Genomic DNA, 72,089 nt, shown 5'->3' on the forward strand with positions numbered 1-72,089 from the left:
GCTTGGTGGAATAAGTGACTATAAAAGGCATCTGCCAGACCCGCATACTGCCTTGCACCAGAGGGGGCCCTGCAGGTGAGCCCCTGCCTTAATTCCCCCAATTGGGGCATCAGTAAGTTAGCTTCAAAGGACCTGGGCAAGGGGAAGCTAAAAAACAAACTCACAGAATAACAATGTTCCTTTTTTAATAAGATCTCACAGAAGGAGCAGCTATAACAATTCATAAGGCCCTTACTTCCAGTTCCCGGTTCAAAGCTCCCAAACTCAGAGTCTACAAAATTAAGTCTCTGTGTCCCTAAGAGAGACCATCCTCCATTGCAGATTGCATGGCTTCTAGTCCCCTCTCTCTTCCAGCTCTTTACAAAGAATACCCATCCCCTTCTCAGCTGCATCTTATTAGTGGGTCTCTCGCCCTGTTACTGCAACCCATTCTTGTTTAATGAAGACTGTAAAATGTGGGTGCTTTGATTTGTCGGGTGTTCAGGAAATCACTTGGTTTGGTAACAGTGAAGTGAGTTTGCTACCCTGGGTTTGGATTTCAGTAGTTTTTATGACTGTCAGCTCCATGGGACAAGGTCCATGCTTTCATCTGTGGTTGGGATGGCCCTAGCCAACATGGTGGGCACTACTGGAAATAGAGCCACCTGAGCAACACAAATCCCTCACAGTCACCTAGCAGGGAAGCAGGGGTTTGCTCTAAACTCAGCCCAGGTTTGGTAGAGAAACCACAAGCTGTGCTGAACTACCCAGAGAAGAAGAACTGAGTTTTGAGTTCCTAATTCTATTATGAAAGTTTGACCCATTATTTCTCTCAAATAAACAGCTCTATCCACTTCACTTTAGAGCACAGTCAGTTTCTATTTTGTTATTAAACAGAGTGTGACAGTCTCTGCTACTGATATTGCTACTTGTAAACTGCACCATATATGGACTGTAGATAGCTAGTAAAATCAGTAGCGGAGAAGAGAAGGCTGTGAGGAAGTGCAGCAGGAACAGTGAAATTGAAAACATGGGGATGCAGAAGTGAGGATTAATTGCATTTGATTTAAGATATTCAAAAAATTGCTGATAAATTTTAACTGTTGCTTGCTTGGTAAATATGTTTTGCACATTCCTGATCTACTTACCGGTGCTCCTTGTCCCTTGCTACAGGGCAGGAAGGCCAGAAGTTCCATGTCATGACTAGGGCTGGGTGTAAAATAACAATTCCGTTATGCAAAAAATATGTTGTGTTTTGAAATTTGCTTTCATTCCAGTTCAGAATGAAACCCACCCTTTGGAAAAATGTAACCAAAAATTGCAATTAAAAAGACCCACCCCAGGCCAGTAACCTGGTAGTTAGGACACTCACATGAGATGTAGGAGACCCAAGTTCCAGTCCCTGCTCTGCCTGATGTGGAAAGGGGATTTGAATTTGTATGTCCCACATTGCAGGACATTTCTCTCCCTCAATCTCTCCTGGTTGTTTATTCACAGTAGAACAGCTTCATTGAATAGTTATTGCAACAGCGACATGGGTCTCCCACATCCCAGGTGTGAGTCTTAACCACCTGGCTATTGGCTATTCTAGCGTGAGTCACTCCTTCAATCCCCATCAAATACAGGGCTGGAGAAAGCTTTGTCAAAAATTTTCAACCAGCTCTAGTCACACTGTATCCTCTTGCCCACTCCCATAAAAACTGCTCTGTACAGACCAGGTGGGGTCTGCAAGTCTGTGCTCTAGGATGCAATTCTGCTGTGTCAGCTGCTCACTGTGCCCATGAGGAGCAGGAGGAGGAGGAGAGGAGAGGATTTGGGCCTTAATGCCCTACTGAATTCAAACACAACTTGTAGGAATTTTATTTCCAAAACTTAAGACGTAAGAAGATTTTAGGAGCGAGTTTCTTGAAGATTCATCTGGCTAAAGACCACTACAGCTGCACAGAGCCTAGGGCAGCATTCTAAGTGAGGAAGGGGAATGGTATGTAGAACAGTGGGGAAGCAAGGAGGAGCCACATGCCTTTTCCCTGTGCAGCCAAAATCAAGAGACTGGGGGCCAAGTTCAGAGGTGAGTCTAGATAAACCCTAAGCTGATGTAACACATACCTACTTCTACCTCTCCAGCAGCCCCCATCCCTCAATGTGAATGTTACATCCAATTAGACTCCCCTAGAGTCCTCTACTGTTGAGTTAACTTCTGGCTGGGCTACATGAAACTTACATATACTCCCCCACACACACACACACACACACCAACTACACCTCACCTCTCCTCTCCTCTAGTATTTGGCCCACTGAATCTCAGGATGTTTAAGTTGGAGTAACTCACATACCTCAAAGGCTCACTCAGCCATCTCCAACAACAACATTCCATGCTTGCTGAACTTCTGGGATCCCTTAAAGATCTAAATTTAGGAGCAAAATCTAAAAAATTATCCCTTTGACATACACCCTTAGGAAGTTACTGGCTCCTGCAAGTCTCACTACAGCAAGGCTAACTATTAAGCCCTTGTTATCCTAGGCCATTACAGTAACAGCACTTGTCCAGTAAGCACTACCATTAAACTGCACAAGTGTTCTGGAATTCCCATTAACATACAATGAACATTTTTAGCTCCATAACACCTTTTTGCCTCTAATTTGTGTCTGTTCTCCACAAATATAAAGGCTAGATTTTTGGTCATTGGTCATTTTGGTCAGGTGCCAGCGAGGTTATGCTAGCTTCTTAACCCTTTACAGGTGAAAGAGTTTTGCCTCTGGCCTGGAGGGATTTTATAGTTCTGTATACAGAGAGGTGTTTACCCTTCCCTTTATATTTATGACAGTATGTTTACACTACAGTGGCACAGCTACGGCACTGCAGCTATAGCACTGTGGTATAGATACTTCCCACATTGATGGAAAAACTCTTTCTGTCTATATAGTTGATCTACCTCTCCAAGAGGCAGTAGCTAGGTCGATGGAATTCTTCCCTTGAGCTAGCCACATCTACTCTGGTGTGTTGGGGATTTTAGCCATTTTGTTTTCTTGTTGTCTTTTACCCTCCATTTTGGTTAGCTGTCTTGTTGCTTGGTTTGACGCTCTTTTTGAGATGCTTATTTTGATTGGCTACGTTTAAAGGAATGTTGGCCCAGAAGGTTCCAGGGCAGTTGGCAGGACAGTCGGTTAGAGAAAAGGGAAAACAGCAGGATGGAACACTGAGACAGCCTGCGTTCATTTGCGTGATCATTGAGAGAAGACACCTACCACCTACCTGTTCCATTGGAGAAGGCTTATCTGTTCCAGTCAATGAGTGGTTCCTGATCCCTTGGTGGCATGGTCCTCGAGTTCCTGATTCTGGTTTCCTGAGAGAGAAAGAGGGTTCCTGAGGAGCTGACTCCATCCAGTTTCCAGCCATTTTCGACAGATTGAGTAACGTTGAAACTCTTTTATATTATTTGAGCCCATTTGGTTTCTAGTTGGGGCTAGGCTTTAAGCCTGCTTTTACATCTTTAAAACACAGAGTTATTCTATTTTTATTATCCTGCCTTGTTAATAAATCTCATTTGTTTACCCCTTTAAGAGTGATTAGTGTAATTTCGGCTGCGACCATAGGTGACAGATCCTAATTTGGGGGATCAGGCCTGTCTGGGAGGTGGGGGTCCTTATTAAATATCCTTTCTTCAGTTCTTGTGGTAACAGTTTGTGGCGACTGCAGCACGATCCCTGATGGTCACAGTTACCTCCTGTTTTTGTTTATTATAATCTGCTCGTCTTAAGGTTTATTGAAGGTCCATAGACCTTGAGGGTGGGAATCACTGACAGCTGGTCAGCGGCTTTCTTATTTTGGACCCAAGCTAGAGTTGTGGCAGACACTAGGATGTGCTACCTGAGCTGCAAGACACTACTGCTGAGCGCTGCTAACACTCCGGCCGCAAGGCCTGGTGAGCATGGAGAAGCCCCAGCTTCATAGGCCTGGTGAGCGCAGGCAGACTCCGGCCTCTGAGGCCCGGTGAGTACTGCTAGGTTCTGGCCTTAAGGAAAGCCCAGTGGGCATTGTTGGTAAAGAGCTCTGTGCAACTCTGCACAGCAGGCCAGCACCAATGCTGAGCGCTGCTGATTAGCACTCTGGCTGCAAAGCCCAGGGAGCGCAAGCAGGCTCTGGCTAGGGAGTGCTGCTTGAAAGAGAGCTTTCAGAAGCTCTGAGACAGGCCAGCACAGTCTGATGCGTGCTGTCAGCCCCAACTTTCATGAGTCCGGTGAGCACTGCAGCAAGTGCTGTGGAAGCTAGTGTGTGTCTGTGTGGGCCAGACACATACTGCTTAAGAAGGAAAATGGCTGCTGGAACTTTTGGTATTCATGGATGGACTGAGGAGGTTAATAAAAACTCTCTGGAACATAGTGTGAATTTATCTGACAAGTAAAAACCCATGGGCCAAAGATCTTTTTTCGGGGGAGGATGCTTTTGAAAAGCTATGTAGTAAATGGGAAAGTTTTGTAACAGCTAAACCAGATTTGAATAAGAAAATGAGAAAAGGGGCTCTTGTTTACAGTCTAGGAATGGTTTCAAGGAAATTAAAAGAACACAAAGTTAAAAGAAAAGGTGATTTTTCAAGCAAAAGAGCAGGTGGTCAAATAAGAGGTTGAGATTGAAAAGTTAATGCAGAAAAGTACTCTAACAGCCCAAGTGTTTAACCAATCCCAGGTCTAGGAACTAAATGTGTGTTTACTGAAGAAGGACAAAGAAAAAACTTTGTCTTTGTAAAAAGAATGGAAAAATCCCAAGCTGCTATGAGGTAGTTGATTAAGGAGGTTAAGAACACCCGAGAGGGTGCTGCTAATCATTCCTCCTGTAACAACAAAATTGATGCTTTGAAAAATAAGTTAAAAAGAGCTCATGGAATGACAACTGCTTTAAACATGCATCTTTTAAAAGAATACAAATCTGAGAGTTCTGATTCTGAGGGGGAAGAGTCCGATCATGGTTTAAACCAGTGGGAAATAAAGAAAGTGGATCCTCAAATCTCTGCTCCTCCGGCTCAAGAGGAGTTAATAGGTTTTGGTGAGATGGAGGAAGGGACAAAATACTCCCCAATAGCGCCCTTTACCACAACTATGGTAAATTATGATCCCAACTGACCAGCTGAGACAAGCCCATTTGGGCCAGAGCAGGCTAGGGCGATGGGAAAGACACTGGGTCCCTTAAACAAGGAGACCGCCCTAGATTGATTAGCTAAAATCAGCAGCATGGTTGCAATCAACTGAGATGATATAGTAGCTCTGCTAAGGGAGTGTATATGTGGGGGCGAATTTGGGGCACTGCCTGGGGAAATACAGCTAACTAATGTAAGAGAAATAGCAGAAATCTATGAGGCTCTATTCAAATTTTATTTTCCCCATGATGGGAAAGTTCTATTCAGAAAGGTAGAAAGTGGGTGGAATACCCAAGAGGTCCTTGGGCAGGAAATGATTGTTATACTGGCTGTCAGCATGTCACCAATAGTTAAAGGGATGGCAACCTGCAACACACTTGAATTCAAGGAGGTATTTGTCCAAGGACTCTCGCCCACCTTAAAAATAATGTTAGGGCCAGTCAACCTGAGAGCTGTAACAATCAGGGAATTAGAGGGTAGAATCCAGAAAGCTTTTGAACTGCAGTGAGAGGCCTTCCCGAGACACTAGCAGAAAAAGAAGATTGCTGTAACAATGGAGCCAATGAGCAAAAAGGGAAGAAACACAGCCCTGAAGGCAAGAGTTATACAGCAATGGAAAGGAACTTCTCTGGTCCAAATGAGTCAACAAGAAATCAGGAATATCACAATGCAGCTGAAATGAAAGGATTTCAAATTGTGCTATCAAAGCAGTTATGAAAAAAAGAGATCAAATTGACCAGCTTCCCACAGAAGAACTATTCAAAAGATTAGCCAGATATGAGGGCAGCACTGGAAGTACCTCATGAGCAGCAGCTGTAAGTACATCCAGACAACCAAAGCTGCAGGAGCAAAAAGAAAGCTTGCTCTGATGGGGCCAAGCTCTATCACCTCCCTCTTATGTGGCACCCATCAATAATGATGTGTGGAGGAGGCCAGTGGTACATGCCACCATGCAGAGAGAGTTTGGAAAGATTAATCAAGTAACGTTAATTGATACGGGTGCCACTCTGTCACTCATCTGTACCAAAGCAACTCCAGAGGCCAAAGAATTTCCTGTACAAGAAGTTAAGATCCTAGAAGGGTACAATGGAAAAGAAAATGTTGTCCCCTTTTATAAAACCCATTATGTGTACAATTGGCAAATTGATTACTGAGGCCACATTCAGAATTCAAGCTCTAGATGGGCACAGTATTGTTGGCGCTGACATCTTGAAAAGGCTGAATTTGGTGGTTGACCTATCCAACAGAATGCTAATCCAAGTTAAGGATAGAGAACGAGGCCTCACTGTCCCCACATCTCACAGGGTTGCAGCCTTGAAGGCCCTGGAGAAGATGGAAATACCCAAGAGGGAGGAAGCAGTCATGAAGGTTACAAACCAGTACCCTAATGCTTTTGCAACCAATAAGCTCCAATGTGGAAGAACTGAGGCTGAGGTGGTGGTTTTGGGTCCAGATCCCAAACCCCAGAAGCAGTCCAAGTATTATTGGGAAGCCGAGGAGGGGATCAAGGACACCATCAGTACTCTCATGAACCAAGGAGTATTGGTTGAGATTGCAAGCATCTGCAACTCTCCTATTTGGCCTGTTTTAAAAGTGGACAAAGTTACCTGGAGATTAACAGTCAATTATAGAGAACTAAAGTGAGTAACACCAAAGCTAACCCCAGTAGTAGCGAAGTTTCATGAAATAATGGTGTCCATTGCTGCAAGTGCACAATGGTTCACCGTTCTAGACTTAGTGAGCACTTTCTTTTCCATCCCATTACTAGGTAATCGTCAACTTACCTTCAGCAGGGTACCCCAACAGTACCATAACGCAAGTTCATGTCCAAAATGTGGGAACAGCTTAAAGACAAAGAAAAAATTATAAGTTATATGGATGACATCTTAATTGCCACTGTAGCTAGAGAGAAAAAGTCCTGGATGCTGTCCTATATAAGGTACAAGAAACTAGCTTTTTTATTAGTCCCACCAAAGCTCAGATGCTGCAACAAAAAGTACCATACCTTGGAATGGAACTGGGCAAACATGAACATTGACCAGATGCCAACAGGGTCAAATTAATTTGCAGATCACCTGCCTCACAATACATATCAGCGTTGAGGTAATTTCTGGGCCTCACCGGATTTTCCCGGGACTTCATTGAGGGCTATTCTGAAGTTGCACAACCCCTTTATGCTTTGCTTAGGGAGGGCCAGGAATGGACTTGAGGTGAAAAGGAGACAGATGCATTTTGCCAGCTGAAGCAAGCCCTGGTCCAAGCACTGGGCGTAACCTCAGCCCAGCAAACCCTTTCAACTCCAATTAGCAACAACAGAGAAGGAACTCAGCACAGTTTTGATGCAGGACAACAGAGTGCGACTAAAACCAGTCACCTTTGGATCAAAGCATTACGCAAAATTGAAAAACGATATTCGCCATGTGAAAAAGAAGTGCTGCCACTAACATGGGTATTGAGGCACTGGGAATACCTGATAGGTATGTCCCCCATTGTATTAAAAGCTATTTACACACCTATCGATTATGTACTATCAAGACAAATCAACGAAGGTAGGATGCCAAACCCTCGGTTGGCTGGTTAGACTTTAAGTCTTTTAAACAGAGGCATTGAAGTGAATAAGACACAAATTCTCTAGGTAGTCCCCTATGCCAGGGGTTCTCAACTGGGGGTCAGGACCCCTCAGGGGGTCGCAAGGTTATTAAATGGGGGGTTGTGAGCTTTGCCTCTAGCATTTATAATAGTGTTAAATATATAAAAAAGTGTTTTTAATTTATAAGGGGGGGTCACACTCAGAGACTTGCTATGTGAAAGGGGTTACCAGTAAAAAAAGTTTGAGAGCCACTGCCCTATGCGCTACTAACTCACAGGAAGGATTACAAGTATGCAGTGCTGTTCGAAGACCCTAATAAGCTGGAATCACCATTTGACTTGGAGACTTCATTTGAGTATGTTAGAGAGTCTGAGAAGGATGTATGTGTTGTAGATGGTAGCTACCACTATCACCAGAGTACAAGGTTGTTAAACACTACCAACAATGTTCTGAAACAGGTTGCCACTCAATTGAAAAGCAATGCCAGACAAATGGAGGTTGTGTTGGTCAAATGGAGGTTGTGCCAGACAAAAGACTGGGTGATACATTAAAATTCAAAGAGCGAAAAGTGGGCGACAAGGTTCTTTATCGTTTTTATTCTGACAAAAATCATGTACTGAGCCCTAAATGGGTTGGGCCTGTTGTCATCATAAACAAAGTGAGCCCAACCACCTACCAGGTGGAAATTAAGGGAAAAAGGAGAAGAACCTTAAAGTGGTTCCATTCCACTCAACTAAAAGAGTGAAAGTGTTTTGTCACTTAGGCTAACGATGCTAATCTTTTCCTTCTTGTCTCCCTTTTATTCCAGGAACCTCAAGCTCAGTGCACCATGATTTTTATATTGTATTTAAGTATATCCATCTGTATAGCCCACTCTTTGATTGTTACTATTGCAAAGTAAATGAAACACAAAACTATATGTGGAATGAAACTTTGCACGGCATCGATTTCAAAATTACCAAATATGTTGTTAAGGGGAATAATTACTGTGTACACCTACAAGGAGAATAATTATTGCCATGGAAAGAAGAGATAAGCCATAAGTCATTAGTGGCCTTTATGGCAAATGATGAACCTCATAAGGCTACTTTTTATGATGACTCTAAGGAAAAGCAACTTTCTTCTGTTCACAAATTTGCCAATAGCTGAATATGGCAGTTCAATGATGATTTTCTGGAAAGTTGTTCCAATAGAATAGAAGTACTGGAACCATCAAAGTGCTCTTATATACAATCTAACCTCCTCACTAAAGAGCATATTGGAATAATCAATGTCAACATCACAATGGGTTTATAATCATGTTATTGCTTATTTATATACCCCTGCTTCTCCATATGTAATCAACATGAAATGCCAAAATTGCACTAAGACTTGTTCCAAGAAACACCCAATAGATAGATAGATAGATAGATAGATAGATAGAAGTAATATTACCTTTCATGTTAACAGTCATGGAAGTTTGTATATAAATGTAAAATCTAATCACACGGGCACCTGGGACCTAACAAGTTCGCAAGGAATGTAAATATTATTGGGCCTGTAGTAGTGAAACGGGACGTTAAAAGATTGTTACTAGTCAATCCCGTCTACTTGCTCAAGAAAGTCATTATGCCCCTAGAGTTAACTTTGCCTGCAGTTTATTTAGAATGTTTACTTTTCATAGTTTCACTCATGGCAGGTTGGAATGCACGGGTAAAAAGTGTGGTGCCAGAAGAATCTGCTCCTAGAATTTATAAAAGTGATACAACTATTCTAGCAGGGGTGAGAACAGGACTAGGAGTTTTAAATACTATTGGTGAGCAAGTCCTAGCTAGTGAAATAGGAGAGCCAGGACAAGATATTGCCTCCTTGTCCAACCCACTAACCACCTCCTTCAACCAGCTCAGTGTTACCGAGTTCAAAATCGCTAGTGTGCTACCAGGTGGCTGCATTATTAATGCAATAGGCACATTTCAGTCAAACTTCTCAATGGCACTTGCTTGTGCACAAGCTCAGGCACGGATATTAGATGTGGCCAAAAGCATAATAAGGGATGGACTCAACAGGTTAATCCTGGCTGAGCTCAGAAATATCTTATGGAGAAACGCCACAAGCCTATTTAAGCAACGTCACCAAGCTTGGTGGAAGCTGGTAATCTTCTCTTATATCCACAGCAACCAGACCATCATTGCCTATGTGTTAACAGTAGTCAATGCACAAGAGGAATGGATTTATCCATAGGTGCCAAGTGGGCTAAACCTTAATGACTCTATCCTGTTTCCCATGGAACTAAATAAGTGAGGAAAAGAACAGTATATACAGTAGTGTCAATCTGCAATCATGTGTGGAGGAAAAAGGGATAGGCTACTCATGTGGCTCTGGGGTGATAGAGGACTCACATATCTGTTTAAACCCCACAAAGGGAAGTGCTATTATCAGCTCCGACCATATAATTTTAACTAATCTGCCCGTGTGTTAATAGATTCAAAATGCATTTGCTTATGAAGTTGGTGTAAGAATTTGTGGTAAATTTTTATTACAAAATACCCCATGACCCATGTGCAAATATATGTTTATGTTCAGTATTTTCTATCGTTGGGTGCAATATTAACTTTACAATGCATGAGGTTAATGTACAAACTGTCCAAGCTAATTACCTGTTGTATCAGCATACTGAACCAATCCATCTAAGTGTCAACATTTTGGTGCTTACGCAGATAGTGCAGCATCCTGATTTAAGACGGCACCTAAAGCAATTACAGAAAGATAATAAGGAGGTTATGGTGACTGTTAATCATTCCTCACAACAAATCCAAAGAATTTTAAGGAGGATACAGAGGGAAACGGCTTCTTCCCACTGGTGGGTAAACCTCTTTGGCAGCCCTACAAATTTCAGTGGAGCATGGGAAATCTTATTGTACCCTGTCATTGTATTATTAATAATTCAAGTGTGAACTGTTGTGTATGTAATATTGTTAACATTTTGGGTTAGAAGAAGGGTAAGAGCAGTAAACTGTAACCGTTAAAAATTAATTCGTTCAAGAATAGTGTAAAAGTTAATTGTAATCCTAGGTTAAGTTAGTATGTCTATATGCAACATTGTTAGAGGTATGATGGCATAGAAGGTCTAAAGCCATTCTAACTGTCAAAGAGGGGAATTGTTGGGGATTTTCACCATTTTGTTTTCTTGTTGTCTTTTACCTTCCATTTGACGCTCTTTTTGAGACGCACAGGGCGCCCAATTTTTCAAAGCCCTGACCAACACAACTACAGTGATCTCATTTAAATATAGACCTGACCTAACAGCTGCTAGTACATCTAAACAGAGATACCAATCTCCATTCAGGGGTCAGCATTCCATTTAAGTTACCAGCCTGGAATTTGGCTAGGTTATTATTCATGCACTGCTTACAGCAAGTTTGATGATTCAAAAATAAAGAAGTCCACAAAGTTCCTGCCCCAGCGAACTTACAGTCTAGTTTTCAGACAGGACAGATCAGACACAAGTAGTGCACAACGATTCAGGATTCATGGAGGTGATGTAAAACTCTACTGGTAGCAGTGGTTTTAAAAAACTGTGAAAGAATGCTTTGAGGAGGAGTTTGAAGAGCTGGGGAAAGGAAGATTAATCCACCTACTGTTATGAATGGATCAGCAAATTCGTCTAGGTTCAGCAAACTCCCTTTTTAATTGGTTTTCTCTCCAAGGAACCAGTCAACACTCACCTGCAGGTCTTTGCTTTCAGAAGAGATCAAAATATATTCCACACTCAATACTGAGTGGATAATTTAGGGACATGGATTGAAACCACAAGGAAAAGTGAAAGAATGTATGGTAAGCAAAAATAGTGGGCCAGCTCCTCAGCCAGTGTTAATTGGCATATCTCCATTGATGTCAAAGGAGCTATGCCAATTTACAATAGCTGAGGTTTGTCCCAGTACTTTTAGGTAATTAGGAACTTCTTAACTAAGCCCTCAGGACTTTGTAAATTCCACAGCTATAAAGATCCCATGACTTTCTACATTCCACAGATAGAAACAGTTTCTTTCCATGTGAAAGAATTTTTAAAAGATTCCTGTATCACACTCTCTCTCTCACACCCGACTCTTTTCAAATCTCGCTGCTCCCATCTCATCCACAACAGATCATTTTACAAATTGCTTCCAACAAGAATCCCTAACTCCAAAGTTACACTGAGAGGAAGACTTTTGGGGCCCATCCCAATTCTGATGGATGTCAACAGCAAATAAGATATTCACTTGGGGTAAATTGGCACGGCTCCATTGAAGTCAATGGAGTGATGTTGATATATACCAGCTGATGTTCTGGCTCAAAGTCATTTCAATGGTGAAAGATTAGGCCCCTGATTACAGAAAAAAAGAGAAGTGGGATCTTAGTAATAGATTTTAAAAGTTGTCTTTGGTCAAACTTTCCCATCCCCCAATTGCTGTACATTATGGTATATGCTGGTTGTTGCCCATCGGTCACACCAAGCTTGCTGTATTTCAATTGTGATTGTGTGTGTGTATGCGCAAGGGTATTCATTCTCAAAGAAAGGTTTAAAGACCAGTGTTTTGAAATAGACCAGACCCTGGAAAAACAACATTGTTTTATAAAAATATAGAATTTTGTAGTGAACAGCTAGCCCAGGTGGTCCTTCCTGATTCCCACTGCCACATAATCCTTTCTTGTCTATTACCATGCCATCTCATTTCCATCTCTTAGCAGCGCTCCGTCCTGGCCGCTGTGGATGTGGGGGCCCTCTGCACCAACGTTCCACATGGGGATGGACTGCAGTGTCCCCGATGATGTCACGGCAAACCTGGTGGCTCAACTTTGTGACTTTGTCCTCACCCATAACTGTTTCACATTTGGGGCCGATGTGTGCCTTCAAATCAGCGGCATTGGTGTGGGTGCCCGCGTGGCCCCAAAGTGTGCCGGCATTTTTATGGCTGGCTTGGAGCGGCACTTCCTTGGCTCTCGTCCCCTAGTGTCCCTGCTCTGCTTGCGCTGCTTTGATGAGATCTTCATCATCTGGACCCATGGAAAAAAGGCCGCTGGAGAATTTCACCATGATTTCAACAATTTCCATCCCACCATCAACCTCAGCCTGGACCAGTCCACACAAGAGATCCACTTTCTGGACACTACAGTGCTAATAAGCGATGGTCACATGGACACCACCCTATACCAGAAACCTACCGACCACTGTACTTGCCTGCATGCCTCCAGCTTTCATCCGGACCAGACCACACGGTCCATTGTCTGCGGCCGGGCTCTGTGCTGCAGCTGCATTTGCTCCAGCCCCTCGGACGGAGACGGACACCCACGGGATCTCTGTCAAGCATTCTTGCAACTGCAGTGCCCACCTGCTGAGGTGGAGAGGCGGATTGGTGGAGCCAGAGGAGAGCTCAGAGGTTGCCTACTGCAGGACAGGCCCAACAGGGAGAGTGACAGATCGCTGCTGGCCATCACCTTCGGCCCCCAACTGGAGCCTCTCCAGCGCATCATCAGGGGTCTACGGCCTGTCCTGAGGGATGGCCCATCACTCTTGAGGATCTTGGGAGGCGAGCCAGTCCTTGCTTACAGACATGCCCCCAGCCTGAAGCGGGTCCTCACCGGCAATCACGCACCACATGGCAAGAACACTGGCCCAAGAGCCTGTCCTTGCAGCAGAACCCATTGCCAACTGTGTCCACAAATCTATTCAGGGGACACCATCGTGGGGCCTGATCACATCAGCCACACTGTCAGAGGCTTGTTCACCTGAGCATCTACCAATGTGGTGTATGCCATCGTGTGCCAGCGGTGCCCCTCTGCCATGTACATTGGCCAGGCTGGACAGTCTCTACATAGAGGAATGGATGGACACAAATCACAGGTCAAGAGCTGTAACATTCGAGAACCAGTCAGAGAGCTCTTCGGTCTCTTTGGTCACTCGATTGCAGACCTAAAGGTGGCGATTGTTCAACAAAAAAACTTTGAGAATGGGCTCCAATGGGAGACTGCTGAATTGGAGTTAGTTTGCAGGCTGGATGCAATTGGCTTGGGCAGAGACTGGGAGAGGTTGTGTCAATGCATGGGGTGAAACTATTTCCCCTTGTTTGTTTCCCCTCCTGCTGTTCTTGTCGGCTGCTGGAGGTGGCCCACCTTGATTGTCACTACAGGGGGTTCTCCCGCCCCCGCTCTCCTGCTGGTGGTGGCTTGCCTTTCCCGGTCACTCTTGTTGTGGTCTGTGTGGTGGCACCCATTGTTTCATGTTCTCTGTGTATATGGAGTCTCCCCACTGTATTTTCTGCTGTTTGCATCCGATGTGGTGGGCTGTGGCTCACAAAAGCTTATGCTCTAATAAATTTGTTAGTGTCTAAGGTGCCGCAAGTACTACTTTTCTTTTTACTGACACAGACTAACACGGCTGCTACTCTGAAGCTTCCTCTTTGTGACTCAACCCTCCAGCCAGGTCACTATGTGATTTCCCCTTCCAAGGTACAGGGTCTCACCAGACCTACTGTCTATACAATACCACTCATCAGTGGCTGGTAGGGAATCCAGGCCCACCTACTACTCCAGGTTCCAACCCAGGGACCCTACAATACACAGACAAGGTCTGCTCCATTCCCAATCTTGCTGCTCTCTCCCTGAGCTGCTTCCTACTCCAGCTCCCATTGGCTTTCTTCTCCATCCTTCTCTCTTCCACATACACCCTTCCCTCGGGGCGAGGCTCCCAGGGGTTCCCTCCCTAATGTACAGAAGATGGCTGCAGACTTCCACTCTGCCACCAATTTCTGTTGCCAGCTGCCTAGCTTTAAACTAGCCCAGTCCACACCTGCTCAGCTGAGCTTCATCTTCTGATCAGGAGTTGCTTTGCCAGCCTAAATTCTTCATGGGTGGCCTATCACACTAATTGGCCCTTTTTCAGCTTCCTTAACATTTTCAGTGCTGGTGTATGGTGAACACAGTGCCATACACATGTAAACCTATGCCATCACAACAACAATCACCACACTTCATAAACAACATGCAGACCAATTATTCCACTTCTATCTGGAGAAAGATTCTTTTACTCCACCAACATATCATAGCCAGAGAATATTTATGGAATTCTGACATGTTACAAAGTACCGGAGGATTATTTTCCTTTCACTATCTTTATTGAACATTATAAACACAATTTAAAAATCAACAGAGCATATCCAATAGGATATTTCCATTGCAAAACAAAACAAGTGGGCAGAGTTGGATAGGCAGTGTAAATTGAGGGGATGGTAATGAATGATGAAGGGTCATATAGGGCGATCATATTTATTTGTTTTTGTTTGTTTTTTTTAAAGGAGTGCCCAAAAATTTTAAATGGGTTGGTATACACGGTCCTCTGAAGGGGATCCCTGCTCCATCAGGTCTTATGATGCCCACCAGAGGGGATCCTGTCCCACAGACATTTGAAAGTCCATAGTCTGGGGGCATTTCGATCTAGGGATTTAGGTCAGGCCTAGCAGTGGGATTACTTGTGAGGGTGGAAAGCATGATTTTGCAACTAGTGTAGAAATATATACACAGATCTATTTCTGTATCACTAAAATAGAGCCACTTCTGGAGCTAGGGAGATGAAACCCAACCAGCGCACACTGCCCTACACAACAGCAGGGAGATATTTTAGCAAAAGGATTTTGAGCAAACACCCTTCTTACAAAATGTATCTTTAATTTCCACACACAGCAAGCAAAACTCCAGTTTACAAGAGACTGGGATCATTCAAGATGAAGAGAACTATCTGATATGAACACATTCTTAACTTTCAGATTCTTCTGGTTCTTCTCAAGTTACCAAACATTAGCAACTTAGTGTAATTTTGGATCTCACTTTCTGCAGATTCCATTCAGAACAACAACATAATAAACTGCTTCTGTAAGAAAGTACTTTAAAGCATGATCCATTGGCTCCAATAGGCCAAAGCCTTAAGTGGGAAAAAAGCCACAGTCTTTTAGTGTTTAATTGTAAGAAATAAATAGGTTACAATAATAAACTCCAAAGACAATAGATTTCGTGAGGCTGATTCTCTCCCTCACCAGAGCACTGTACCATTTGGTTAAACAGGACACTTCCATTGAAGCAACCTCTACATGCATTCCTGTTTTAAATATGTAAGTAATCAGTGATGATGGACTGCAATAGTTTAATATCCTGCCCTTTTGTGTTACTCCTTATTTTGCCCAGATTTCGCTAAGAACAATTTTTCAGCTTTAATAGATGACAGGACATCTTGTCCATCGCACTGTCTATAGAAAACATCATTACGTAAGAGTCAAAAAAGAATTAGGTGCCCAATTCCTACTGAAAGTCAATGGGAGAGGGGTGCACAACTGCCCTTTAAAATCTCCCCTTAACATTGTTAGTAGTATTATTGAATTGATAAGCAATCCTTCTTTAAGATCCTGTACCAAAACACTGACCACCTCTAATCAGCAAAAGTAGCACAGTGCTAGTGCTGTTGACTGCAGAGGGGACAAGTCTGCACCCTACTTGAATGCACCCAGCTTGCTGAGAATGTTGTTTCGTATGCTCACCTTCTAGATGTGGGCTCTGAAGCAAAATGTGCTGTCAAGAGTACCAGCAACGTATACAGGATTTGCTCACCTTCTAGATGTGGGCTCTGAAGCAAAATGTGCTGTCAAGAGTACCAGCAACGTATACAGGATTTATGGAATGAGTAAATTTTATTCCAAGCCAGCTGAGGTTGAGTTCAAGTTTGGCCTCTTGGTTTTTGAGATGGAATGCACTGATTTGTGTCTCTGCTGGTGTTACTCACCATAGGGAAGGGTGGTAGAATCTGGCCCCACGGAAAGAAAAAAATCTTACTAATTCTACTTGGGGGGAAATATCCTCTCTCATGAGAAATCCTATTTTAATTTTAAACTTGTCCCCAAACCGTTAGAACATAATTGCAATGACTGGCAATGGCAGTCATGAACTGTTTTCCATAAACACTAATAGCAAATTATGTTGTATCTGTGTTTCCGATTTTCCATTTTGGGGTGATTTATCTGAACATGCAGGAAAATGGAGTGGGTGGGTGAGATTCTGTGGCCTGCATTGTGCAAGAGGTCAGACTAGATGATCGTAATGGTCCCTTCTGACGTTAATATCTATGAATCTATAAAATGACTGAAGAAAGAATAAATGCAAAGTATCAGCGAAAGAGCTTGCACATTGACTCACTCTGTAAAATTTTACCTCAGGCACAATAGCGGTAGCTTCACAGTTGCCCCCACAGCAGCCAGCTTTAAAGGTGCAGTACATAGCAAACAAACATCATGTGCTTTTAATTAGTTTGCTTGATGTAAATCACACTTTCTTAACTCAATAAAAGCTTTAAAAATATACCGGTTTAAGGCGTGGAATGACAGCTTCATATTTAACTCAATAGTTTCAGAGCTCACATATGGTCTTAAATCTTTCTCTATGGGTTTTTTTTTTCATTTTAAAACAGGTTTTAATTTGTGAGTGTGAATTTAGCATTTGTGCAATAGGTTGGTTTGACAGCCTGGGAAAATGAAGTGCTCCAGACAATGTTGCCTAGGGGATAAAACTCCTGACTGGGAATCCATTGGACCAGTCGCTCCGCCTCTCTATGCCTCAGTTTCTCCAACTGTAAAATGGTGACGATGCCTGTCTCCTTTCTGAAGTGTTTTGAGATCTAATGATGGAAAGAACTGTACATGAGCAAGGTATTATTATTTACTAACTAAACAGGTACAGCTTGGGAAGTAGCAGTACAAGTTTCCACTCCACTAATGTGGTTCAAACCTGACATTGCAGTACTATCTTTAGGTTTCAGAGTTTAGCTCATCCCCATCTCAGTACAACCCAGGACCTCTTTCCAGACACTGACAATGGCTATGCCAACTAGTACCAGTTGTGGTGTTCTTTTTTGAGAGACATTTAGCTATCTTCCCACTGGGAACTGCACTGAGGCCACCAAACAGACACCAGATGGTAACAAAGTTCAGTCACTACTAACGGGGGTGCATTTGCCCCTTATTTTTTCACTTTTAACTGGGATTTTAATATTAGAAGAGACAATGTGTTAGAGTCCAATCCAAAGCCCAGTGAAGGTAGTGGGAGCCTTTCCACTGAGTTAAATGGATATTGGATCAGGCATTAAGTGCCTTCTGTTACAACATTTACCTGAAAAATGCTGATTTTTTATAAACATTAGTGCCAGATTCTCAGCTACACGGTTTTACATCAGTGGGGGATTGGGGCCATTAAAGTGCTTGTTCTGAACTGTGGCTGCACAGTGGCAGAACATGGTGCTTTCATCACGAGTAACAACAACCTATTGCAGGACCGGACTTGGGAACCCATACTTCAAGATGGAGGAAACTGGACATTATGAGACTGGGTACAAAACAATTAAATCACCACCTCAACTACACCTGAAGTCAATGGAAGGTTTGCAGCTGTTCCATCACTTTCCCCCAACACCTCCATCAGCTGCACAAATTTTAGCCACATAGCAGCTCTTCTGCAGAAGGATTGGTGGCAGCTATATAGTGCCCTGGCAACACATCCTCTCCCCTCTTTGCACACCATTTCCTCAAACCCCGTTGCAGCATGATTCATGCCCAACTGCTCTGTGGAAAAGAGGGGAGCATATGGGCTACTGTATAAAGCTGGGCATTGGGCATAGTCATCAGTGATTTTTTTCATTTCAAATCATTCACAAGCTGCAATTACACTAAAAAGTCCATTGTTCATACTGTGGTTATATTACCGTGATCACAAAAGTGAAACAGAATTAAGCTTGCCTGTGCTTTCTTGACCTAGGAGCCAAGTATATCTGGCTGTGTCCCGAGCACTTAATAAAGCTGTCTATTAGTTTACAGCAGAGTATCTCTCCATATTGTTTGGGCAGGTATAATTTCACTGCATGAAAGCACAAGCTACAAACACAAAACTGTCATTACAATCTGTTGCTCTTTTACATGTGCTAGATCTGTGCAACCTTTTCTACTCAGCAGCTCAGTCATGGCCAGAGACTACCAGACTAGAACAATGAAAACAGAATCACCAGAGAGAAGATAAATGGCCACTGACCACCCCTGCTATGGCTCCCATTTTCATAGACTTGGCATGGTCTCATCCAAAGCCAATTTAACCAAGGCATGATGTTGCTGATACCATCTCTGCAGCTGTTGCTAGGATACTGGCCAGCCATAACAGCAACTCCTGAAGAATAGCAAAGTGTCAGTCTGGGTTGTCCTCCTGGGAAAATCACTGATGCTACTGGACAACACAGAGTCTTGTTTCTTACCTTTCTCACTTCACTTCTACAGGAGGTTCTATGTTAAAGCTGTTGATGCTGTTTCAATATGCCGCCAATGGCACTGGTTCCCCAATTGCCTGCTCACATTCATAGTCAAGCCTGTGGTATTTGACAGAAACAACATTTCCAGAGTATAAGCAAATAATTTTAAGAGCTGGTTTTTAGAAATCCATTTCTCATAGTGTATCCAGAGAAAATAAAGGGATTAATTCTCAGATTAAAAATTCTCTACAAAATTAAAGAAATAGCCTGTCTGATTAAATGACTACATAGGTCTAGCCTGTGTCTTTCTCTGTGCTGTTGCACCAGGGCAAGAGAAAATGCAAGGAGTTATTCTCCATTTCCCTCCACTCTCGGCCTACTGCCAGGCACAGCAGGAGTCCTTGCACCTAGGCTGCGCAAGGATGGCCCAATCCTGTTGGTACAATTCCTTGCAGAGCTCCTGCCGTAGAAGGGAGGCTAACCACTGCCAACACATGGCTGTGGCTTAATGTGACAACTTGTTTCCTTGTATTCTCCCATCTGTCTGTATTTACCTGTTGTCTCTTGTCTTATAGTTTTATAGTATGGTAAGCTGGGTGCAAGCAAACAAGGTGTGTTTTAACCTGGCTATCTGTAAATTGGACAAAGACTGTAGGCTATACTTATGGAATGAAGGACTCTATCTTGGGAAGCAGTAACTGAAAAAGATTTAAGAGTAATAGTGGATAATCAGCTGAACATGAGCTGCCAGAGTGACCCTGTGGCCTCAAGTAGAAGTAAAGAGGTTAGTTTACTTCTGTATTTGGCACTGATGCAACCTCTGCTGGAATACTGCGTTCAGTTCAGGAGTGTACAATTCAAGAAGGATGTTGAAAAACTGGAGAAGGTTCAGAGAAGAGCCACAAGAATGATTAAAGGATTAGTGATAGACACAAGGTGCTCAATATGTTTAATTTACACAAAGAATAAGTTAAGGAGAGATCTTATAAATCTGATCACAGTCTATAAGTACAGACATGGAGAACAAATATTTAATAATGGGCTCTTCAATCTAGCAGAGAAAGGTATAACAGGATCTAATGGCTGTAAGTTGAAGCTAAACAGTTCAGAAATAAGGTGTACATTTTTAACAGTGAGGGCAATTAACCACTGGAACAATTTACCAAAGGTCATGGTGGATTCTCCGTCATTGACAATTTATAAAGCAAGACTGGATCTTTGTCTAAAAGATCTGCTCTAGGAATTATTTTGGAGGCATTCTATGGCCTGTGTGGCTAGATGATCACAGAAGTTCTTTCTGCCCTTGGAATCTGTGAATCAATATAAGCACTTTTATACCAGTATACCTGCATCTATGCTAAAGAAAGGTTTCTGCTTTAACTATGTTATAGTTAAAGTAGCAAAACCTAAGTGTTATTACCAGGACTGGCTCTACTTTTTTTGCTGCCCCAAGCAAAAAATTTGCTGCCCCAAGCTCAGATAGGGTTGGGGCTTGCAGACGGCGCTAGAAATGGAGGCAGTGATGTCACCTTCTCCCAGCGCCTACAGGGGCTTTACCCCCTCCCTGTCCGGCCATGCAGAGAAGCCCCGATATAAGGGGTGGCACACGGCAGCACAGCAGCCAGTGCGCAGATGAGGCGAGGCAGCCCAGGCTCCCCGGCAGGACTTGCCTTCTCCTCCCTAGGTAGTGGCTAGACCCTGGCAGCTCAGCATCCCATGGCTGGGGCTTCCCCTTCCCGCTGCAGCCGGGGACGTGGCACCCTCACCCCATCTAAGTGGCGCAGCTCCGAGAGCGCAACTGCCCCGAAAAAAAAAAAAAAAAAAGGTGGCTGGAATGCCGCCCCTGGAAATGTGCCGCCCCAAGCACGTGCTTGCTTTTCTGGTGCCTAGAGCCTGTCCTGGTTATTACATAGCAAGGGTGTATAACAGGGTCAGGATTTCACCCTTCTTCTTGAAGTCAATGGGAGTTTTGCTACTGACTTCAGTTGGCCAGGATTTTACTCCAGGACTAGTCTGTACTAGAAGAACTATATGGGGGAGATTGCAAAGTGCCTCTCTGCCCAAAGCCAGTGCTATTAGTGGGAACAGCACAGCTGTGTAATCAGTTTTATGTGCAATAAATTTAAAGCATATAATTATTTAACATAAAAAATAAAATAGAGAAGGAGACCTTTTCTATAAAGTCACATATAATTCTGCAGAACAAACAATTTTTAAATGAAGTACAGTATATGTGGATTTTAAAATACTCCTTTAATAGTTTAACTTAGGTGTGTTTTAATTAAATCTACAGAAATATGAGTAAGTTAAACAATTGTTCAAGGGGATGCACAGATTTTTACTCTTGCACCTGACATGAGGATATGTTGACCCATGTTTTCTATATTCATATTATATTTTTCAATAGTTTTGAATGGTTTGTTTACAACCATTTAGCTGGGCTTTGAAGGGATATATTCAAGAAGGCACAATTAATAAGTTTTACAGATAGAGGTTATAAATGTAAATGATGTAATAAGCAGAAGACACATGGATCAATAAAGGTAAATGAACACAGAAAAAGTTACAGTCTATTATTACATTGATAGTTGGAAATCAAACTTGTATCAATACAATAAATCTATTTGTAAAAAAGTATTTTAACAATAGATGTGAGAGTACCGAAAAATCAGTATAATGTTTGTAGGTCTTTTAGTTTACATATATTTAATTTTTGTGTATTAGATTTTGAGACTTAGAAGATGGAGTGACATAGAGACAAATGGCATAGATACAAACAGTAAACATAGTTGTTTGAATTTACTGTTTCACATAAGCAATCACTACAAGCTGCTGTGCATTATGTAACATGGAAGGTGCTTGTTTGGTTTTTGTAACAGGTTACCACAACAAAGATATAACAGGAAGTGTAATCTGAGACACACATGTTCCAGGAGCAAAGCTGACTCAGAGATCTTTCATCCCCGTACAGCACACTTTGTTCCTGACACTGGGCTGTCAGTACAGCTCCCTTGGCAGATGGTGTATGCGGTGTCATTGGTGGAGGGAACTGTGCACTTGATATAATAGCAACTGAAGCCAAAATAAGATATACAGTACTTAACTTGCAATTGTAACTGTTCACTTCGCTGTTCAGGTAGTGAATCCACCAGATAAATGGTCTTATGGCTTGTCTACACTACCGTGCGGGGTCGATCTAAGATACGCAACTTCAGTTACGTGAATAGCGTAGCTGAAGTCGACATACTTAGATCTACTTATCGTGGTGTCTTCACTGCAGTAAATCGACAGCTGACACTCTGCCGTCAACTCCACTTGCTCTTCTCGTTCTGGTGGAGTACTGGAGTCAACAGGAGAGGACTCAGCAGTTGATTTATCACATCTATACTAGATAATCGACCCCCCTGCCAAACTGGATCAATCGCTGCCTGCTGAGCCAGCAGGTAGTGTAGACAAGCCCTTAGTATGACCATCCTCCACCCATCTTATTCCAATTGTTTCAAACATGTTCAGAAGTCCCTGGGAAAGTCATGTAGCTCTTATTGTGGCAGGAGAAGATCTCCTAATTTTGTAGGCAGCTCAGCCAATACCCTTCTTTTCATAGAATCATAGAATATCAGGGTTGGAAGGGACCTCAGGAGGTGATCTAGTCCAACCCCCTACTTAAAGCAGGACCAATCCCCAACTAAATAATCCCAGCCAGGGCTTTGTCAAGCCTGCCCTTTGTCAAGCCTGACCTTCTAAGGAAGGAGATTCCACCACCACCCTAGGTAACTCATTCCAGTGCCTCACCACCCTCCTAGTGAAAAAGTTTTTCCTAATATCCAACCTAAATCTCCCCCACTGCAACTTGAGACCATTATTCCTCATTCTGTCATCTGCTACAACTGAGAACAGTCTAGATCCATCCTTTTTGGAATCCCCTTTCAGGTAGTTGAAAGCAGCTATCAAATCCCCCCTATTCTTCTCTTCCGCAGACTAAAGCAATCCCCGGTCCCTCAGCCTCTCCTCATAAGTCATGTGTTCCAGCCCCCTAATCATTTTTGTTGCCCTCCGCTGGACGCTTTCCAATTTTTCCACATCCTTCTTGTAGTGTGGGGCCCAAAACTGATACAGTACTCCAGATGAGGTCCCACCAATGTCGAATAGAGGGGAATGATCACGTCCCTCAATCTGCTGGCAATGCCCCTACTTATACACCCCAAAATGCCATTGGCCTTCTTGGCAACAACAGCACACTGTTGACTCATATCCAGCTTCTCATCCACTGTAACCCCTAGGTCCTTTTCTGCAGAACTGCTGCCTAGCCATTCAGTCCCTAGTCTGTAGTGGTGCATGGGATTCTTCCGTTCTAAGTGCAGAACTCTGCACTTGTCCTTGTTGAATCTCATCAAATTTCTTTTGGCCCAATCCTCTAATTTAGGTCCCTCTATATCCTATCCCTACCCTCCTGCATATCTACCTCACCTCCCAGTTTAGTGTCATCTGCACACTTCCTGAGGGTGCAATCCACACCATCCTCCAGATCATTAATGAAGATATTGAACAAAAGTGGCCCAAGGACCGATCCTTGGGGCACTCCACTTGATACTGGCTGCCAACTAGACATGGAGCCATTGATCACTACCTGTTGAGCCCGACAATCTAGCCAGCTTTCTATCCACCTTATAGTCCATTCATCTAGCCCATTCTTCTTTAACTTGCTGGCAAGAATACTGTGGGAGACCGTGTCAAAAGCTTTGCTAAAGTCAAGGAACAACACGTCCACTGCTTTCCCCTCATCCACAGAGCCAGTTATCTCGTCATAGAAGGCAATTAGATTAGTCAGGCATGACTTGCCCTTGGTGAACCCATGCTGACTGTTCCTGATCACTTTCCTCTCCTCTAAGTGCTTCAGAATTGATTCCCTGAGGACCTGCTCCATGATTTTTCCAGGGACTGAGGTGAGGCTGACTGGCCTGTAGTTCCCAGGATCCTCCTTCTTCCCTTTTTTAAAGATGGGCACTACATCAACCTTTTTCCAGTCATCCGGGACCTCCCCCAATCGCCATAAGTTTTCAAAAGATAATGGCCAATGGCTCTGCAATCACATCTGCCAACTCCTTTAGCACTCTGGGATGCAGCGCATCCAGCCCCATGGACTTGTGCTTGTCCAGTTTTTCTAAATAGTCCAGAACCACTTCTTTCTCCACAGAGAGTGGGTCACATCTTCCCCATGCTGTGTTGCCCAGTGCAGTAGTCTGGGAGCTGACCTTGTTCATGAAGACAGAGGTAAAAAAAGCATTGAGTACATTAGCTTTTTCCACATCCTCTGTCACTAGGTTGCCTCCCTCATTCAGTAAGGGGCCCACACTTTCCTTGACTTTCTTCTTGTTGCTAACATAACTGAAGAAACCCTTCTTGTTACTCTTAACATCTCTTGCTAGTTGCACCTCCAGGTGTGATTTGGCCTTCCTGATTTCACTCCTGCATGCCCGAGCAATATTTTTATACTCTTCCCTGGTCATTTGTCCAGTCTTCCACTTCTTGTAAGCTTCTTTTTTGTGTTTAAGATCAGCAAGGATTTCACTGTTAAGCCAAGCTGGTCGCCTGCCATATTTACTATTCTTTCTACACATCGGGATGGTTTGTCCCTGTAACCTCAATAAGGATTCTTTAAAATACAGCCAGCTTTCCTGGACTCCTTTCCCCATCATGTTATTCTCCCAGGGGATCCTGCCCATAAGTTCCCTGAGGGAGTCAAAGTCTGCTTTTCTGAAGTCCAGGGTCCATATTCTGCTGTTCTCCTTTCTTTCTTGTGTCAGGATCCTGAACTCGACCATCTCATGGTCACTGCCTCCCAGGTTCCCATCCACTTTTGCTTCCCCTAATTCTTCCAGGTTTGTGAGCAGCAGGTCAAGAAAAGCTCTGCACCTAGTTGGTTCCTCCAGCACTTGCACCAGGAAATTGTCCCCTACTCTTTCCAAAAACTTCCTGGATTGTCTGTGCACCGCTGTATTGCTCTCCCAGCAGATATCAGGGTGATTGAAGTCTCCCATGAGAACCAGGGCCTGCAATCTAGTAACTTCCGTTAGTTGCCGGAAGAAAGCCTCGTCCACCTTATCCCTGTGGTACGGTGGTCTATAGCAGACTCCCACCACAACATCACCCTTGTTGCTCATGCTTCTGAACTTAATCCAGAGACACTCAGGTTTTTCTGCAGTTTCATACCAGAGCTCTGAGCAGTCATACTGCTCTCTTACATACAATGCAACTCCCCCACCTTTTCTGCCCTGCCTGTCCTTCCTGAACAGTTTATATCCATCCATGACAGTACTCCAGTCATGTGAGTTATCCCAGCAAGTCTCTGTTATTCTAATCACACCACAATTCCTTGACTGTGCCAGGACTTCCAGTTCTCCCTGCTTGTTTCCCAGACTTCTTGCATTTGTGTATAAGCACTTGAGATAACTTGCTGTTTGTCCTGCTTTCTTAGTATGAGGCAGGAGCCCTCCCCTCTCACGCTCTCCTGCTCGTGCTTCCTCCCGGTATCCCATGTCCCCACTTACTTCAGGGCTTTGGTCTCCTTCCCCCGGTGAACCTAGTTTAAAGCCCTCCTCACTAGGTTAGCCAGCCTGCTTGTGAAGATGCTTTTCCTTCTCTTTGTTAGGTGGAGCCCGTCTCTGCCTAGCACTCCTCCTTCTCGGAACACCATCCCATGGTCAAAGAATCCAAAGCCTTCTGACACCACCTGCGTAGCCATTTGTTGACTTCCATAATTTGATGGTCTCTACCCAGGCCTTTTCATTCCACAGGGAGGATGGACGAGAACAACACTTGCACCTCAAACTCCTTTATCCTTCTTCCCAGAGCCACATAGTCTGCAGTGATCCACTCAAGGTCATTCCTGGCAGTATCATTGGTGTCTACATGGAGAAGCAGGAAGGGGTAGCAATCAGAGGGCTTGATGTGTCTCGGCAGTCTCTCCATCACATCGTGAATCCTAGCTGCTGGCAAGCAGCAGACTTCTTGGTTTTCCCAGTCGGGGCAGCAGACAGATGACTCAGTCCCCTTGAGGAGAGAGTCCCAGACCACCACCACCTGCCTCCTTCTCCTTTTCTCTGGGTAATGCCTAGAAATTGCGTGCAATATGAGAGATTATATTCTCTTCTCTTTGGTCCTTTTGCACAAATGGGACCTAGTGCAAATGGGATGGAATCTGGGCCTCTCCCGCCTGCTGGGAGTTACCATGTTGTAGGGGAATCCCTAGCAGGTGTAGATGAGAAGGTTACTCACCCTGTGCTGTAACCGAGGTTCTTTGAGATGTATCTCTCTTGTGGGTGTCCACTTGAGGCGATCGTGCGCCGCTGCACATCTAGTCAGAGAATTTCAACAGTAGTGCCCAGTCTCGTGCCGGCAGTGGTAGTTAACAAGTGCTGTGCAACAAACCTCCCCCAGTTCTTTCTCTATCACTGAAATCCTTGTGAGAACTCTGAAGTAAAGGGGAGGAGAGTGGGTAGTGGGGCACCTGGAATTGGGGTAAGGCTCTCAGACCCTCGATCAAACCCTCAAATTTGATGTTTCAATCCAGATTGTTGCAACATAGGAGGTTGAGATGGGAGTGGCCTATGTCTTGTGGGTATGCGTTGGGGCAGCTGCCCCACACAGGGAGAAAAAGGGGTTAAAAGAAGCACCAGGGAGGCTGGGCAGAACCCACGAATCAGGAAAGGGATTATTGAGCCCACCAATGGGGGAAGGCTTGCTGGAGCAACCAATCAGGGCTGGCAAGGGCCATATATAAAGGGCTGCTCAGCAGAGCAAAAGGGAGTCTCTCCCTGGAAGACAAGGGAGGAGGACTGGCTGCCTGAAAAAGCACCATTGATAGAGCAGTGCTGGGCAGGGGCAGCAGAGTGTGAGGGTGAGCTGCTGGCTGACCACTGCTAGGCTGGGGCCTTGCTACAAGGGCTGAGGGTATGTCTACACAATGAAATTAGGTCGAATTTATAGAAGTCGGTTTTGTAGAAAGCGTTTTTATACAGTCGAGTGTGTGTGTCCCCACACAAATGCTCTAAGTGCATGTACTCGGCAGACTGTGTCCACAGTACCGAGGCAACCGTCGACTTCTGGAGCTTTGCACTGTGGGTAGCTATCCCACAGTTCCCGCAGTCTCCACTACCCGTTTGAATTCTGGGTAGAAATCCCAATGCCTGATGGGGCTAAAACATTGCCGGAGGTGGTTCTGGTTACATATCGTCAGGCCCTCGTTCCCTCCCTCCCTCCGTAAAAGCAAGGGCAGACAATCATTTTGCACCTTTTTTCTTGAGTTACCTGTGCAGACGCCATACCATGGCAAGCATGGAGCCCGCTCAGCTAACCATCACCATATGTCTCCTGGGTGCTGGCGGACATGGTACTGCATTGTTACACAGCAGCAGTTTATTGCCTTTTGGCAGCAGACAGTGCAGTATGACTGGTAGCCGTCATCAACGTAGTCCTGGGTGCTCTTTTAACCTGGTGCCTGGGCAAACATGGGAGTGACTCAGCCAAGTCATTTCCCTTGTTTCATCTCATGGAGATAGAGTCCTACCAGCAGTGCACTGTCTTTTAATCTGCAGCTAGCAGAAGACAATGGCCAGTAGTCATGCTGCACCGTCTTCTGCCGAGCACCCAGGAAGTGACAATGGCTAGTGGTCGTACTGCACAGTCTGCTGCCAGCAAGATGTATAAAGATAGAAGAAGTGGCTCAAAACAAGAAATAGACCAGATTTGTTTTGTATTCATTTTCTCCTCCCTCCCTCCCTCCCTCTGTAAAATCAATGGCCTGCTAAACCCAGTTTTGAGTTCTATCTTTGAGGCAGCCATTCAGTTTCTCGCAAAGCTACCCCCTTTGTTGATTTTAATTCCCTGTAAGCCAATCCTGTAAGCCATGTCGTCAGTCGCCCCTCCCTCCATCAGGGCAACAGCAGACAATCGTTCCGCGCCTTTTTTCTGTGCAGACGCCATACCACGGCAAGCATGGAGCCCGCTCAGATCACTTTGGCAATTAGGAGCACATTAAACACCACACGCATTATCGAGCAGTATATGCAGCACCAGAACCTAGCAAAGCGAAACTGGGTGGTAGGCGACATCAGCGCGGTTACGAGAGTGATGAGGACATGGACACAGACTTCTCTCAAAGCACGGGCCCTGCCAATGTGGGCATCATGGTGCATATGGGGCAGGCTCATGCGGTGGAACACCGATTCTGGGCTCGGGAAACAAGGATAGACTGGTGGGACCGCATAGTGTTGCAGGTCTGGGACGATTCCCAGTGGCTGTGAAACTTTCGCATGCGTAAGGGCACTTTCATGGAACTTTGTGACTTGCTTTCCCCTGCCCTGAGGTGCAAGAATACCAAGATGAGAGCAACCCTCACAGTTGAGAAGTGAGTGGCAATAGCCCTGTGGAAGCTTGCGACGCCAGACAGCTACCGGTCAGTCGGGAATCAATTTGGAGTGGGCAAATCTACTGTGGGGGCTGCTGTGATGCAAGTAGCCAATGCAATCAAAGATCTGCTGATATCAAGGGTAGTGACCCTGGGAAATGTGCAGGTCATAGTGGATGGCTTTGCTGCAATGGGATTTCCTAACTGTGATGGGGCCACAGACGGAACCCATATCCCTATCTTGGCACCAGAGCACCAAGCCAGCGAGTACATAAACCGCAAGGGGTACTTTTCAATAGTGCTGCAAGCACTGGTGGATCACAAGGGACATTTCACCAACATCAACGTGGGATGGCCAGGAAAAGTACAGGACGCTCGCATCTTCAGGAACTCTGGTCTATTTCAAAAGCTGCAGGAAGGGACTTTCTTCCCAGACCAGAAAATAACCACTGGGGATGTTGAAATGCCTATAGTTATCCTTGGGGACCCAGCCTATCCCTTAATGCCATGGCTCATGAAGCCATACATAGGCAGCCTGGACAGTAGGCAGGAGCTGTTCAACTACAGGCTGAGCAAGTGCAGAATGGTGATAGAATGTGTATTTGGATGTTTAAAAGTGCACTGGCGCAGTTTACTGACTCGGTTAGACCTCAGCGAAACCAATATTCCCACTGTTATTACTGCTTGCTGTGCGCTCCACAATATCTGTGAGAGTAAGGGGGAGCGTTTATGGCGGGGTGGGAGGTTGAGGCAAATCACCTGGCTGCTGGTTACGCACAGCCAGACACCAGGGCAGTTTGAAGAGCACAGGAGGGTGTGGTGCGCATCAGAGAAGCTTTGAATACCAGTTTCATGACTGGCCAGGCTACGGTGTGAAAGTTCTGTTTGTTTCTCCTTGATGAAACCCCCCCGCCCCTTGGTTCACTCTACTTCCCTGTAAGCTAACCCCCCACCCCACCTCCCTTCAATCACCGCTTGCAGAGACAATAAAGTCATTGTTGCTTCACATTCATGCATTCTTCATTAATTCATCATACAAATAGGGGGATAATTACCAAGGTAGCCCAGGAGGGGTGGTGGAGGAGGGAAGGACAAGGCCACACAGCACTTTAAAAGTTTAAAACTTATTGAATGCCAGCCTTCTGTTATTTGGGCAATCCTCTGGGGTGGAGTGGCTGGATGGCCGGAGGCCCCCCCACCGCATTCTTGGGCGTCTGGGTGAGGAGGCTATGGAACTTGGGGAGGAGGGCGGTTGGTTACACAGGGGCTTTAGCAACGGTCTGTGCTCCTGCTGCCTTTCCTGCAGCTCAACCATACGCTGGAGCATATTAGTTTGATCCTCCAGCAGCCTCAGCATTGAATCCTATCTCCTCTCATCACGCTACCGCCACCTTTCAGCTTCAGCCCTCTCTTCAGCCCGCCACCTCTCCTCCCGGTCATTTTGTGCTTTCCTGCACTCTGACATTGTCTGCCTCCATGCATTCGTCTGTGCTCTGTCAGTGTGGGAGGACAGCATGAGCTCAGAGAACATTTCATCGCAAATGCATTTTTTTCGCCTTCTAATCTTCATTTGCCTCTGGGAAGGAGAAGATCCTGTGATCCTTGAAACACATGCAGCTGTTGGAGAAAAAAAGGGACAGTGGTATTTAAAAAGACACATTTTGTACAACAATGTGTACACTCTTTCATGGTAAACCTTGCTGTTAACATTACATACATAGCACATGTGCTTTCTTTACAAGGTCGCATTTTGCCTCTCCCTCCACGTGGCTAACAGCGGGGAACATTTCTGTTCAGCTATAGGCAAACAGCCCAGCAGAAATGGGCACCTCTGAATGTCCCCTTAAGAAAAGCACCCTATTTCAACCAGGTGACCATGAATGATAACACTCTCTTGAGGATAATACAGAGAGATGAAGAATGGATGTTGTTTGAATGCCAGCAAACATACACTGCAATGCTTTGTTCTACAATGATTCCCAAGTACGTGCTACTGGCCTGGAGTGGTAAGTCCTACCATGGTGGATGGAATAAGGCTGCCCTCCCCAGAAACCTTTTGCAAAGGCTTTGGGAGTATATCCAGGAGAGCCACGAATGCCAGGCAAATTAATCATTAAATATGCTGGCTTTTAAACCTTGTATGGGATTTTAAAAGGTACACTCACCAGAGGTCCCTTCTCTGCCTGGTGGGTCCGGGAGGCAGCCTTGGGTGGTTCGGGGGGTACTGGCTCCAGGTCCAGGGTGAGAAACAGTTTCTGGCTGGTGGGAAAACTGGTTTCTCCACTTGCTTGCTGTGAGCTATCTAAAACCTCATCATCATCGTCTTCCTCATCCCCAAAAACTGCTTCCATGTTCTCTCCATCTCCATTGAAGGAGTCAAACAACACGGCTGGGGTAGTGGTGGCTGAACCTCCTAAAATGGCATGCAGCTCATCATAGAAGCAGCATGTTTGGGGCTCTGACCCGGAGCATCTGTTTGCCTCTCTGGTTTTCTGGTAGGCTTGTCTCAGCTCCTTAAGTTTCACACGGCACTGCTTCAGGTCCCTGTTATGGCCTCTGTCCTTCATGCCCTGGGAGATTTTCACAAATGTTTTGGCATTTTGAAAACTGGAACATAGTTCTGATAGCACGGATTCCTCTCCCCATACAGTGATCAGATCCCGTACCTCCCGTTCGGTCCATGCTGGAGCTCTTTTGCGATTCTGGGACTCCATCATGGTCACCTCTGCTGATGAGCTCTGCATGGTCACCTGCAGCTTGCCACACTGGCCAAACTGGAAATTGAAATTCAAAAGTTCACGGGCCTTTTCCTGTCTACCTGGTCAGTGTATCTGAGTTGAGAGTGCTGTCCAGAGCGGTCACAATGGAGCACTCTGGGATAGCTCCCGGAGGCCAATACCATCTAATTGCATACACAGTACCCCAAATTTTACCCAGCAAATCTGATTTCAGCGCTAATCCCCTTGTCGGGGGTGGAGTAAGGAAATCGATTTTAAGAGCCCTTTAATTTGAAAAAAAGGGCTTCGTCATGTGGATGGGTGCAGGATTACATCGATTTAACGCTGCTAAATTCGACCTCAACGCCTAGTGTAGACCAGGGTTGAGAGGGGCTAGGGCTATGAGGGAAGTGGCCCAGGGAAAATAGGCAGCAGGTTGGAAGAGGGCAGTAGGTGGCTGCCGGCTATAGGGTCCCTGGGTCGGGACCCAGACTAGTGGGTGGTCCTGGGTCCTCCCCACATCCCACTTGCCAATGAGGAGAGTGGCCAGTATTCAGACTGCAGTTTTCTCCTGAGGCAAGGGGCTGGACCTTAGACTGCAGTTGGCCGCTGAAGCAAGTGGCGGGACTAAGAACTGCTGGTCCCCCGGAAGCAGGGAGATACCGGAGTGCGGGCACAGCCAGAGGACCGTGCCCAGAAGAGAATGCTGTGGTCCAGGGAGCAATGTGGGTCCAAAGAGTGGAGACAGCAGTGATGGCAGGCCTGACACAACTAGCTGAAGGTGGATTGGAAGGGCTGAGAGCTAATTCCCAGGACAGCCAGTGGGAGGTGTCATGGTGGCGAGTTCCACCCTGTTACAGGGTCTTTGCCTCTGCCTCTGGGTGTTGTACTGCCTTTGCAGTTGTGTGTAAGGTGCCAGTCATGAGCATTGTGATGGGTAATATCTGCCTTGTTTTTGTGCAGGTGTGTAGATGCCTAAAGACCAAAAAGTCACTCTAGAGTCTTTCAATGTGTGGAGGGACTCATCGGTCTTAACTGCAAATAATTTTGGTCCTTCAAGGGCAGGTCCTCTATGGTGGATTGTACCTCCTTTGGGAGCCCAGAGAAGTGGAGCCAAGGGAAACACTGCATCACTGTGGTGTTCGTGATGGATCTTGCCGCCGTGTCTGCTGCATCTAAGGATACCTGCAGAGCTGTTCTTGCCAGGAGATGGCCTTCAGAGATGACTCACTTAAAGTGTTCTTTTTTATCTTCAGGGATGAGGTCAATAAATTGGGACATTTTGGAGTAATTTGTGTAATTGTATTTTGCCATCAATACTTCATAATTGGCTATTCTGAACTGCAAGGTTGTTGACAAATGGGCTTTGTGACCAAAGAGGTCCAATCTTCCATTCTTTATCATATGGGATAGTCCTTGAGTGGAGTTGCCTGCCCTGTTCCTCCAATGAGTTTGATTGGGGTTGTGAGAATAGAAATTCTAGGCCCTTTGATGGGACATAGTACTTCTTATCCACCCTTTTACAAGAAGGAGGGGTTGTTGCAGGGGTTTGCCAGATTTTCTTCGTGGGATCCATGAGTGTCTCATTTATGAGGAGGGCAATTCTGGATGAGTCTAAGGTGTGTAATATGCCGAACAACTTGTGCTGGGACTCGGCAACCTATTCCAGGGGGATTTGAAGTGTGTCTGAAATTCTTTTAAACAGCTCCTGGAAGTGTTTAAAATGGTCCCCTGTTGTAGGTGGTGGAGGCGTGATGGCCTCGTCTGGAGAGGAAGAGGTGTTAGATGTTGGAATGGCCTCCTGATCTAGAGCCTCCTGTTTCCTCAAAAGTCTCCTCAGGGGTCTTGGGGGCCCCCACCTCTGATGCTGATGGAGAGCATCTTAGTCTTTTCCTGGGGGTGCTGAGAGGCTTGGAATAATGTTGCCTATATATAGTCCATGTATCCCAACATGGTCACTGTGGTGAGAATGGCATTGGTGGTGTCATCCATGGATGTCCATACTACCCCTGGTGTCAGCCCTGCAAGGGTGTCCTGGCTGTTTCTGTAGTTCTGGTCTGACAATTCCCTGGATGAATGAAGAGCGGTGTGAGGAATAAACATCTCCCTCCTCATCGTCCTCTTCCTCGCTAGGAAAGGGAGGGGCAGGTCTGTTTGTTGGCGTGTGTAATAATGGTACTGAACGTACCACAGCTATGTTGGTACCAAGAAACAGTGATTCCAGTGCTGTAGGAACTACTAAGTCCTTGTATTGGAGAAACTGCTGCATTTCAGAAGGTTGCAATGCTGAAGATGGCATCAGCGGTAATCGTTACGGTAGCGGGAGTTGTTGCAGCACTGGGAGTATCGGTGCCAAAGATGACTGTGCTGAAGGAGGTAAAATAGGCTTTGGTGCCAATCTGCACTATGTGCCATAAGAAGATGGTGCCATAAGCTGAGGCACTGCAGAGGTGCTCAGTACTGAGCATTTAGCTGCTGCAGCCATGGTAGAAGGGGCAGTCTTGTCTCTGCAGTCCTTTTGTGAGCCTGCCTGCTTAGGGTCTTTGGTTTTAGCGCTACCCGAGGATCCTTCCGACTCATAGGTACTCAGCCATGCCACAGTCAGTACTGATGATGTGGAGACTTGGAGAATGCATCTTTTTCACATTTCCCTTTGGAGGAGAGGTAGTAACTCTCTTCTTTGCCCATTTTTTGGGAGGCTGGTCCCGCCAGTACAGGGTCCGTAAGGGAGGTCTGCCAGAAGCTGAGGTAGGCAACCAGTGACCAGGAGAAGTTTGCAGTCCCGGGTCAGAGGGAAGACAGAGAGACTTCTCCATAAGGGTTAGTTTTAGTTTAAAGTCCCTCACTTTCCTGGTGCAGGCCTTAAGGTTTTGGCAATAGAAACACTTCTTAGGTACGTGAGCTTCCCCAAAGCAGCAGACACACCGGGAATGTTCGTCCAAGACTGGAATTGCCTCTCGGCAGGAGAGTCAACACTTAAAGCCCAGAAACCCGAGCATTCTCGAGTGAAGTTGCCTGCAAGAGGAGTGAATGAATGTTATTATTATATTATTATTATTATTTATGAGGAGAAGAAAAAGAAAAAAGATTCTTTTTTCTTAACTAACTAATCTATCTACCAAACTATACTGCTAATCCTATATCTAAAGGTAAGTCATGCAGAGGTATTGCCAGAGCTCTGACTCAGACCAAGGGTGTTGAGAAGGAACTGAAGAGGGAAGTTGGGTGCAAAGCACTAGTTAACCACCACTGCCGGTGTGAGACGGGGAAAGTGCATGTGCTACCCAATCTGGCACTGTTGTTGAAATTCTCCGACTAGAGACACAGGTGCATAATCATCTGAAGCGGAGCACACACATGGACATCACTCAAAGAAGAGCTGCCCTATCTATCTCCCACACCATTCTCTCCCACACAGCCCTTGCCACAGGGTTTAGTCAGTGACTGAGATGGGGGGGGGGAAGACGTCTATATTCCATCTTTCCTCAACTAGTGAACATCCCCTTGGGTACCATTACCAGCTAGTTCAGGAAGGAACAACCCCATGATGCTCTAATTTGTGCTGGGGACAGGCAGAGAATCATGGAGCCACACTGGACTTCCTGTCTGCTCCCCACCCCCATGGCACTGAGAGGCCTTTGGCTGCAGCAAGGAACCTGTTCCACCATGTTTCTATAAGTGTGCGGAGAATTACACAAGACACAGTTATGTTGACTGATATTTACATTCACTAGTTCATGTTTGTGAAGAGCTTTAAAGATGAAAAGGGGTATATAACTGTTAAACATAGTTATTCGTTATGTCAGATGTGGCGTGTGTAAGTCCTGGAGGTCTGTAAGTGCACTTGCTGTATCAGTGTATGGGACTATCATAGAGCGACCCTGCCTGGAGCACCTTCCGGCAACAAGCCACAGCACAACAGACATGACAGGTATGCCTTGCTTCAGTTTCCTTCTCTTGGTTCCAGTAACCTCACACAAGCTTTCTTGCCTCAATAATACCCTTCTTCAGGGCTGGTTTGTTTATTATTAGAAACCTAATGCAAAATAATCCACCACAAAAATCCCAACATAAAAGCCATTTATCACCTCCAGTGCAAACAGTCACTATGAGCACCTGACATTTTTGTTGCACAATGCCCCACACCCTTTGACCACATGTCACCTTCATCCATGCCCAGATTCTGTCAGTCTTGCTCAGGCCTGGGACAGCCATCCCAGCCCTTCCAACTGGAGCACAATCCCACTCTTCCCAGTGGGAACAGCCACAGTCTCATGGCTGGAAGCATCTTTACCAGGGAAGCATCCTTCACTCTCCCTAGCCCTCCCATGGTTCCTCAGGGTCCAGGTTTCTGGCCCTGGATATGTCAACAAGTAAGTTGTTTTGCTGCTCCTCCTACTTTCAGCCCTTTACTCAAGTTCTCTAGCTTGGGGAAAACCAGCCAGCAAACCTGTCTGGCTGCTCTCCTGCCTTCAGCCATGTCTGAGGTCCCAAATATACAATCTCTGGCAACTCTCATCTCCTGCCCTTCTGTCTGAGCAAGGCCCTGATTCACCAGCTCCCTCTCTCACTAGTCTCCTCACCTAGGGCCCAGGTGCCCTCTTTTAAGCCCAATTAATTAGCCAAACTGTAGTGTACTGAGAAAGCACAGGAACACTGACCTGCTCCATCTTAAAGAGCCACTGTCACCCTGTTAAAGGGACTTGTATCAGGGGAAATACCACTAGTTGGTTCCTCAAAATCCAAAAATTGACATTTTTTGTCTACTCATCCTTGAAAAGTACTTCCCTAGATTGCCTGAAATTCTAGACAATTTTCACTGATTGCAAAAGTAGAGGCTGGCCTCTTGTCATTGGACCGTACTGGTCTTTTCCAAGAAGAAATCCCAGAAAGGGACTCGTTGCACTGGAAACTCCATGAGCTTGACCTGATGGAGGATCCCTTGGACTGCCCTCTTTGAGGGGAGGAGATTTGCCACCACCACAATGGTGCAGAAAGAGGGCATCCAGCCTCTTAAATAGCAGATGTCCTTAGAGCTGTGTCATCTTAAGGGATTGTCTACACTTACTGGGGCGGTGATCGATGCATCGGCGGTCAATTTAGCAGGTCTAGTGAAAACTAAATCGACTGCAGATCGAGAAGAGTAGGGGGAGTCAATGGGAGAACATCTCCTGTCGACATCGTGTAGTGTGGACCCTGCGGTAAGTAGATCTAAGCTACATCGATTTGAATTACGCTATTCACGTAACTCAAATTGCGTAGCTTAGATCGAATTAACCCCCCCCTGTAGTGTAGACAAGGCCTAAGACACTGATGGAGGCTCAAGACCATGTGCACAGATGCCCAGGTCACCACACACCTCTCCACGGCAGCATGGTTCCCTCAGGATCTGTTCCCATGTAGCCTCCACCCAGGAACTTCACTTGGATTTTATACTACTGAGGGAGTCGTTACATAAAATAATGTTGACAAAATTCAGCATTTGATTAGTCAGGAATCCCTGTAGGGCTTTGCGGAGACATCCCCTGGCCTTACCCCTTCCTGACCTTCAGAATCTGAACCCTACAGCATGCCCTAGGAGAGCCCTCCATAGGATAAGAAGGAAGCACAGTGGAGGCAACATGACCCAATGACCGCAGACTCGACCAGCTTCGACTCTGCTCCCATTAGTGGATAAGAGAATATAGCCCTGTGTATTTTACACAGAGGACAACAGCTGTGAGCAGTTCAGCTGCGTCTCACAGCACCACAAAAAATATGCTCGTTGTTTGGACATTGAAGCCTTCCCTGCTTCAAATCAGCAGAGGCGCCATTAGATAAACAGAGAAGCTAGTGTTTGAGAAGTTGGCAAATTGGATATCCATGTGGATATTCATAACACACATAGAAACATTACCTTGGACAGCCCAATACAACAGTGTGTGGGAGGAACCAGTTTTTGGAGTCGGGGTGCCAAAGATCAGGTTCATTACTCTGTTGTAGTAGAGTCAGTGTACAGACCAATTGCACAAAAATATTAGGCCACACTCTTGGTTTTAAACAATAATGATTAGGGCTGATTGAAAATTTTCCATTTAACTTTTTTTTGTGACAGAAAATTGGTTATTTGACTAAATGAACATTTTCATCTTCAAAAAATTTCGATTTCTATCAGAAAACCAAAAACCCAATAAATTTGGTTTTCAGCAGCTTTTGTCCAAAAATTACCAAGTCTTTTTTTTTAATATAAAAACAAAAGTCGAAGTTTTCTTGGAAAAACCCCATTTCTGACCAGTTCCAATAACCATAATGGAAATTACTGGTTGCAATTTGAAAGTGTTATGACAAGTGTTCAAGTAGAAGCAAACAGATCTTGAGGTATGCATCACGGTTCATACTATCATGGCTCAGTCGGCTTTTACTGCCAAATGATTACAGCTGCAGATCAGCTCCAAGGCTATTATGCCCATTATTTGAAGAAAGCACAGTAGCAACCTGGTCTAACCTTGACATTTTTCATAATTACAGTTGTAGAAATCTGAACTGTTGAATACAAACTTTGTACAATGTATACACACACCAGCTGATGAGTCAGACTTAGAACAAAGAAAAAAAGTGCAATGTTTTTGTACAGCACAATGCTTTTGACGGTGTTTTATCCAACTATCCCTTTTAAAGTGTTTAGTTCTTCTTTTAGTGACTGTTCATGTCCATTCCAGGCAGGTGTGTGTGCGCTGCATTAACGCCAGCCAGAAGATTTTTCCCCTAGCAGCGTCCATAGGGTCAGCCTGGGCACCCTCTGGAGTGGCACCTTCATGGCGCCCATCATTGGGCCCCGCCGACTCCCCACCCCCTCAGTTCCTTCTTACCGCCCGTGACGGCTAGCTGGAACTTTGCTCACTCTTACAGCAAGCGTCTTAGCAGTGTCTTTGTTCTTAGTGTAAATAGTTATTCTCTATAGTTATACTTTTCATATAGTTAGTAGTGGTTTGTTAGAGAGTTCGTTTCCCCTTAGCGGGTATGCCCAGGTCTCCAAGGTTTAAACTCTGTGAGTTCTGTAGGAAGTTTATGCCCAAGAGTGATCCTCGCTCGTCTTGTCTGCGGTGCCTTGGTGAGACTCACCAAAAGGACAAGTGCCGCATTTGCAAGGGTTTCCGTCCAAGAACCCTTAAGGACAGAGAGCAGAGACTAAAACTCCGGCTCATGGAGGCGGCTCTGAGAACGCAATCCGACCCAGGACCCAACGACCTGGCACCAAACACGTCCTCTTCGGTGCGCAGCACTCAGGCACCAACAGCGCGTGAAACGGGCCCGGCTAAGGACTCTAAAGCCCACCGGCACTGCCACTACTCGGGCCATAGAGTGTCGGCCTCAGTTCGGAACCATTCTCCATCTCCAGTGCCGGTAAACAAGAAGAGGCCAGGGAGGGACCAATCACCCCCCTTGAAGCCTAAGGGGCCGGCGCCATCCGCGAGTGGCTCAGGACAGACCACCTCCGCCTCGCTTCCACCCAGGGTTTCGTTGACTCCTGCCCCAGCCGGGGTCCAGTTGAGTCCAAACCCTCCTCAGTCCCAGGACCAAGTGGTGGACATACAACATACAGGTCCCAATGCAGTCACCAACCATACCCGGCACCATGGCAGCAACAGTGGCAACCACCTGCTCAATGGCCCTTCTGGACACCCTGGGCGTACCATCAGAGCCAGGGTCAAGTCCATGGTCCGTGCTCCAGAACGGTGTTGGTGTCCTCGGCGTCGTTCATGCCACAGTTGACACCACCCTAAGGCGGAGTGGCCCTTCTGACTCGCATGGTTTCTGCACCGATACCTCAGCCAGCTCCGGCATCGGCTCTCCAGGTGATGGCACCGGTGGAAGCCTCAGCTCTGTCCCTACCGACCCCGACAGTCTCAGTCCCGCCGGATTTATCTGCCCCGGCACCGGCTGCGGCGCAGAGTTCTTCATCAGCACCAGCTCCACAGTACCGCATGCCGAGGGACCCTGTGGGGGCTGAAGGCAGTGAACTGGGCCCACCTCCTGTTCTCGCTTCCTCGTCCTCACCCGATGAAGCGGTCATGGGGACTTCGATGGCCCAGCTTTGGAGGACAACCAGATTCTCCAACAGCTTTTAAGGCAGGCCGCCCAAAGCCTGGGGATTCAGGCAGAGGAGGTGGAAGGGGATTTAGACCCTGTCATAGACATCCTGGCTCCCTCCCGCCCATCAAGGGTTGCATTGCCATTTATCAAGTCGATAACAGAAACATCTAAGAACCTGTGGCAAACTCCTGCTTCTCTGGCACCTATGACGAAGAAATCCGAGTGCTGCTACTTTGTTCCCTCTAGAGGGTATGAACATCTTTACACGCACCCTCCTCCAGACTCTTTGGTGGTCGAGACGGCCAATCAGAGAGAACGTCAAGGGTTTCAAGGATCCACTCGTAAAAACAGGGATGCCAAGAAACTGGACCATTTGGTTGGAAGGTCTACTCAACAGCAGGCATGCAACTTCATATAGCCAACCAGCAGGCCATAGCAAGCTGCTACGGGCATAACACCTACTCATCTATGGCTAAGTTTACAGAACTTCTGCCCCAGGAAGCTCGGGGGGAGTTCTCTGTGCTTATGGAGGACGAGAAACTGGTCTTCCAGGTGTCTTTGCAAGCGGCCTTAGACGCAGTGGATTTTGCCTCCTGCACTTTGGCCACAGGGGTGGTTATGAGGAGATGCTCCTGGCTACAGGTCTCTGGTCTTCCCCACAAGGTCCAGCAGACCACTCAAGACCTTCCCTTCAAGGGTGTAGCTCTCTTCTCCAAGAAGACGGATAAGAAATTTCACAGTTTGAAGGACTCAAGGGCTACCCTTCGTTCCCTGGGGCTTCACACGCCTGCTACCCAGTGCAGACAATTTAGGCCTCAACCTGCCCCTCATCCTTACCAACCCCAAAACCGCCAGGATGCTCCACGTAGGCAGAAAAGGAGCACTCGGAGGAGGCAAAGCACTCCCTCTGGACAAAGCTCGGGCCAGCCCAGGGCCCCACCAGGCTCTAGACAACCCTTTTGAGGGTACGGTCGAGGACAGCTTGCCAGTACGACCTTTGGATCCTTCCCGTCTTACTTTCTCGTCCCATCTATCCCCTTTCTACTGTGCCTAGTCTTGAATTACTTCAGACCGATGGATGCTCCGCACGGTAGAGAGGGGATATTCCATTCAATTCTGTACCCTCCCGCCCCCCCCAACCCCCTTCCCCATCCCTCTTCAGGGACCCCTCTCACAAGCAACTTCGAATTCAAGAGGTGCAGTCCCTTCTCTCGGTAGGGGCAGTGGAGGAGGTTCCTCAGGAGCTAAGGGGCAAGGGTTTCTACTCCCAGTATTTCCTCATACCGAAGGCCAAGTGGAGCCTCAGACCCATATTGGACCTGCAACAGCTCAACAAGTACGTAAAGAAACTCAAGTTTTGCATGGTCTCACTAACCTCCATTATCCCCTCACTGGATCCAGGAGACTGGTACACCACCCTCGACTTGAAGGACGTATATTTTCATATCGCAATAGTCCCATATCACAGACACTACCTCAGATTCGTGGTGAACAGAGGCCACTACCAGTTTGCCATCCTCCTGTTCAGACTGTTGACTGCCCCCTGAGTATTCACAAAATGCATGGCAGTCGTCACAGCGTTCCTGCGCAAGCGCCAGATACAGGTTTTTCCATACCTCAATGACTGGCTGATCAAAGATCACTCAAGAGCCCAGGTGGAGGCTCAGGTCAAGTTTATAAGGAGGACCTTCCTCGACTTAGGTCTCCTCCTGAACAAGGAGAAATCTATGCTGTCCCCGGTGCAGAGGCGCAGTCCTGGACTCTACTCAAACCAGGGCATACCTCCGGAGGCCAGGTTTCACTCATTTCAGGACATCATACAGAGCCTCAGACACTTCCCCACGACGTCGGCAAGAAACTGTCTAAAGCTGCTGAGACGCATGGACTCCTGCACATACGTGGTGCAGCATGCCAGGCTCAGGCTGCGCCCACTCCAGTCTTGGCTGGTGTCAGTGTACCGACCAGCCAGAGATGCGTTGGACAGGGTCGTAACCCTGCCCTGCCTGGTACTGGTCTCCCTCCTATGGTGGCTCGACCCTCGAATGGTTTGCACAGGGGTGCCTTTTGCCAGCCCTCAGCCCTCGCTCACCTTGGTGTCAGATGCCTTGGATCTGGGTTGGGGGGCTCACCTAGGGGACCTCAAGACCCAAGGCCTCTGGTCTCCAGTGGACCTCACTCTTTACATCAATGTCAAAGAGCTGAGGGCAGTGTGTCTGGCCTGCTATGCTTTTAAAATGCACATAATGGGCAGGTGTGTTTCAATTCTCATGGACAACACCTCGGCGATGTTCTATATCAACAAACATAGGGTGTACACTCCTCTCCCCTGTGCCGAGAAGCCCTTTCGCTGTGGGGCTTCTGCGTAGAGCACTCAATCCACCTGCAGGCTTCATACCTCCCAGGGGTGTGAAACACGCTGGCGGACAGTCTCAGCAGGACCTTCAATAGCCACGAGTGGTCCCTTCAGCCAGTTGTGGTGAGCTCAATCTTCTAGTTCTGGGGCTCTCTCCAGGTAGACGTGTTCACTACTCTGGGTGACAGGAAATGTCAGACATTTTGTTCCCTTGGGAGCCACAGCTCGGGATCCATCAGGGACGCCTTCCTTCTCTCATGGGAGGACTGCCTGCTATATGCTTTCCCACCCATCCCCCTAGTCCACAGGGTGCTCCTCAAGATCTGCAGGGACTGGGATCGAGTCATACTAATAGCACCAGCATGGCCATGTCAGCACTGGTTCACCTTGGTCCTGGAAATGTCCATAGTCGCCTCACTCACCTTACCGCTGGTCCCCAACCAGATCAAGCAGGACCAGGGCTGACTCTGGCACCCGAATCTGGAGTCGCTCCACCTTACGGCCTGGATGCTCCATGACTAAGCACCACAGAGCTGTCTGGTTCAGATCAGGTCAGACAAGTCCTCCTGGGTAGGAGAAAGCCCTCCACCAGGGCTACTTACCTGGCTAAGTAGAAAAGATTTTCCATCTGGGCAGAGCAACGTAGTCGGTCGCAGCTCCTCATCTCCATACCATTTATACTGGATTACCTCCTTCACCTAAAGCATCAAGACTTGTCATGGTCAACAATAAGGGTCCACTTGGCCGCTATCTCCACCTTCCATCCGGGCTCAGATGGTCTCTCGGTCTTTGCAAATCCCATGGTCAGTTGTTTTCTAAAGGGTTTGGACAGGCTTTTCCCACACACACGTCAGCCTATCCCTGCCTGGGACCTCAATTTAGTCCTTTCCAGGCTTACAGGCCCACCATTTGAACCTCTGGCCACCTGCTCCCTGTTATCTCTCCCATTCAAGGTTACGTTCCTCGTGGCAATTACCTTGGCTCAATGGGTTTCGGAGCTCAGGGCCTTCACATCTGAGCCCCCTTACACAGTTTTTCCATAAGGATAAGGTCCAGCTCAGGCCTCATCCGGCTTTTCTCCTGAAGGTCATCTCCCATTTTCACATGACCCAGGACATCTTCCTCCCAGTGTTTTATCCCAAGCCACACTCCTCAAATAGGGAGCGCAGGCTGCACTCACTGGACGTGCGTAGGGCCTTAGCCTTCTACATAGAGAGAACTACGTCATTCCAGAAGTCCGTCCAACTCTTTGTAGCCATGGCGGACAGAATGAAGGGCCTCCCGGTATCCTCTCAATGCATATTGTCATGGATAATGTCCTGCATTAGGGAGTATTATACCCAGGCAAAGGAGCCTGCTCCGCAGATAACCATTCACTCTACCAGGGCCCATGCCTCCCTCTGGGGCATTCCTGGCACAAGTCCCTATTCAGGAAATTTGCAGAGCAGCTATGTGGTCTTCGATACATACATTTATGTTGCACTGTGCAATTACACAACAGTCCAGGGACGATGCGGCTTTTGGGCAAGTCATGCTCTTTTTTGTGGATAACTCCGACCCCACCTCCTGAGCTCTAGCTTGTGAATCACCTGCCTGGAATGGACATGAACAAACACTTGAAGAAGAAAAAAAATGGTTACTCACTTTCTTATAACTGTTGTTCTTCAAGATGTGTTGTTCCTGTCCATTCCAATACCCACCCTCCTACACCTCTGTCAGAATAGTCGGCAAGAAGGAACTGAGGGGATGGGAGGTTGGCGGGGCATGATATTGGGCGCCAAGAAGGCGCCACTCCAAGGGGCACCCAGGCCTACCCTACAAATGCTGCTAGGGGAAAAATCTTCCGGCTGGCATGCATGCGGTGCGCACACACCTGCCTGGAATGGACATGAACAACATATCTCAAAGGACAACAGTTACGAGAAAGTGAGTAACCATGTTTTTTCCACAGAGATCCCTGTGATACTATTGCTTTGAGCCGCAAATCCTAACACGTGATTAATGCCTTTGGACCCAGTTCTCCACTGCCTGACCCATTGTGCAATCATTTGCACCTGTAGAAAGTGAGTGCAAAAAGGACATAAAATGCTACCAAGTCAGAATAGCACACCTATAGTACAGAATAGAGTCTGTAAATGACTGCACAAGGGACAAAGAAAATCAGGTCTATTGATCGCAACAGGATGCTCACATGAGTAAAGTTTATGCATATGCATAAATGTTTGCAGCATAGAGCCTATTCTGGTCTTCTGATTTAGAACTAATAAATGTAGGTATGTGATTATTAATATACCAGGCAATTCAGCCATAGATTTATATATAGTTTGTTTATTGTGGCTCTATCCCCCCGCTATGGACTATAGGGAGAGTAAATTAGATTTGTAAGAAATTAGGTGACATGGTAAAATGTGACACATTACTTAAAAGGTTTTCCCTTACTGAATGGAAATCATCATTGAAATGGTATCTGAACAACTTGTCCATTATGAAAAATGTAATTATTCACCTCTATTTTTATCGTTTTACCATAACGCAGTTCCATCAGCAGCCTTCGCCTGGCTCATTCCAGAGATACAGGTTATTACAATGTAATTTCAATGTCCTTTGAAGATCCACATGGCCTGCTTCAGATCCATAAGTGCTGACAGGAAGAATAGAGATCAGAGTTAGAGGGAGGATAAACAGACAAATTAAAGTACCACCATGTGCTTAACAGGGCCTTTAACTCAGGATTTTTTGAAATAGTTGTTAAAACCACAGATTTAAAAAACAAAAAAAAAACAAAAAAAAACCCCACACACCACTGTAGATGTTACTAATCTTTGTAATTGCAATTTGAGATAGCGTCACTGTGGGACCAAAGGATGATTTACTCAAAATCTATATGCTAAGCTATGCCCCCACCTCTCAGAAAAATAGTCCCTGCCCCTTAAGAAATTACAGTACAACTGACAAGCAACATACTAAAGGAGGAGAGGGGGACACAATCTAAATGGGGACCATTTTTATAGACATTCTCTCTATACTGGTTGGGGGTATGGGGGAGTCTATTATAATTATTAAATAAATGCACATTAACTATATCTGACTTCCACTCAGTCTATTCAGCATTAATTGGACAATTTCTTGTCAGAAAGAGGTGGATTCTTGTGGGGATCTGCAGGAGGAGAGGGCAAAGGCCTTACAGATCAGATCAGATCAGATCAGATGATCTGATCAGATCAGATCAGATCAGGGAAAAAGTTCCATTCCTAGGGAGCAGGGTGGAAGGAGGCCAGAGGGAGCTGTGGGAAAAGCAGATACATCGGCTGTCAAAGCTAGTGGAGTCGAGGGAATACAATAAGGCTGTGTCTACAATTAGCAGTTTTCACTCTCAGTGAGTGAACTCATACAAACACAGCACAGAGAGAATTTCTAGGGCTATAGCTACAAATCGTAATGGTTCAGTCTGTGTAGATTCCTTGCAATATTATATTTATTTTTAGCACAGTAACAATCCTGTGTTGTAGTAAACTATGCTCTTGTGGTATGTTCAATGTGTTTCTGTAAAAAAGCCCAGCATTATTCTCGTTTATAGTGTTTTCTTGTTTATGCTGCCCCCAAATGACTGCTCAAAGTAACTACACTATTGTGCATGTAATTTTGTCCTTATTGCTAGAGAAGAATTGATCTCCTACATATCCAAGCACAGCAGGGGTGTTGATGGCTCTCTGCTTACATGAGTCACCTGGCTTCATCAGGTAGATACCACAGGCCTTTGGCTAGCTTCCAACAGCACTATCCCTTTAAAAAAGAACAGTGTAAAATGCTAATCCACACATTGCCTTACTTACTTCCCTGATATAGGAAAGCAGACTCTCCTCGGATGTGGATCCAGAGTGCTGGGAGGATCCAGTACCTCTTAGTTGCGCACTACTTTGGCTTTAAGAGGAGGAAGCTGGACAAGGGGTGATATTCTGACTGCGGGACCTATTTCTGCTCCCTTATCCAATCACCCCTACAGGCAGAGTTCCTCTGGGCATCACACGACATTGTCTTATCTTTAATTCCTGGAGACTCCAGGATAATCTTGGAGGGTTGGCAACCCTATCTGGGCAGCGTCCACTGACTCCTTAGATGGCTTTGAGAAGCTATGGGTGCTGTTGGGGGTTCTCTGGTTCCCTGATTTTTACCTTTGATCTCATTCCCATTCGTGTTTTCTCCTTTGTTGTCCCATGTCCTCACTGGTGGCCTGGGCCTAGTGGTTCCCCTGTTATGCTCTGATGCACCCAAGAGCAGCAATCCCAAAATGTAAGAAAATCAAAGTAAGACACACATGTATGTGGCCGATCAAAAAATGTAATAACCATGATCCAGTTAAGTCAGCAAGTCTGAACAAAACATAATAATAGTCCAAATGGCAGCTATGTAGCAGCAGGCCCTGAGTAACTGTACACACCCAATTCTATGTGCACAGCAACGCGCGCACACACACACCCACACACACACCCCTTAGTTGAGGGGGCAGGTCTTTAGTTTTGGGCAGGCCTAGACCTGCCTATCCCAGTACCCACAAATCGTCCCTTGGCTTTAGGCTCTCTTTGTGTTTGTCTTCAGGGCTGTGTACAGTCTCATTATTGCCCTATATTTTAGTCTAAAAAGTACAAACTAGTCAGCATTTAGGACAGACATAATCACAGTTCTAATCAGGGGCACTCTTGTATGTGTTTTTCTGTAGCTAGTTCATCTGAACTTTATTGTTTGTAAGGGTTTGCCCCTTTCTGGCATTCCTCACAGCGCGCAACTTTGAAGACTTCTGAGAGAGAAGAAATTTAAAGGATATTTGATTCTGCATTATTAACATGTTGTTAAGTTAATTATATTCACTTACTAAGTACCTGCCAAGTAAGGGTCTCAACAGAATTTACAAACATCAGTGAATTTAGCCTCACAGCACCCTTAAGACAGAGAGAAGTATTATTATCCCCATTGCACTGAGGAGCTAGCTAGAATTGGCAGTTAGGGTGAATAACTGATAGTGTGGCTTGCTGGCAGTTCTGAAAAACTGGTAAAAAAAAATTTGGTTCAATCCCAACTGAAACTTTTTAGATTTTTTTGTGAATTTAAAAGTAGGAAAAATATAGTTTTGGGTTGAACAAAATGTTTAGTTTCAGGTATTTTTAATAAAAGGAAAGGAAATTAAGAGCTAGGTTCACAAAAATCGAGGAGGAGGAGACGGTGGTTGTGGTGGCAGCAGCACCACCTGCCTTACAACCAATATCCGGGAACTCATTTAGGATACCCAGCTCTGAATCCCCATTCAAGAGCAGGGACTTGAACCCAGCTCTCCCTTAGCAATTTCCCTAACCACTGGGCTATTGGCTATTGTGAGGCAGGGTCTCTCAGAAGCTCTTCCACTTTTATGTAAAAGTCATGACACAACTTCGTGAAATATTTCAATTGAAGTGAACTTACATTTTTCAGCCAAAACAAATGTGCCCAGCTGTAGAGCTGACTGAAGCACAGATAGGTTACATACCCAACCCAGAGCCACCCAGCAGGCCCAGGGCACAGCTAGGAACAGAATCTTGGACTCTTGACTCACTGCCCTATGTCTTAATCACAAGACCATCCTTCCTCCCATCACGGCTGTGTCATCACAGAGCTCCACACCATTGCTTCCCAAAGCTGTGATTTATCAGTTAGGCATCCTCCTGAAGTCATGGTTCATAAAAAGAGACAGCTATGTGATCATGTAAGAGAGCACTGCACTAGTTAAATCATGGAATACAAGCAAGGGCTTCCAAAGTGAGAATCTTTTCTGTTCCAAAATGTCATTAAGGGCTTTTTCCTACCTAAGGTCTGGTCTATACTTGGAAATTTCCAAAATAATTATTCCAGAATAGGTATTTTGGTAAATTTCCATGTGTAGACACAAGCCCCAACACTTATCCAAGAACAAAAGCCACTGAACTTTATAGCACTCTCCTGATATCTAAAATCTCTCTCTCCCCTCTATGATCTAATAAGGACAGTTGTTCCCTGCACAGAATCTTGTTTCCTTCCTGATCCTCGACCATGACATCTACTAATTGCTATATAAACAAACACATGCAAAATAGCTGGGTGAAATGTGCTTGTTTTTTGTTTATTGTGTACAAATTGATGTCAGCATTTACTGAATTCAGATACTTAATACTGGAAAAGTACATTTTCCATCCAACTGCAACCATTAGCTTAGACTTGCAAAATTCTATAGCCTTGACAAGTAAATATTATTGATGAGAGAATTAAATATAATCAGGGTCAGCTCTTTAGCTGTTGTAACTCAGCAAATAGCTTAATTGGAGCCAAGAGAGCTATGCCAATTGACACCAACTGAGGATCTGGCCTTAATTTTTTCGTCATTGGAAAAATAGACAAGCAGCTGTTATGTCTGGGCCAGTAAGTTTTTATGACCATTTTGAAGCTGCATTAGCAGTAGCCTAAGGGCAGAATTTTTTTCTGCAGGATGGTAATTTTTGTGGTGTTTTAGGGCTGCAAGCAATTATGTACTTTTCCACTACTTTTAACCATTACTATCCAAAACTATGAGTTAGTCAATATCTGCATTTCTTTGAGATGATTTTCCCAGCACTCTGAAGGAGAACTATTCACCTAACACAGCTGCTACTCTGAAAACTGGAGGCATTGTTACCCAGACTATTCTAAACAATAAAGATAACACTGTGTTCTGGTTTGAGTATTGTGAATAAAGAAATTTTTAAATGCCCATCAACTAAGCTATCAGATCCAATTCTATAAATTATATGTTGTGTAAAGCTAAGTGAGATAAAGAATCTTTAAACTTAACGATGATGTCCAACTTCAGAAACATGGATTAGCTGTGGTTGCCCCTTCTAAGCAATGCATTCAAGCACAAATATTTAACTACGGTCATAAAACAAAACAAAACAAACCACCTCAGAGATTACGCCAGTTTTTTGGGCCTCTACATTCTCATTATTGAAATGTGATAGAAAATCTAGTCAGATTAATCCCATCTAGACATTTAGGGCCAAACTCTGCCCTGGCCAGCCAACTCAGAGTGCAGAGATGTTGCCCAGTGCAGCCTGAGGGCATGGCTACACTTGCAGATGTAGAGCACTTTGAGTTAAACCAGCCTTCAAAGAGCGCAGTAGAGAAAGCGCTGCAGTCTGTCCACACTGACAGCTTCAAGCGCACTGGCATGGCCACATTTGCGGCACATGCAGCGGCATTGGGAGCGGTGCATTGCATGCGGGGATAGCTGCCCACAAGTGACTGCGACGTGCTTTTCAAATGGGTGGCGTGGGGTGTGACAGGGAGTGTGTTGTGTGTATGTGGGGGGAGAGAGAGTGGGTTTTGGGGGGCTGAGAGCATGTCAGTATGCTGTCTTGTAAGTTCAGACAGCAGCAGACCCCCCCCATTCCGCCTCTCTCTCTCTCTCTCACACACACACACGTACACACACACGCACACAGCATTCCACACTAACGGCTTGCTTTGTCTCAGAGCAGATAGGCAGCCGGCTGTCAGAAACGGAGCTTTCAAAGGGCATATCTGCATTCCTGCAGCGATTCAAAAACAATAACAAGAGTGGCCACTTGACTTAAGGGGATTATGGGACGTTTCCGGAGGCTGATCAGAGCGCAGTAATGCAACACCTCGTTCACACTGGTGCCGCAGTGCTCCAGCAGAGGCGCAGCAAATGTTATTCTACTCGCTGAGGTGGAGTCCCGGCAGCGCTGTAGCTGTGGAGTCAGAGCGCTCTACATGCCTTGCCAGTGTGGACGGGTAGTGAGCTAGAGCGCCTGGGGCTCCTTTATTGCACTGTAACTCACAAATGTAGCTAAGCCCTCAGTTGTAGTAATCCTCACAACCAGGACAGGGTGTCCACAAATACACTAAGGGTATATGCTCTGGAAACCACTTTGCTGCCACTCAAAATAGCAGCAGTGTGTATGTGTCCCTGATGGCACTTGCTATGAACAGCAGCACACATGATATAGGGGTTTGGAAACTTCTCCTAGAACAATACACCAGGCCCTCTACAGTGCACAGCAAGGTGTTTTAACACTCGTTTGAAGGATATGGAGAGCTCTGGCTTGCTTTTATATTTCCTGTTCCCTCTTATACACTCATCCATTTTGTTTCCATTGACTTTATTGGATCAGGCCAATAGCAAGGAGCAGGATTTTGCCCTTAGAGTTCAGGTCTAGGCCCAAACTGGTGTAGTCAGACAATGAATTACACACAGAAAAATGAGTGGTTTGATGAAGTAAAACAGAACAGATATTTGAAGCAGAGACTGATTTTCCAAAACTGAAAGATCAAACCATTTCATTTAAATTTAAAAAGAGCTGAAATTGTTCGGCAAATTTTGAAGGTGGGTCTGGAATTTTGAACTTGGCCCACTCTGAACACTTGGTTAAATTTCTGCACTCTGTTTTTCACATGCAATGCCTGTAAAGTCAGAATAAATTAACTGTCCATCTAATGACATCAGTGGGATGGTAAGGGTGTAGCAGTGGGCAGAATTTGGCTTTGTTGGGCCTCTCATGTTCCTGTTTTTCTTCCTAGAAGCTGTACCATGGAGAACAGTTTCAAGCTGTACCCTGGAGAACAGATAAAGTAACTGTTTTGGAAAGCAAGCATTTTGGAATGCAACCATTGGCAATGAGTATTTATAGATTCATAGATTCATAGATACTAAGGTCAGAAGGGACCACTCTGATCATCTAGTCCGACCTCCTGCACAGCGCAGGCCACAGAATGTCACCCACCCACTCCTATGAAAAACCTCACCCATGTCTGAGGTATTGAAGTCCTCAAATCATGGTTCAAAACTTCAAGGAGCAGAGAAGCCTCCCTCCAGTCAACCATGCCCCATGCTACAGAGGAAGGCAAAAAAACCTCCAGGGCCTCTCCAATCTGCCCTGGAGGAAAACTCCCTCCCGACCCCAAACATGGCAATCAGCCAAACCCTGAGCACATGGGCAAGATTCACCAGCCAGATACCCAGGAAAGAGTTTTCTATAGTAAATCAGATCCCATCCATCTAATATCCCATCTCAGGGGATTTGGCCTATTTACCCTGAATATTTAAAGATCAATTACTTACCAAAATCCCATTATCCCATCATACCAACTCCTCCATAAACTTATCGAGTAGAATCTTAAAACCAGATAGATCTTTTGCCCCCACTGCTTCCCTTGGAAGGTTATTCCAAAACTTCACTCCTCTGATGGTTAAAAACCTTCGTCTGATTTCAAGTCTAAACTTCCTGGTGGCCAGTTTATACCCATTTGTTCTTGTGTCCACATTGGTGCTGAGCTTAAATAATTCCTCTCCCTCTCCTATATTTATCCCTCTGATATATTTATAGAGAGCAATCATATCTCCCCTCAACCTTCTTTTAGTTAGGCTAAACAAGCCCAGCTCCTTAAGTCTCCTTTCATAAGACAAGTTTTCCATTCCTCGGATCATCCTAGTAGCCCTTCTCTGTACCTGCTCCAGTTTGAATTCATCCTTTTTAAACATGGGAGACCAGAACTGCACACAGTATTCTAGGTGAGGTCTCACCAGTGCCTTGTATAACGGTACTAAAACCTCCTTATCCCTACTGGAAATGCCTCTCCTGATGAATCCCAAAACTGCATTAGCTTTTTTCACAGCCATATCACATTGGCAGCTCATAGTCATCCTATGATCAACCAATACTCCAAGGTCCTTCTCATCTGTTCCTGCCCTCATATTGAGCTCTGATCACACCATGGGGAAAGGAGGGGACAGGGAGATATACTTTTCCCCCCCTCCTATGTATTCTGAAGAAGTCTGGAGGTGTTTGAGGATCTTTGTTCATTCAGCTGACCCTAACTACCTCAGCCACAAAGGGCTTAGACAGAACAGAGATTACTGTGTTAAATTAACTGATTATTCTCTACAAGATTCCCCTTCCCTTCAGAATCCATGTTGTTGCTACTAATGTTCTCCACCCTCCTGTAACTGAAGCGAGATAAGGTGCTAACCCACGTAGCAGAGAAGCTGGAGATGCTTGACCAGAAAGGCTGCCAAATTCAGGAAAGCATCCCTTACTCATGAAAGTACTTAAGCACATGTTCAAGTCCCATTAAAGTCAATAATACCACCTAGCTCTTATATAACACTTTTCATCCATAAAGCTCACAGTGCTTTTAAAAAAAGGTAAGCATCATTATCTCTGTCATGTACATGGTGAAACTGAGCTACACATCAGTTCAAATGACTAGTCCCAGGTCACACAATAGGCAATGCTTTCCTAAATAGCAATGGATTTAAGCACAAGCTTAAGGGTTCAGTAGAAAATTTAATTGGGGATTTGAACTTTACCAAATTTTCTGGATTACATCACTGTACTAACATAGTTGATGGGGCGGGGGGTGCTGTTGACACTTGCAGTTATCAGTTCATACTGGCAGAGGGAAAAAATCTGTGATAAGATTTAGTAGTGAAATATAAAACTAAAACTTTACCAAACAATCAGACAAACAGCCCAGCCTCCCAAGAGCTGGAAGACCCTATACTGAAGTCAAGCTTTGGCAACTAATATAATCCTATAACTGGGACTAAGAGGAGAATATTAATCAGAGTTGAAGCATATGCAGGATAACAGTTTCCAGAACCCAAGTCACAGAGGGACATAGACAAAGGAAAATGTTAACAGGTACATATACTATCCTTATTTTCTTTAGCTATTAGTGCTGCACTTTACCACAATGTTCTGATGTGAGGTGCATCATGGTTTAACAAACATAGGCTCTTGCTTTAAGGGCCCAATTCAATGCTCACTTAAGGCAGTAAAAAGCCTCCCACTGACAACAGTGAAAGTAGCAGGAGTAGCTAAGCTCCTGAAATACAAATATCCAGTTTTCACATAGACCAGCCTTAATGATATGAAGAAACCTAAGAAAAAAAGATACTTGAGCAAAATGGTTTCTAACAAGATTTAAGTTTTTCTATGAGACTGCTTTAAGGGGAAAGACTAGAAAAAAATTGGACAGTGTCCAGAGAAATACTCAACTGATCAAAGAGCTTAGCTAGGATGAGAAGTTGGAGAATTTACACTACTGCAGTTTGGTGAAGAGGCCACTATTGGGGAAGAGGTAAATGGGGTAACAGAAAGGGATCTTGTTGCACTGTATGAAAACCAGAATGGAAACGGAAGAGACTTAGGTCACAATCTATTCAAACTAAGCAGCAACAGAAGTGGGATTACTCCAGAAAATTAAAAATAGACAAGTTTATGTTAAATACATCAACCTCCTCTAAAATTTCCCACAGTTTTTGTATTTGGTAAGCCTCATAGCCAGGCATCACCGGCACCAAGCACTATGTCACTGAATAATGTTCAAAGGTGGGCTGCACAATATAGCAGCAAGAATCACCACAGGTAATCCCCATTTATATGCTAAGAGAATACTGGCCTCTTAAATAATTGTCCTTAGTTTCCTCTATTTCAGCTAAAGTGGATTCTGCCAGAATCTCTGGAGGTGGAGAATTCCAAGTGCCTTAAAAGGAAACAAACAAAAAAAACCCCTCTTTAGTCTTGCCTACACTAGGAAATCATTCCTAAAAATATTTCTCACAATAGCAACCAACAGTGCATCTCCACTGGTGGTGACAGTAGTATAGACAAGGTACTGCTGGCATTTTCATCACTCTCTTGAATATAGCAGATGTAGGGGTGCCTCAGATCAGTGTTAAGCAACTCTGAAAGATAATACCATCTGCACTACAAAGTTGCATTGCTGGTAGCCCTGGCACCAGAGCAGAAAAACGATTACCGATTGTCCCAACGTGGAAAAGCCCTGGAGAGGGTATAGCCAGATGGCCAGCACTAAGTTTATTCATTGAGCTGGTTTCCTGTACATGGACTATCACAAATGTCCACCCTCAAGTGTTTATTGTGAATGGGCTTTTAATGTTCTGTGGTCACCTCTCCTGAAATCTTGGTCTTCAGCTAATACTGAAAATGAAAAGTAACTTCTCCCTATAAACTATGTATGCCTAGAACAAGTCTTCTGAGCATATAGAGAAAAAGACAGAACAGGCTGAAGATTAAGGAAAATTTTATAGTTCATTTGCCATTAATCACAGGGAGACAGATAAATAAAAAGGCTATTATCCCAAGCTGACTTTTACACATTTTAATTGTTTTATTGCTCAGTTCAGTAAGCTGTGTCTGCTGCAGAACTTATGGTAGCTGATTTAAAATTCAGCTACCTAAACCATATAGAGCGCCACACCACTGATTTGCTTACTCAATAACTCTTCTACACGCCTGCTCACTCTGCTGTCTGGACTGCACCAACATTCCCAATGCTGCAAAAACAAATATTCACAAAAGTCAGCACTCTTGCCCCTCTACTGTTTGCAAGTTAAAGACATAAGCAATTATATAAGAAGAAAGAGCACCTTTATACAGCAGCAAGCAGGAGGGGAATACACTGACAGCTATGGACCTAAAAAGAGTTAAGTGCAAAAGTCCCTTTTTAACGCTCCACTGCAATGGACAAAACTCCTGTTGAATCCTGTAGGCACCTAAACTCACTCAACACCTCAGGTTTTGCAGTAAAAGTTACCTACGTGCCTGTTTCTGTCTGAGCATGTGCACTGCTACCTCCCTCTAGGCACCTACTCCCTGCCTAAGCCCAAGAGATTCACAAGAGAAGATAGACTTTTGGCCACCTAAGTTGTGTGTGGGACCTGATACACAGATGTGCTGAGAGGCAACCTACAGGATCAAGCTCCTCAGGTGAGTTCACACAAAACAGCCTGGGACAGGTGAGGAGGAGGATTGGTTAGGGTACTAACCTAGGATGTGCCACCAATCAGAATGAGTGTTTTAGCCATTAGGCTAAAGTCTACTCTCATGTGGTGGGGAGGGGCCTCACTCAATCTCTCCTGTTGAAGCTGTTGGACTGTAAATAAATAATTAGAGTCATTGGAGCAGGGGGACTGTATCCCTCACATTCTGAGTGAGTGCCCTACTCACCAGGCTATACAGTCAGTCATTCTCAGGGTTGTGCTCGCTCTCTCTCATTCTGGCCCATTTGACTCTTTAAAAGAAACGGAGAGTAGAACTCCAACTTGCTCATTCAACACAAGTAATGTTATTGCCTCTTTGACAAAATTCAAAAAGTATTAGCAGTCCCCACTGCATGAAAGGGGTATAGTAAATACTTAACTGGTGCTGCAACTTCCTTGTGTAACCCTGTTAACCTCAATACCTGAGCTGTAAATCATGGCATAATTTCACCCAATCAATAGCTTTGAATGCATAAAGTCATCTTTTTAGGGCACTTTCTATGTTGCCATTATTTGAATTGAATTGACTTGATTAGTATTTGCAAGTTGTAGAGTATATTTGACATTCAGAGAACATGTGTGCCTCACTAAATTTCATTTCTTATTAGTGAGACAGCAAAGCATCTCAACAAAACTCTTTTAATTTCAGCCCAACCAGGCATATTTCAAATCAGAGAAGTTCTGGGCATGGAGATCTTCAAGGATGCTGAACCAAGAACCTGACTAGGGAGAATTTAGCCCATAAAAGGCCAGTTGAATCATCCAGACAGGTCTCAGCAACACAAGACAAGCCGGGGAGAAGGAGGGGGCCTCCTCCATGAGTAATCTTGAGTAATGGTAACCTGATTAGCCAGCAGTGTTGCACTGAAGCGTACAAACCACAAATTAGCACCTGACCAACCCACCCACACAGTTTTCTCAGAACTAGTGTTCCATTGGGAATCCGGGTTGCAATGAAGTGGCAATCTAGCAAGGTACTGCAGACAGGTGGGAAGGGTTGACTGAAGATACAAGTTCAACATAATGCTCCCAAAACTTACAGTGTCCTTCCACAGAATTCCAAAAATCATCCCCAAACTCTCCCGAATCAACAAGATCTGTACTATGGGGAGGAGTAGATGCTTGTCCATTGGGGAAAGAGGATGGTATGGTTCTGCCACACTTCTAGAGGGAACCTGTTGATGCTCTGGTGGAGAATAGCATCAGGAGAGATTCAAATGGAGAGTGAAATAACTTATTTACTTCACTACTACTTTGGGGGTTAATATATTATGGAGTGCAGTCTCCCTCCTTTTTCTTATCAACTGAAATTCAACCAAAGACATTTATTGGTCTCCAGGCCTTTAGTTTTCAGAGTAGCAGCCGTGTTAGTCTGTAACTGCAAAAAGAAAAGGAGGACTTGTGGCACCTTAGAGACTAACAAATTTATTTGAGCATAAGTTTTCATGAGTTACAGCTCACTTCATCGGATGCATGCAGTGAAAAATACAGTGGGGAGATTTATATACACAGAGAACATGAAACAATGGGTGTTACCATACACACTGTAACAAGAGTGATCAGATAAGGTGAGCTATTACCAGCAGGAAAGCAGGCGGGGGAAAAAAACCTTTTGTAGTGATAATCAAGGTGGGCCGGGATAATTAGTCACATTATCTGTACACGTTATACAATGGTTCGGGAGGGGGAGTATTTAAAGGACTTTTGGCATGCTGTATCATATGATGTTGGTGTTTCTATGCCAAACATGCTTTAACTAAATATTCTCCCAGCACAAAAGGTGGAGTCGCCTCAGGCAACTTTTGTTTCATATCTATGAATAAGTAATTTTCTAATTGTCGAGGTTTTTTTAGTTTCAGTGTATATAAAGCATTCAGACACTCCCTTTTTTTAATGGCAAAATCCTTCTTCTTGTCTACACTAGTCTTCAACAGCACAATGGGGAGTTAACCATTTAGAGGTTTCCTGACTAGCCAATAGATTTGTTTTACTCTTTCCCAATTCATTCCAGACTTTTATGAGGAAATATTCAAAAATAAAGCTGAAAAGGTGGAACAATAGTCCCTCTTCTTCAAGGCCCCAACTATTGTAAAGTGAAAAATATGCCAAAAACATGGGCATTTTCAAACATGTAAGCAGCAGCCTAAAGGCCTCACACAGCACAGCTGCTTCCTGTAAAGATTGCCATGTAGGGACAGATTCCCTGAGTTACAGAAATTATTAAAGTATTTTTACACCTCTAATTAAGTCTCCAGAAACAGACACGTATTTTCATTATAAATGGTTTTCAAATCACTGGTTTTCAAAAAATCTGTGATAATCACAGATTCCAGCATCATTTTTTGGGACTCCATAGACACCATTTTTGACTGATTATATGCCGTCCAACTAAAGCTCTTTCCTTTTTAGGTTATTTGACATTTTGCTAAAACTCCAGTATTCACATTTTATACTATGCAGTATCTACATTCTGGTTTAGCGGCCTTAAGTAATACAGGATGCTATAAGTGATATGAAAAAATGAATTTTTAAATGGTATGATGTGTCAGAAGAAAAATGCTATCATTTAATAGGCTCCAAAATGAACATATTCCTGCAGAAAAGGAAAGGATTACAGAAGAAGGAGACATTTGGGGAATGGCTACAGGGAGGAATAGAGTAGGGTCAGCTGATTTACAAATATGCACATGCACCAGGCATTTCCCCTATGTAGGAAGCATAGCACCCACATAAATACTGCAGACACAAGGCAGCAGTAGTATCCATAGAGTGATTCTACTGCTACTACATTGTCTGCAAGGGAAGTATTTAGTTTTTTGCTTCTTTAGAATCTCTAAAAAAAGCTCTGTATTGCCTTAATAGTATTTTCTTGGTGAAAGAGGGTAGGGAGATTTTTTTTTCTGCTTGTATTTTAATCTAAAAAATGTTTGGCATATCAAATTGTTGTCCGCAGTGTTGCTGTAGACATGTTGGTCCCAGGATATTAGAAAAAGACTAGGTGGGTGTGGTAATATCTTTTACTGGACCAACCTCTGTTGGTGAAAGAGACAAGCTTTTGAGTTTACACAGATGTGACCTGAGGAAGCACTATATATAAGTTCAAAAGCTTGTCTCTTTCACGAACAAAAGTTGGTACAATAAAAGGTATTACCTCACCCACCATGTGGGTGGAATATCAAGGGTGCTTTAGTTTTTTGAAAAATTGGTCCTTAGAGCCTTGGTCTCTTTTTGGTTTTCATATTAGTCAGATCTGCATGTCTAGCTAGTCATTTCAGATACTGGCCCCATTTCTATTCCTTTCTCTAGATTTTATTTTTAAAAACAAAACCAAAAATAATTAAAGCAATTGGGGGTTGAAAGGATATTAAACATGGATATTTTTACTTAACCACTCATCAGATCCCTGGAGAGCACTTAGTGCTATTTTAGTTTATTTATTATGCTTTATTTAGCTGGATGGAGTCAGCATTCCAATTCAGTTCTAAAGTGATGTATTTTCTCATGTAATAACTAAATAATTCAGAATTAATGAATATATACAAAAGTACTTAGAACTAATCATGTATCAAAAAATAAGGTATATTGCTTAAGTATCTTAAGAATTAATGCTATTTTACTCTTAATTTCCATAACTGACAACAGCATTTATATATCTTGTAAATGCAATGTCCAGTGAATTCCTCTGAGTTAATGTCATTAACCTCCAGTATAAATAATGTATAAGATAATGTGAAAGTCCAAAGGAACTCATTCTCAGACTACATCAGAAAAGCTACTAAGTCAACAACTGGAGGAGACAGTAACAGTGTGAACTAAGGGAGCAGAACTTTTAAAGCATGTTACTTAAAATAGAAAAGCATTTAAAATGCCACTGACAAGATTAAATATGTGCATTCGCACTTTACTGCTATGTGAATTGAAGTCAAAACATTAAAAATGATGTATAAGTCAGTTCTGTATTTCTTAAATGACAACTAGCTATATTAAATTACATCATACGAAGCCTGTGCTTTTCCTGTTTTGTGTTGTCATCACCAAGTTTCACGTAATTTAAAAGGAAAATCACTTACTTAATCTAATTTTTAAACTACACTTAATACAAATACACTTGCATCTAAAACTCGCTGTGCTTCTTTACATTCCGATTCCCTATACATACAGGAGCTGCATGCAGGCCAGATATTAGGAGCTGGAGTAAAGGGGAGGGGGGAAGAGACCATGATAGCAATGAACATGTCATTCCAACTGTTCTTTCAGATTAAAAATAGAAGTATTTTAGTTCATTAGAATTGATTCAACAAGACTCTGCTTTGCTCACCAATCCCAGACCTCCTCTAAAGGGACAGAGCCTCAACAGCTGAAAACTGGCCTCGTACCACTGAAGCCAATGGAGCCAGACCCATTTAGCTGAGGGGCTGACCCAAAGTGTTTTAACAAGTTGACTATACACAAAGAAGCAATACTGATACCATATGCCCATACTTATGAAAAAGAGCATAGTTTTTCACTTTACTCGACCAAACCACATAACCCTTTTTTAGTCTGTTATATCATCTATTTGATACATCAGTGCAAAATAAAACAAACACAAAGCAGCATTATGGCTGAGAATCCAGACCCACAGAAGTCAGGAAATTAAAAATTATGGTTCCCACAGCAATTGTAATTCAACCCACTTGTGTAGTTTCTTTTACTATCCATCTTGTTAAAATGTATGCCTTAAATCACACTAGAAAGAAGTGGACCACCACCACATTTGTTATGGACTCAAATATTTATTCTAAATTTAATCCAAAAAGCCTCTCTCTAGAAGCCACCTTCAGTAGCTAACTGTTCTCATGGAGTAGTTGCTCTTCACAGATTGTTTAATAAAAATCACCCTCATTTAATAGCTACACCTTTACTATCCAAGCCACAGGGGGGAACTGTTATATTAATATAAACCACTTTGTTTTGAAGTTGCTCTTGATTTAAAACCATAGCATGCAAAAGTAATTAAATTTAATAAAAGCCACCACTTCTAAGCAGAAATATATGGTACAATGTGGCCAAGTTACAATGGCTTTGAATTTCTGTGCACTTAAAATTCACTACCATAATGCTTTTAAGACATACATGCATTGCATATCCTTGATTGTTTTCCAAAGAGATATAAGGAAAAGAGTGAGTGATTGTAGTCCCCCTCTGCGCCCCTGGTGTTCAACATGGATTCCCAGTGCATATTTTAAGGGGTGTACCTGCTGCGCAATAATTCTCTTATCACATAAGGGAAAAAAGAAATGTTTCCTCATGTTTGTATTTGGACTTTGCAAAATTCACCAGAATTAAATCCACAACCCACATTTTAAGCCCAAATGAACAGAGTGATGAATTATTATGGGCCTGATCCAGATTCAATTAAAAAAAATCACAAGAAAGACCTCTGTCATCTTCAGTGGGAATCGGATCAGCCCTATAAACCTAGCAATCTGTGCAAACAATACACAACATCTAAGATTCATAAGCACAAACATGAAACTAAAGCAAGAGGGGTCTGAATGTAGTAAACCTATAAAATAAAGTTAAGATAAAATAGTAAATTAACCTATCATAGAATTATAATCTGGGTCACAATGTCAATGTCCATAACTTCTGCCAGCCTTCATTACAATGGCAGTCTGCAAAGGGACACCATTGGTTTTTAGAGTGCTAAATGATGCAGACAGGCTGTCTTGGAGAATACAGCTCTGACACCATCCCTCTTTTAAACAGGTCATCGTTATGTCTCAGATCAGCAAGTGACTTTGCTTTGTTGCAGTGGACTCTGTGGAATAGAAATCTCTCCCTGCCAATATCCAAAATTACAAGGCAGTGAAGAATCAAGCCCAGTGCTCTCCAGAGGCTTCGCTGGAACACTGCACCACATCATCATTCCCAACATCATAAAAGACACAGTTTAGCTCTAAGGTGCATAATCTGCCAAGCGTTAACGTAGGACTAGTCAAACTATATCAGAGCAATGGCCCACCTGGTCCAGTCTCCTATCTCGGACACTTGTTAGTACCAGCTGTTTCAGAAGGTGGAGTAAGAAACCACATAATGGACAATTATGAAGTAACTTGTCCACAGCAGACTCTTCTTTCTAACCCCCCATCAGTTAGCAGTTGGCTGATGCCCTGACATGAGGGGTTATTTATATATGTATCTATTGAACTGTGGCTGTTCTTATTATCCACATAGATGTATAATACTTTTTTGAATCCTGCTAAGCTGTTGGCCTCAATGGTACCCAATGGCAATGAGTTCCAGAAATTGATTGTGCATTATGTACAAAGTATTTCCTTTTATCATTACATTTGTTGCTTTTCTTTTCAATGTCCCCTCCTTCTTGTATTATGCAAAAAGCAAACACAGGAGGACTCAGTTTGCTCTCCTTCAACTATTCATTATTTTGGATTCATATATCAGGCCCCTACTTATTCACCTCCTCTCCAAACCAAACAGTTTCAAGCTTTCCTCATACAGAAAGAACTATTTCTCTCCATCCAGCTTTATTAGATCCTCTCTGTTTTAAAGCTTTCAAAAGGCCTCCTGGCAGATCTGTCATCACTAAATTTAGCCTCTATTTTCTGAGAGTTCCCTTGTGGTGGGTGGCAAGCACGGAAGGCAGAATCCTCTTTGTTTGTCCCTGTGGATTTTCATTTGCATCCAAATTTTACATGACACTCTAAGCTCACTTTAGTTTTCAAGAACTGAGTAGCATGTGACGCAGGCAACAGTCAGCAAGCCTGCCTAAAGAAGGACACTAGCTGCTGAAACAGCCTCTGCCCCTCTCCCCAGGACATGAAGTATCAGAATACAGCATGGAATGTGAAGGGAGTGAGGGAAATGAGAGGGGAATGAAGGAGACCAGCTCTAACTTTGGTTTCTCTGGCTCCTTTAGTATCTGTGCCTGTATTTCCATTGAAATATAAATTGACATTAGAAGCCTATGGGTTTTAAAATCTATTGATTTAATAGGCAGATAAATAATAGTTAATAAGATAATACTATATTAGTAATAACAACAGCATATAGGATAATAGTGCTTTCCTACCTCGCAGGGGTGTTGGAGGATAAATATGTCCAAGATTGTGAGGCCCTCTGATACTATGGTGGTGATAAGAGGATACTTTAGGCTATGTATACACTGCAGTCATGGGGTGTGAATGCAGCCCATATACACATACCCAAGCTTGCTTTAATCTAGCTAGTTCGGGTACTGCGAAGTAGAGCTGTGACAGCACAAGCTTCATGGCAGGATGTAAAAACCTGCCTGGAGTCTTGGGAATTTACTCAGGTGGATAGACTGCACTGAAGCCCATGCTGCTGCAGCTTCACTGTTCCAGTATCCAAGCTAGCTAGATTAAAGTAGCTTGGGTACATGATCTACAGATGAGTCTGCATGTGGGTATGATTGGAGTGTAAACATCACCTCAGAGAGACAAAAAGAGCTCCGAGGGGCTCACTGTTTAAAGTACCCAGTTGTCTCTGCAAACCATAAGCCCCATCGCATCGAGGAGACTTTTATAAGGAAACTCTGCAAAATGAACCTCCTGGACTTCACCTCTTTCCCTCTTTTCATGCGCCTGTGGATTTTACCATGACACAAGAAGATTACAATCCTGTAACATCAACTCTTAGTTTAGATGGTGTGATCACTTCCAAACGCAGACATAGCTAAGGTTTCAGGTAGCAGCCGCGTTAGTCTGTATTCACAAAAAGAAAAGGAGTACTTGTGGCACCTTAGAGACTAACAAATTTATTTGAGCATAAGCTTTCGTGAGCTACAGCTCACTTCATCAGATGCATTCAGTGGAAAATACAGTGGGGAGATTTATATACATAGAGAACATGAAAAAATGGGTGTTACCATACACACTGTAACGAGAGTGATCACTTAAGGTGAGCTATTCCCAGCAGGACAGCGGGGGAAGGGGGGCGGATTTTTGTAGTGATAATCAAGGTAGGCCATTTCCAGCAATTGACAAGAACGTCTGAGGAACAGTGGAGGGTAGAGGGGGCAATAAACATGGGGAAATAGTTTTACTTTGTGTAATGACCCATCCACTCCCAGTCTCTATTCAAGCCTAAGTTAATTGTATCCAGTTTGCAAATTAATTTAGACATAGCTAAAGAGTTCAAAGTTTCTCTGTGCAAGTCATTCAGTTTCTCAGGCTGTAACATGGTTTCAAGGGCATAGAAAACCAAAACAAAGCAGGTGTGTTCAGACAAGTTGATATACACACGTTATTGACTCTGAAATTGTCAAAAGTTTTGTTTGGGTTTCTGTTTAGCAGTTAACTAGAAGTCAATCAAAAAAGTTTCACAAAGAAAGCAGAAACCAGATGAGATCCTCAACCCTGCTCAGACACCTACATCCTGGGTGTGAGGGCCAGAGTGGTGTAAAGGGGCCCAAAAAGCTCTGGTTACTGCAGAGAAAGGATCCCCCCAATGCAGGTACTGGAACAAAATAAAACAGCCCGAGTGTCCCTTCTGAAGATCCTATTGCAAAAGAGTGGATGCTGTCATAACTGTCAGGCTCCCGGGGCCAAATTATGTAAGGACCTCTCAGTCAGTCTCTGGAGCAACCCATCAGGAGGATGGCACAAACATCACAAGGCTTAAAGACATCACAGATCCCATCACCTTAGGCTGCGGCTCCAAGGTCTGATCTACCCTTAAAAGTTTTACTGGCATAACTATGTCTGTTAGGGGTATGATGTTGACACAGTTATACAGGTAAAACCCCTAGTGTCAGTGCAGTTATACTGGTATAAGGATTCCTTATCCCAGTATAGTTTATTTCAATTCCTGAACAGGAATCAGCTGTATCAACATAACTATGTCCATGCTGGGGCATTGTACTGCTTTACCTATGCCAGCAGAGTTAAAGCAGCAAAATTTTCTAGCATACATGAGTCCTAGGGTACGTCTACATAGGGATAAAAGACCCATGGCACGTCCACTGCTGGCATGGGGCAGCTGACTTGGGCTCACTGAGGCTCAGGCTGCCAGGCTAAAAATTGCTGTGTGGACACTAGGGCTTGGGCTGGAGACCGATCTCTAGGATCCTCCACCTACTCAGGGTCCCAAGTGTGGGCTTCAGTGCAGTAGGCTTCAGTAAGTAAATCCCCAGAGCTCCAGGAAGGCTTTTACATCCTGCCCTGAAGTGCATGCTGTCCCAGCTTCACGGCTCCAGTACCAGAGCTAGCTAGATTAAAACTAGCGTGGGTATCCTTATATGGGCTGCATTCATGCCCTGTGATTGTGGTGTAGACAGAGCCAGCCTGAACCCAAATGTCTACACAGTGATTTTTTAGCCTGCAGCCTGAGTCCAACAAGCCAGAATCAGCTGACCTGGGCCAGCTGCGGGTTTTTTATCAATGTGTAGACATACCCTAAAATGTGCTGCACAGAGTCTCACCCTCTGCTTTTAGAGAAGAGGGTTTGAGAAATGGAAGGAAAATATTTATAACCCCATGAGGAAGCCTGCTGGAAAAAGCACACTGTTGTAATTCGTATCCATGAATCTGCTTAGAAAGGACAACAGGGTAAAATACCCAAAGGACTTTTTAGGCATCTATCATCTAGATTTCCTTTCTAGCAGGGATTTCGTATCAGGGTTGCATAACGGAACTGTAAGAACTTCAGTGCCATTGTTGACACTAAGAGGATGTGGTCTGATAACATGTTGGATGGAGGAGAGGAAACAGTAACATCAATGGGCAGAACAACTTGCTTCCAAGCCATCTGCTTTGGAATATTTTGACAGAGATAAGAAACGGAAAGTGCTCCCCTAATACATAGACACAAGGTGGCTGAGGTAACCTCTTTTGCTGGTGAAAGAGACAAGCTTTCAGGCTATACAGAGCTCTTCTTCAGGTCACAGATGCTCTTCTTCGTGTCACCTTGTCTCTCTAATATCCTGGGACCAACATGGCTACAACACCACTGAAAACCCCTAAAACATAGTTAAAAATATTACGTAAGCCACCAAGATAAATACTCCAGTTAAATCAGATAGATAGAGTGACCAAAAACTATACAAGGGCTTAGTGGATTTATACAAATTCCTAAAACTGATAGAAAACTAGTTTTCATGAGAGATGTTCTAATCCCACCTGTACTGTTTCTCTCACCAGATGTATTGGTCAAGCAAACAGCAATCTGGCGAGGACTAGGTGATCAAGTGAATAAAAGAGCCATTTTATATATTGTACACTACTTTACACACACTCGTAATGTGTGACATCAGAATGTGGCATGAACATGTACTTCCATGAGCATTACTCTTTTTATGGAAAAATTTCAGTTTAAGAAATTCTACCAGCTCTATTGCTGGAGAAATGAATGAATCCGGAAGAGCATGACTTAAGGTCATACAGTGGGATTTTCAAAAGCTTTTAGGTGTCGCATAATTTTGCTCCCTCTGAAGTCAATGGGAGTAGAAGGAGACCAATGTTTTAGAGTTTTTGAAAATCCCACCCATAGTGTCTAACCAGGGAGATTTTCTGATCAACATTCTCTGATGCAGCAAATGAACATTTCTGGCATCCTTTATATTTCTGCCCCAGACAAATCCAAGAGGAAAGCTGAGGATACATTACTGACTTCCCCACGCTTCTTGAGCCTTAAACTCTTCTATCATCTCAGAAGTAAAACTGTGATGCTGGCTTATTTCAAGATGCTATTATGCTTACTCCCATTGAGTAGCAGCTTTACTGTGCAAGTAGCCATGGAGCAAAAGTTACCACTTAGTATGGGTCTGATGGCAGAATTTGGCCTTTGATGAACTACTGCACACCACAGAACCAAATTCTGCTCTGGACTTACACAGGTTGGAAGCCAGAGTTAATATATTTAAATCCATGGTATTGCTCCTGATTTATACTGGCATTAGTGAGAGAAGCATATGACCCTGTAAGTCTGTAATCTCACAGTTAGCTTGATTGTTCAAAAAAATTTACCAGGCACGTACATTTTACTCATGACGAGAACCAGGTTTATCCACCCAAAAAGCAAGAAATTACGTTTTGTTTGTGTAAGTACAGTCAGGATGAGCTCTACCCTGACATCTGGTGGTGAGTCCTGGTGGGTTGTGGAAAAGAACTTCAGGGGCTGATCTCATTTGAATAGGCACACCCACCCTGCCTAGATGGTCACTTTGGCTGCTGTAGGAGCCCAAGTTTCTCTTTTATTGGGCAGGAATAAACTATTATTATCCTGATTATGTGACTCAAGGATAGTGGAACTGTACTTGGATTTTTGTTATGATGGAGGGACTCACTATCAACTAAGCAGCACTCGCTAGGCAAGGGTCATGGGTTCCAAAACCCACTGAATAGAGAAAGGCTGCGGATAGGTATTAATACCTGGTGGTATGGGTCCCCTGGTGAGGGTCCTACATGCTAATTGCACTGTTTCCTCTCTACTGTGGAATATCAGAGCTAGTTTTGATTCCAATAGGAGTCTAGTTACAGACTGCTAAACTGCAATCACTTTGGGCCAATAGTACACCAGCACTGAGGCTTCCCTACTACAAGCTGAAACCATTAAAGAGCTAAAATTACTAAGAGCTGAAATCACTGAGTGTTGTGTTAAGTAGTGGGGGGGCCTGAAGCTATATTGTGGAGCAGTGCACGGGGCGGCTGGAGCAGCTCATGGGACAGCTGGTGGAGTGGAGCGGAGCAGTTTGCAAGACAACTGGAGCAGCTCACAGGATGGTTGGTGGAGCGGAGCGGCTGCCAGAGCAGAGCGACTTGTGGGATGGCTGGTGGAGCAGAGCAGAGCACAGCAGAGCACCACAGAGAGGTGGGGCAATTGGCTTTGGACCACGTAAGGTGCCCCTTAACCCCCCATTTCCACCCAGGTTGGGAGGTAAAACTCTGCAGATAAACGTTTGAACTCTGAGGCTGCACTGACCAAGAACAGAGACTTTTGGGTTGTTGGACTTTTGGGACTTTGGGTGACTTTTAGGTTGCTGGACTCAAGAACCAAAGGGAAAGGACATGGCCCAATTTGCTTGGGGTGGGTTTTTGCTCATGGGTTGTGTTATGAATCCTGCTGGTGGTGTTTCCCCAACACAATGCCACATTGTTTCTCTCTGTTATTGAAAGGCTTTTGCTACACTCAGACTCTGTGCTTGTGAGAGGGGAAGTATTGCCTCTTGGAGGTGCCCAGCGGGGGTGGTATATATTTGTCCCAGATCACTGGATAGGGGCTCGAGCCGGTTTTGCATTGTATTGTTGGAATGGAACCCCTAGATACTGAACCCGGCCCTTGTTGCTGCCAACTCTGATGGGCAGAAGGGTTACACTTGAAAGCAGTATTTTCTGTTAAAGTGGTTTTTCATCCTGCAAAGATGATAAGCAGTGAAAGAAGCTGCATGAAATCACTGTAACAAGAATAATGTCTGACTTAAGAAAATGGATATCACTTTGAAAGACTACAGCTTTAGTGATGAGTGTAACTTGTAACTCCCCCACCTGCTCCGATGTATCATTTAACAAGCACATCTTTTAGCCTCCAATGTTTTTGTAAGAGTTGTACATTTATTTTCCTAAAAATGGTTGTAGATATGGACAAAGAAAATAGATTTAAAGCATCTCTCAAATGTATCTCTTTCATGAAATTAGCATTCATTTAGACCTTAGATAATAAACATTCATATCTCAGAGCCTCAGCTATAACACTGAACAATAATCGTTGCACACAGATAGATGTTAAACAAACACACTCCCACACATGTAGTATCCAACCTAATGAAACTGCAGCCACTGGCAGGTTGCTGGAAAATGTTCCGGTTCCAGAAAGAAAGGTGGCCCACCCACTACCAGCAACAAAACAGGTCTGTCACAGACCCTCAGTGTGCACAGCTAGTCAGCTGTTCTCAACAGCTCTGTAAAGAATGAGACTGACGGCCAGATGTTCAAAGATATTTAGGCACCTAAAGATGCAGGTAGATACATAAGTCCTGTTCACTTCAATGGAAGTTAAGCACCCAGCCTGCTTAGGGACTTTTGAAAATCCCACTAGGCACCTATCTGCATCTTTAGGTGCCTAATACTTTTTAAATCTGGCTCTGAGTCCATAAAGCTACAAGATAATAGAGAGACAAGGTGGGTGAGGTAATATATGTTATTGGACCAACTTCTGTTGGTGAGAGAGCCAAGCTTTCAAGCTTACACAGAGCTCTTCTTCTAGACCTGAAGAAGATCTGTGTGTAAGCTTGAAATCAGAGATGACCTGGGCCTGCCAACAGTGGGAGCGGTGGGCAGAGTGAGGGTAATGTTACTGATCATGCTCAGTACAAGCCAAGCAGCAAATCTGGGGGGGGGCACATGACCCCACGTGTCCTCCCATGTGTCATCTCAATTTGAAAGCTTGTTTTTCTCACCAACAGAAGCTGGTCCAATAAAAGATAATACCTCACCTACTACACTGCATAAAGCAAACTATTTCCACTGACAAAATCACATATATATTTTGAAGAACCATACACACAGGTAATGCTACTGCTGAGAATCACGACAAGGGATTAAACAAGAAGAGTAGAGAAAAAGGGTCTAATTCTCCACGACCTTGTAACTCTTGTAGCCATTTCCAATTGCTCAAAGTGAAAGTGAAATAGAGGTATAATGCTACCTTTCTGGCTTGGCAGCATTTCACCACTGCTTTGTACGGGTGTAAATGGCTGCAAAAGGTACTAGATAATGGAGAATCATGCCCCTAGAGAATAACAACACTTAGCTCTTATGTAGCACTCTTTCTTCCAAAGATCTCAAAGCACTTTACAAAGAAGGGGAAACTGAGTCATAAAAAGGTGAAGAGACTTAAGAACAGAAGAATAGCCATACTGGGTCAGACAAAAGGTCCATTTAGTCCAGTATCCTGTCTTCCAACAGTGGCCAATGCCAGGTACCCCAGAGGGAATGAACAGAACAGGTAATCATCAAGTGATCCATCCCATCGCCCATTCCCAGCTTCTGGCAAACAGAGGCTAGGGACACCATCCCTGCCCATCCTGGCTAATAGCCATTGATGGACCTATCCTCCATGAACCTATCTAGTTCTTTTTTGAACCCTGTTATAGTCTTGGCCTTCACAACATCTTCTGGCAAGGAGTTCCAAAGGTTGACTGTGCGTTATGTGAAAAAATAGTTCCTTTTGTTTGTTTTAAACCTGCTCCTATTAAACCTTCTTGCCCGATTGTCACACGCAAGGCCAGTGGCAAATCTTTTAGGACCTTAATAGTCTTAACTGCCAATTTAGTGTACTATCACAGGACCACATGCCTCCTCACATTATCTTTGGAGAATGTAGATTTCAAAGTTTAGTCAGGGAGTTTTCACAGGCAATAGTTATTTTGGATACAAGTAAATTCAGAAGTAATCGAGGATATTCTGCATTCTAAACCTTAGGATTAAGTTGTGTCTGTTAGCCACAGATTGTTGCAAGAGATAGTGCAGTCAAACCACACCAGGAAGAACCCTGGGAGGCATTACATACAATAGCTCTTGAGCACTGCAGTTATGGTGGGTGGGTAGTTTACTCTTAAGATTGCAGCATAGGGTATATATTCATTGCAGAATCAAGTCAGGCGATCACCACTTGGGACCAAGCACACAGTTTAGTCTAACTCAGTGTACACAGTCATACCCAAGTTACTGTGTCCACGGATGCTGCTCTCACTTGTATGTGTTACTAGGACTTCTGGGGGGCACACCTTAAAGAACTTTGTGTTGCAGTAAGCTGAGCCACTTTATGATTCTTTCCCAGTGAATTGTGGGAGAACCTGTTCATCTTGGGTACACAGGGAGAATTGTGGGAAGGCACTGGAGGACTACAAGCATTTGAGCGGTTTAGCTTAGTCCTCACTGAAAAGTGGTTGGGTTACTAGTGGATTTGGTCTGCAGCCCCACAATAGGCCATCTAGCATGGCCTGAAAGCACCACTAAACTCAGGTAACAGGGTTTTGTGTGTGGATGGGTGGGAGGTTAGGGACAATACCCGAGTAAGAGCTCAGGTTAACTCTACAGTGAAGATATACTCCTAGTCTCACAAACACAGCACCAACCTACTCTTCCCCACTCCCTTTTTGACTACTTGCTACTTGGCGGTCCTTGCAATCCCCCCTCTTCCATACTCCCTTTCCCTTTGTGTGGCCACACACTTAACCTGATTGTGCAAACACTTACACATAAATGATAATATTCATGTGTGTAAGGACTGTGTGTAGGATCAGGACTAAATTAGTAACCACGCATAAAAAAAAGGTTTATAATCTACATAAATTGAGTTGTGTGTGTAGATTATACTATTGAATGGTACAGGACTAACTTTGAGATACCTAATCTATTTCCAGAGAAATTCAAAAAAGTTTATTCTTTTATACAGCCTGCAGTATCTCCCCACCCGCACAGAAAACAAGTATGACATTTTATATAGTCTTTGACTCAAATATCCCAAAATATTTAACAAGTTTATGCATTTATTAAAAGCAATGGGATCAGTCCAAAAGCCTACATCTACCAACGCATTAAATCTCTGGTGAAGACAAAGCATTAGGGCTGGTCCACACTGGGAACTTACATCTGCATAGCTATATCTCTCAGGGATGTATGATCAGGAGAACAGGCAGAATGGTTCTGTATAGTAGACCACAGAGCACTGTTACAAAATCCTTCATCCATTGGGCGACACTTTATTGATGTTCATGGGAATGCTCTTATTAAGGAATCTGTTGCCAGTTAAGCTGCTGATTGAGCAAGGTACGTAAGCATGTGTCTAACATTAAGCATGTTGAGTAGCTCCCCATTGAAATCAGTGGAATTACTTCCAAGATTAATGTTAGGCACATGATTAAATACCTTGCTCAATGCTCAGTCCGGGCAAAAGACTCTACATTACTTATAGCAAGGGGTATTAAGATTTGCCATAAGCTTTGTTCATCTGAGATCCTTGGAGTCCCATACAAACATTTTTTGATTAGAGTAGCTAGTGTAGGGATGGTCATTCTCATGTTACATCAGTTTCTTCCTCCATCTCCAAGCACATCATTACCAACAATAATACCAATGTCATATCACTACTCTCTGTAGGGAGCAAAATGATATTCACTTGTATCATTCAAGACCCTGTATGTGCATTTTCTTATACACATGACTGCACAGTCACATGGCATCTGGCAGACGCATTTGATTTCATTATGTTTTGAATCCAGGAAATATAGGGACAATATGTTACCATTTGTTTCTGTTATAGTATTTTAAACAATACATTTGTTTACATATACATATAGACAATGTACCTGCCCACTAAGGCAAACATCAAACAAAAATACAGAATTTAAGCATAATATGGCCATTTGTATTAGTATATTTCTATTAATTTGTTCCACAGAATCCCATATGTTTCTGCTTCAATGGATTCATGATTTGGCTTTTAGTATTTTCCATGCTCTACAATATGAGTGATTATTAATCGTAACACATTATTTCTCAGAAGGTAAAATGGCAATGTCCTGAGTAAGGATTTCAGAAACAGACCTAGAAGAGACGATAGTTAATATAAAGAAAAAAAACACAGCTGAGGCCTTTCCACAAGGTAAAGAGTGCCCAGTTCTGCTCCAGTTGGGGAGCTTTGTTGTTCACTTTACTGAGAATAGCCCCTTGAATACTTCTGTTCCATCACAGACTGATGGCAACAGTTTGTTTTGAACTGTGGAAGATAATGCTTCTCAAAACGGCTTTCCAATCTCAACTATGAATATTTTAAGCAACACAGAACAATCCTTCCCCTTCAAAAACCCAGCTGCAACATTTAACTACATGACCTCCTATGCCAGGCAAATTCTGCAAGTTGGCTGTATGCTTTCCAATCATCATTGGCACCGAATGCAGTCAATTTCCTATTATGTCAGAATTTGTCTCATTATACTGAGCATAAGAAAGATAAATTCAGCCTTTTCAACCACACATTATTTTCTTTTAAAAACAGAGTAATTATATCATTTAGAGGCCTGCAGAGCCTAGGAAGGTGTGGGAAAGGGAGCACTACAATCACCTAGTAAAGCCTAATGTGGTACTAAACCTTCGGGGGTATCTTCCAAGGGACTGGAGAGTGTGATGTGTAGCACCCCTGCTTCAGCCACTCTACTGCCAACATGCCCTGACTCCATCCCCTGAAATGCACAGAGAGCTATCTGGGGAGGATTTTGCTACAGGCAATCCCTCAGCCTTCCTTCCAAACAAAGGAATGAAGATCACATGAGGCAGATCCAAAGCAGGAGATGCAGGAGTGTAACATTAGGATATTTTTAACTATCACATAGAGAGTTAAAACTACTGTAGTTATGCTAGTTGTACAGATTAAGTATAGTATCGTGGGAAGAAAAGGATACACTCACATAATAATTAAATGTACTTTGATGTTAATTAAGAACCGCTACTGTTGTAAAATTACAGTGTTGCATTCACTGATTATAGCTAAGGTTCTGCCAGCATGTTCATTGCAATATTTAGTAAGCGTAATAATGTTTGTTGTTTTGTTTTACAAAGTAAAGAGGGCACAACTGAATTAAGAAAAACTTTAAAAGAACACTCTCAGTTGTATAGAAGCTTTTTCTTTGTTGTGTGTATATGACCAATACCATGATGTGTTTTTATGCTTGTGTATTGAACAGG

At 44.2% G+C, this 72,089-nt stretch overlaps 1 long non-coding RNA gene across 2 annotated transcripts; it reads right to left on the bottom strand.

Annotated features, from left to right (window-relative positions):
* Positions 1-15,733: 15,733 nt before the first annotated feature.
* On the bottom strand, positions 15,734-45,385 carry LOC122456175. 2 transcript variants are annotated; one of them, XR_006274879.1, is made up of 4 exons: positions 44,044-45,385; positions 18,995-19,105; positions 16,315-18,909; positions 15,734-16,244 (listed from the first exon to the last, which is right to left on the bottom strand). It is a non-coding gene; the product is annotated as an uncharacterized LOC122456175 (long non-coding RNA). The 2 variants fall into 2 exon arrangements; XR_006274877.1 differs by having other exon boundaries at positions 15,734-18,909.
* Between the last annotated feature and the right edge of the window lie 26,704 nt (positions 45,386-72,089).

Source organism: Dermochelys coriacea, chromosome 1 (genome assembly GCF_009764565.3).
Source record: "Dermochelys coriacea isolate rDerCor1 chromosome 1, rDerCor1.pri.v4, whole genome shotgun sequence".
Lineage (NCBI taxonomy): Eukaryota > Metazoa > Chordata > Testudines > Dermochelyidae > Dermochelys > Dermochelys coriacea.